This window comes from Mobula birostris, chromosome 1 (assembly GCF_030028105.1).
Source record: "Mobula birostris isolate sMobBir1 chromosome 1, sMobBir1.hap1, whole genome shotgun sequence".
Classification (NCBI taxonomy): Eukaryota; Metazoa; Chordata; class Chondrichthyes; order Myliobatiformes; family Myliobatidae; genus Mobula; species Mobula birostris.
The window spans coordinates 207,640,160-207,701,107 of record NC_092370.1 but is presented as its reverse complement, the minus strand read 5'-3'; the positions used below and the strand labels follow the sequence as shown (position 1 = coordinate 207,701,107).

The window sequence follows — 60,948 nt, the reverse complement described above, 5'->3', positions numbered from 1 at the left end:
TTTTGAAAATCAGTCTGTGAGATCATACTCATGCTTCACATGGAAATGCATGGTATTAAAGTATTGGTACATTAGAGGACCAGTACTACACAGTTACAGATTGAAGAGAGGTTTAGGTGGACAATCAGACATCTCACTTTTTCCAGAAATTGAGTTATGGGCATCCAGCAGCTCTCTTTGTTAGGGAGACACATTAAAGCCTCTTTTAGACAATTGGCCAGATTTCTAGTGGTCCAATTTGCCATACACTTTAGTGATTTGATAAGCCTGGTGTGCTGCAACTGACAATGACCCTTCTGTGGGTGGTATAAGTGAGAATCCATAGGGCACTGCAACAGTGTTTTTCCTCGTTTTTTTTTATTTCACGAAGTTAAATCAACATCTTTTCATGTGGGGAATACAAGCAAAATGGAAGCAGAGTGAGCCACTGCTCCTTTGGGGGGAAATAGTAAATCACTGGAGTAAGTCACACAGCTCCTGCTCCTCTGTCCAATGAGATAGTGCCTCACATTCACTTCTGCCAGAGCCATGTTCTGTCTGCTGTTCCACAGAATCTGTTGATCTCTGCAAGGGTCCAAAAAAACAGCCTTCAATGTATTTAGTGGTGAGGAGAAATCTAGTCTGCCCAGTAAGCTTCACAGCCTGTTTGTTCACCTCTTTTCCTTGAAAAATCTCAGCAAATTTAATCTGAAAATTAAACACATGGACAACAATATGTGACAAAATAGACAGCACATAAGAACATAGAGACAGAAGCAAGAGTAGACAATTCCGTCTCTCATTTTGGTACTGCTAATCAATAAGACCATTGCTGATGCCTTTTCTCTGCACGATCCAATATCATTCAACTTCCTTAATAGTTAAAATTCTGACAAGCACCAAAATAGGCGCAATGGTATTATAGCTCTGGGTGTCAGAGTTCAGAGTTCAACTTTGACATCAACTGTAAGAAGTTTGTACTTCCTCCCTGTAAAAGCATGAGTTTCATCCAGGAGCTCCAGTTTCCTCCCACAGTCCAAAGACATATCAGTCAGTAGGTTAATTGGTCATTGTAAGTTCTCCCGTGATTAGGCTAGGGTTATATAGGTGGGTTGCTGGCTGCACGGCTCGAAGGGCTGGAAATGACTATTCTGTGCTGTATTTCTAAATAAATAAATGTATGTGTTCAGTACAGCACGATTGGCTGGAGAATTCCGAGGATTCACCAGTCTCTGTGTGCCGAAATTCATTCCTATCTCAATGCTAAATGACCTATCTTTTATTGCGGCTGAGACTCTAGAAACCCAGCAACAGTATACATAGACCTGTATCTGCTTCATGAGATTTTGTGCATTCTAACCAGGTCACCTCTCATTTAAGAGGTTAGTTATGGCATGAATCTACTCCCGCCTCAGAGATGACCTGGATCCACTTCAATTTGCCTAGCCACAAAATGGAGAACAGAAGATTCTATTTCTCTCTCTCTTTACTCTGCTCTAGACAATTTGGACAACTGAAACTCTTACTTTAGGCTGCTGTTCATTGACTATAGCTTGGCATTCATCACAATCACTCCATCCAAACTCATCCTCAAGCTTCCTGAGCCTCTGTACCTCCAGCTACAACTGGAAACTCATCAGCAAACCTCACTCAATGAGGATCGGTAACAGAAACTCCTCCTTGCTGGTCATCAACACAGGTGCAGCTCAAGGCTACATCCTTAGCCCACTGCTTTACTGTTTGCACACACAACAGTCTGTGGCTAAGCAGAGTTCCAATACCATATAAAATTCATTGACAACATCGCAATTAAAGATGGTGATGATTCAGTGTACAGGACATCTGGTTGATTGGTGCCGCAGTAACAACTTCTTGCTCCACCCGCATCAGTGTCTCTCACTCCGGACTTGGACCATATCCACACTGTGGTGACACTGTTTTGGAGATACAACTGTTCACAGTTTTCAAAAATAACTCAGAAGGGTTAGAAAACAAATCTACCAATGACACAAAAGTATTGTCATAAAAGAACCAGAGGGAAACACAAAAATAACAAAGCTATGAGGCAAGATTGTTTAACTCATATACTGCCATACCTGCCCCTATTAACCATCTCTTCATGCCAGTAGGTGGGGCAGACAGATCTACTGCCTTGCCATTGAGAGCTGAATCAGTCCAATGGGGAACCTCTCCATTAAATGACACAGGATCCATGGTGAATTTTTGCAATTTTGGACTCTAAGTGATAGAGGGTCTCAAAGAGTAGGTATGGGTTTCCACCCCGTGGAATATCAGTGTTGCGTAACTCAGGAGATTGGTTCCAAAAACTACACTTAAGAAAATATACTTTAAGCACTAAGGTTTTAAAACAAGATAGAATTTTACAGATTTTTGGGGGTTTCGTACACAAACCCTGTTGTGTATTCAACATTGGGTCTTTAGTATTTTTTGGAACACAGACCATTTCAAGACTTAGTTCTCAAGAATATATTAAATCATGGTTAACATTAATGACAGTTAAAAAGCCTCCTAAATCCAAAGAAAGGAGGACGGCAAGTCAGGAATCAATGTTATTCATATTGCAGTTTAATTTTAGAATCAGTAAGGTTTCTGGAACTCATCCAACCCAGTTAAAATAACAAGAGATCACCATAGAGGACAGAGACTATTACAGGAATTATTTTGATTGCAGGAAACCACTGTTAGTGTTTTGTGGAATATTTTGCATATGTTATTCTGAAGTCCTTAATCTTTTATGGTCTTTTTGGAGATGGTGTGGAAGGTCAGATTAGTTGTGTTCTTCATCATGAAACAAGTGGTCATTCTTAAATCATATATCTGCTTATACACACAAGACGCTGGTCAATTGCATTCCCTGTACAGGGGGTAATGAATAGTTGATGTTTTGCACTGAGATTCTTCATTGGGTCTGCAAAAGAAGAGAGCAGAAGTTCAAATAAAAGTTTAGGGGAATGGAGAATAGATAACTGAGATTGTGCAAGGTTATATTCTGTATTTACTAGTCTATGTGTCTGACAACCAGAATATCATCAAAACAGGGTTTTATAATATGTAGATTAACAGGAGGATGTTGATTCAGGATGGGACTTACAATAATGTTATGGAGGATCCAGTGTGCAGGATTAAAAGAGAACGCACAGGGTTGTACACTCAGCCAGCTCCATTTTGGGCACAACCCTCCCCACTACTGAGAATATCTTCAAAAAGTGATGCCTCAAGAAGGCAGCCTCCATCTTTAAGTAATCTCATCATCCAGGACATGTTGTCTTCTCTGTATTACCATGAGGGAGGGGGTACAGGAGCCTGAAGACCCAAACTCAGCGTGTTAGGAACAGCTTCTTCCCCTCCACCATCAGATTTCTGAATGGTCCATGAATACGCACCTCACTAATCCTCTTTTGCACTATTTGTTTATTTTTGTAGCTTATAGTAATTTTTATGTCTTTGCACAGCACTGCAACCACAAAACAACAAATTTCATCACACATGTCGGTAATAATAAACCTGATTCTTAATCTGAAAAGCAACCTACACCATCCCCTCTGCTTCCTACCTTTGGGCCAATTGTGAATCCAACTGACTAGCTTTCACTAAATTCCATGGGATGTAATCTTCCAGAATTCATTCCGTATAAACCCCTATCATGGCCACAAGTAAAGCATCCAGCTCCATTTCTCATGGGTATTCTCTCCATTAAATGCACCGTGGACTGTCCCAAGCCTGGCTGCAAGAGGAGGAGAGTTGAGCATGGGTTTAGCAACCCCATCCCGTAAAATCCAAGAGCTACTGAAACACTAACAGAAGTTCCAAAGACCTCATCCCTGGAGGAGGAAGGATCTTTGAAGATGGGCAACAACTTGAAATATTGGCCCAGGACAGGGAACTCTAGCAATCTGCTGTTAGCAGCCTATGCCCTAGTAGGGGGGATGGGCTTAAAATGAAGATTCTCTCAGTTATTAAGCTGCATACCTTCTCCTTATTCTGCTTGTTAATTCAATTGTATATTAACAGATTTTAGTAATTTATTTTAACATTAAAACTCCTTTCTTTCCAGGAAAGACCTTTAACCTTGATGTTTTCTACATTTGGATTCCTTTCATGTACCCTTCAGCGGTTGGCAAAAGAGCCATACAGATGGGAAAAATTTATTTGTACAGAATATTTTCTCATGATCTGGATGCACTTTTTTGAACGGTTATTAGAACCAGACCCAACAATAACTGAATGGGAATTTAACTATACTTTCAACTATGGGGCAATGACATTGAGAACAAACTTGCTCGTTTTTGTGCTATATAATTCCAGACTCAATGTACTTTTTATCCCGTCCAAGTGAAGGATCATTGTATGTACCAAACGTTGAAACACAAAGGTAACTTCTTTTCCACACGTCGACAGTCCTTCTGTTGCCAGGTTTTGGAGGCAATCGGCTGTTTGCGGCATTTTTCATTGGCATTACTGGCTTAGATCATTGCAACATACGATTTTAATTATTCATTGACTTCTGAATACCTCCCATAATAAAGAAGTAAAGCCGCTCGGTCGGCGGCTGGCTTTGTAAAACAGAAGTGGACCCTGAGCGTCGTTGTTCTGGATGATAAATATTACCAAACTTGTAGGATGACTTCATTACAGCCGAGCAACAAAAAAAATACTGCAATCAAAGAGACACGATTCACAGATTATTGAACGATATTCTTCTACAGCCTAATGGTTTCCTTCTCCCGACCAACAGCTACAGTCGGGCGTTTCCCACGTAATTCCCCAATGCAGATGAAGAACCATTTTCAGATCCCATTTCTCCGGGTATAAATAGAGGACTGTGAAGGATCGCGACGCCAAAGCTGCTTGTGATTGCGACGCGAAAGCTGCGTGTGATTGCGACAGCCCGCTGATTTATGGAATTAGATATTTCCATCATATTTGTCCTATTTCAACGTTAAGCAAGTGTTTAACCAGTAGACCGCAGGATTTATCATAAGACTATTTCGGTAAGTGAAAAAATTTGCAAAAATGCGCTTTAACCTTTGTCATTCGTTCTTTCGGCAACCGGCTGAGGATTAAAGTGAGGGAATGCTGGAAGTCCGAATAAAAAAAATGCCAAAATTGGGTAGCAGTTTCAAATTACTTTTTGCCCTCAAAGGGTTAGGGGATATTTGTAGGAAAAGAACCAAAATTAATGTTTTAGTTAATGTTTCGCGACGGTGAGTCAGAAATACTGAGAGATCTCCCAAAAAGATGACGAGGAAAGAAAATTTTGATGTAGGTGTACGGTCGGATGGCAGTTATGAAGGAGAAATAACTGTGGCCCTTCATTTGAAATACTGTGTTACTGTGTTTAGTGTACACATACATTAAACACAGTATTTTATATGACTTCTGGTAATTGCTGCTGTCTTTCGTTTTTGTTGAAATAATGACGGTAGTCAATGAACAAAGGGAAGATGGATTACATATGGTATTGTCTGCAGTTTCGTTTGCGCCAAATTGAAGCTAAACGCAGATTAGCGAAAACAGCCCCTTAAATTCTGCCTTGGTCATGTCCAACCTGATGGCATTAATATCAACATTTCGAATTCATGGTAAATAACCACTCCCCACTCTTCCCCTCCCCCCTTTATTTTTGCTTATCCCTCCGGTCTTGTTATCCCTTCTCTTTTCCCTTCCTCACCCTCCCTCCCTCCCCGCCCATCACCTTCACCTACCTCCGGTTCCACGTCTTTATTCCATGACCCTCTGTCCTCTCCTATCAGATTCCTTCTTCTTCAGCTTTTGCCTTTTCCATCACCTTCCAACTTCTTACATCATCCCCACTTACCCCTCCCCACTTACCCCCCCCCCACACCCCTCACCTGGATTTCTCCATCACTCATCAGCTTGCGCTCCTCCCCCTTCCTCCAACCCTTTTATTCTGGCTTCTACTCTTTTCCTTTCCAGTCCTGATGTAGGGTCTCAGCCCTAAATGTGAACTGTTGATTGCCCTCTGTAGATGCTGCCTGGCCTGATGAGTTCCTCCAGCATTTTGTGTGTGTTGCTCCAGATTTCCAGCATCTAAATTTCAATAATTCTCAGTGATTGCTCTAATTCTCTTTCAATGAAACATCTTTTCACAAAGTAGATAGAATCTGAAGCGGACGGGAACCCCACTTTCTCTGTGTGTAGAGCCAAATTCAGAACCTCCTCTCCAGGGCAGTGTGCTGTTGCGTCAATTCTGGGGATCCAGTTCGATCCTAGCCTCAACTGCTGCTTATGTGGATTTTTGCATGTTTTCCCTTTGAAAATGTGCTTTTCCCCAAGTTGCTCCTGTTTTCTCCCACATCCCAAAATTATACAGGTAAGATCACTGATGCTGCAAATTGTCCTTTAATGATAGAAACAATCAAAGGGAAGTTGATGAGCCTGTGTGTGAGAGAGCAATTGTTAGAGCACAGAGGAATTGTCACATGGGGGAGGGGGCGCTGGGAGCGGACCCAAATGCAAGACACAGACACTGAAGTACTAGGAACAGGACAGGACTAGAGACTAGAGATAGGGACGTGACTGGATGCAGATTAGGAGCTGGGACAAGAACACAGACTTGGGCTAGGACATTGGCTAGGCAAGCTGGACCAGCCTAGGAACTGGGAACTAGGAGCCTGGGCTTGGACTCCGAGCCAGAGACTGGACAAGGACCCAGAACCTGGGTCTTGACTTGGGCTCGGACCCCGGAACTAGGCGAGGACATGACGTGGCTACAGGACTGGACATGGCTTGGGTTCCTCGAGGTGAGGACATGACGAGGCTTGGGTTTCTCGAGGCGAGGGCATAACCACCAGGCCGCGAAGAATACGGCGGTACAGTGGTAGTCTTTAAGAAAAAAGCCGAAATAAACAAGCTAATTAATTAGGTGCCACCCGGCATGTAAATGTCGGCCCAGATCAGAGGCTTTTTTTCTTAAAGATGTGCTGGGTGCGTTCCGGCCGCCACTGTACCGCTGCATTCTTCATGGCCCGGAGGTTGGAGACCCACTGGATAAGAGTACAGACTGTCACAAACATCAATATACGGCACTCACTCATGATATCCTGATAGCATGGCAGAGGCTCCACGAAAGAAGGTGAAAACGTACAAATTCCATCCGGAATGGGAAGAGGAATTTCTATTTACCTTGGTGAAAGACAAGTGTGTATGTATGTTGTGCCACCAAACACAAGCACTGACTAAAAGAGGGAATCTGGAGTGGCACCGCAACACCAACCACCAGGAATTTAAAGACTCCTACCCCCCAAAGAACGCAATCCGTGCCTGGAAAGTTGAGGAGCTGAAATCAGGGTTGAAGGCCCAGCAATCACTTTTCACAAAACATGCTGCTCAAAATAAGGCTGCTATTGAAGCATCATTTCATGTAAGTCACCTTTTGGCTAAACACAAGCTGCCTTTTACAGATGGCAATTTATTCAAGGAAGCAATGGCCATTACCACACAGACTGTTTTTAATGACTTTAAAAACAAAAACAACATCACAATCGCAATACATAATATACCGCTTGGCCCTGCAACAGTGACAAGGAGGGTGGAGTCACTGTCAGAGGACATGGATATTTTTCACTACAATTTGATGAATCCCTGGATGTAATGCAAACAGCTCAGCTTGTTGTATTTGTCAGAATGGCTTTCCAGGATTTTACAACAAAGGAGGACTTTCTCACTCTTTTGCAATTAAAGGAGAGAACAAGGGGTGAGGATATTTACAATGAGTTTAAAAAATATGTCCGTGAAAATGACAACCCCATTCATAAACTGGTGGTAATTACTACTGATGGGGCCCCAGCAATGTGCAGTGTATGCGTTAGTTTTATAGCCCTAAAAATCAGTGCCTACTTCGGGTCAACTTCTCTATGTGAAATTGCATTTTCACAGATGAAAAATTATTAAATCTAAGTACAGGAGCTGTCTTACTGACAGACACCACACAGGCTGTCTCAGACTGGCTGTCTGTAGTTATGAGCCAAATTTCAGGGAACTAGCAATAAGTATTCAGCCCCAGTCATCACACTGAGTACAACAGTCAATTTTTGTTCATTTATTTTTCATGTTGAATTGAAATTAAATAATGAAACTCAGAATTAAAGGTGTGAAGTATTGTAATATTCTTAAAGATATGCTAGTTACAGTGTTTTCTTGTTTGAATTAATTTGAAAGTTTGACAAAAGTGTTTTGTGTAATTCAAATACAATTAGCCCAAATAAAAGGCCTCAAATAGGCAGTACAATCTGAGCTCTTTTTTTCTCTAAATGATTTAGTAGGTAGATCTTGCCTTTCACTAAGGTTGAGGTAGGGGATCTTGGGCTTAAAAAGGTTGGTGACCACTAGACTAGAGAGTGGTGTGTTTTGCTTTTATCTCAGAAGAGCTGCAAAGTAAATCCTGAGAACTATAGACCATAAGCTTAACATCTGTGCTAGGTAAGTTACTGGAAAGGATACTGGGGGATAAGATATACATGCCCTTGGAAATACTGGGATTGATTAGGGATAATCAGCATGGCTTTGTGCATGTTAGATCATGAATCTGATTGATTTTTTTAAGAAGTAACCAAGAAGGTTAATGAGTGCAGGGCAGTAGATGTGGTCTTTATGGACTTCTGTAAAGCCTTTGATAGGGATCTGCATGGTAGGTTGTTCTGGAAAGTTAGATAGCATGGAATCCAAAGAGAACTAACTAAATGGATACAAAATTGTCTTGATAGCAGGAAACAGATGGTGAAGATTGTTTTTCAGACTGGAGACCTGCAAATAGTGGTGGGTCTCAGGTATCAGTGCTCGACCGGTTGTTATTTGTCATTTATATCAGCGATTTGGAAAAGAGTGTACAAAAAATGGTTAGGAAACTTGGAGGAGTCACTGAAATCAATGATGTCATAGATGGTCATCAAAGATCTTGATTAGGTATGTAGATGGAGCAAGTAAAGGCAAATGGATTTAAATTCTGATTAGTGTGAAGTGTTGCATTTTGTGAAGACAAATTGGGTAGGATTTTCAAAGTGAATGGTGGGGTCCTGGGCCATGTTGTAGAACAGAGAGCCGTAGGAGTAAGAGCACCTAGTTCTCTGAAAGTGGTATAGCAGGTAGACAGAGTGGTGCAGAATGCTGTTGGCACACTAGCCTTCATCTGTATGGAAACTGAGCATGGAAGTTGGGATGTTATTTTGCACTTGTACAAGATGTTGGTGAGGCCACATTTGGAATATTGTGTTGCCTTCTGCTATAATCCTGCTACAGTGAAGATGTCATTAAGCTGGAAAGCATGCAGAAAAGACTTATGAAGAGATTTCCTGGAGTTATAGAGAGATTGAACAGGACAGGTCTATACTAACTGCAGCATAGGAGAATGGTGGGTGATGTATAAAATCATGAGGGGCATAAATAGGGTGACTCCATACAGTTTTTCCACTCCCGGGTTCAGGATTCAAGAGCTAGAGGACATAGGATCTTGGTCAGAGGAGAGAGGTTTAATAGTGATTTGAGGGCAGCTCTTTCACGGAAAGGATAGTCCATATAAGGAATAATTTGCCAGAGGAAGTTATTGAGGCAGGTGTATTAATAACACCTTAATGATGGATAGGAAATGTCTGGAGGGAATAAGACAAATGCAAGGAGATGGGACAAGCTTAGATGAGCATCTTGATCAGCATGGATCTGTTGGGTCAAAGGACCTGCTTCCAGGCTGTATGACTATGAGGAGTAAATGATCCTGTGTAAAATGGCTCAAAGAGAATAAATGAGAATGACTGAGTGACAGCCTGAATGAGCGAATGAGAAGAGAATGTTTCAATGGATGAATGCATTGAATGATTATAATTGCTATTATCCATGGGACACAGGGTACTTGCCCTCCATTTTATCCCACAACCTGCATCAACCATGCAGGAGATGCAAGAGCTAAATTGAATTTTATTTTTTTGAACAATAAATGTCATGTACCTATTGGCCTAGCAACACCGGTAGTGAAAAATGCTACATACTAATAGAAAAATAACAAGGACTCATGAACAGATATCCCTGTTGATATTCCAAAACTTGGAAGAAAGGATCAAAAGACACAATTTTTTAACTTTAACACCCACATTTGGAGTGAGAAGGACATATCACGGGACCTCAGAGATGCCACAATAGCTTCAAGAAAAGAGTCAAATCCAAATGCAGTAACTATAGAGGGCTCACCCTGCTGTTGGTTACAGGCAAAGACAATGCAAGAGACCTCAAACATTTCCCCCACATCCTAAAAGATACTCCCAAAATTGTAGTATGGATCCAATAGACAATAGGTGCAGGAGTAGGCCATTCAGCCCTTCGAGCCAGCACCGCCATTCACTGTGATCATGGCTGATCATCCACAATCAGTACCCTTTTCCTGCCTTCTCCCCATATCCCTTCACTCCGCTATCTTTAAGAGCTCTATCTAACTCTTTCTTGAAGGAATCCAGAGAATTGGCCTCCACTGCCTTCTGAGGCACAGCATTCCATAGAACCACAACCCTCTGTGAGAAAGTTTTTCCTCAACTCTGTTCTAAATTGTCTACTCCTTATTCTTAAACTGTGGCCTCTGGTTCTGGAATCAATCAACCAATCAAATCAATTCATTTCTGAATCAATTCTGATCCTGTCCATTTATGCATACAGTGGACATATTCTGTACCACATAATCACTCCAAATGAAATACAGGAAACAGAGTCAATCATGGCCTCACAAAAGCCTTTGACTCCAATAAAATTTGTTTATCCACAAAATTTTGTTTCTACTTTGCACGATTACATCTGCAGCATGGTGACAATGTGGGCCATAATCTTGATTAGTGTGACTACAACAAAGCCAATCTCAGTGGAAACTAATGGCATCACCATAATTGCTTTCCTAATGGTTCCTAATTTTATTGATGCCGTAAATCTATGACAAATTCCTGCTGGAGTGAAACTAATCTACAGAGACAGCTCGACCTATGCTGTTTCAGTCCTGAACCACAGTTACTTCAATTTCAGGCTGCAGTAAATAAACAGTAGTCAAGTCAAGTCAAGTTTATTCTTATTTCAACGATAAGCTGCTGGTACAGTACACAGTAAAAACAGGGTCCTCCAAGACCCTGTTGCTACATGAAACAACACAAAACTACACTAAACTATGTGAGACAGCACAAGGCTACACTAGACAATGTAAAACAACATTAAAACTGCACTGGACTACAGACCTGCACAGGACTACATAAAGTGCATAAAACAGTGCAGGGCAGCACAATAATTAATAAACAAGACAATAGACACAGTAGAGGACAAATTACAATATAATAATAAATGATGTAGATGTCAGTCTAGACTCTGAGTATTGAGGAGTCTGATGGCTTGGGGGAAGACACTGTTGCACAGTTTGGTTGTGAGAGCCTGAATGCTTCAGTACCTTTTGCCAGATGGCAGGAGGGAGAAGAGTTTGTATGAGGGGTGCGTGGGGTCCTTCACAATGCTGTTGGCTTTACGGGTGCAGCGTGTGGTGTAAATGTCTGTAATAGTGGGAGGAGAGACCCCGATGATCTTCTGAGCTGACCACTGCAGGGTCTTGCGATCCAAGATGGTGCAATTCCCAAACCAGGCAGCGATGCAGCTGCTCAGGATGCTCTCGATACATCCTCTGTAGAATGCGGTGAGGATGGGAGGTGGGAGATGGACTTTTCTCAGCCTTCGCAGAAAGTAGAGACGCTGCTGGGCTTTCTAGGCTATAGAGTTGGTGTTGAGGGACCAGGTGAACACCAAGAAATCTGGTGCTCTTAACGATCTCAACTGTGGAGCCGTCAATGTTTAGCAGAGAGTGCTCACTTCGTGCTTTCCTGAAGCCAACAACCATCTCTTTTGTTTTGTTCACACTCAGAGACAGGTTGTTGGCTGTGCACCAGTCCGTTAGCCGCTGCACCTCCTCTCTGTATGCTGACTCATCGTTCTTGCTGATGAGACCCACCACGGTCGTGTCATTGGCGAACTTGATGATGTGATTCGAGCTGTGTATTGCTGGCACAGTCCTGGGTCAGCAGAGTGAACAGCAGTGGACTGAGCACACAGCCCTGGGGGGGCCCCCATGCTCAGTGTGATGGTGTTGGAGATGCTGCTTCCGATCTGGACTGACTGAGGTCTCCCAGTCAGGAAGTCTAGGATCCAGTTGCAGAGGGCCCAGCAGTTTCAGCTTTCCAATCAGGTGCTGAGGAATGATTGTGTTGAATGCTGAACTGAAGTCTATGAACAGCATTCAAACGTATATGTCTTTTTCGTCCAGGTGGAGGGTGGTGGCGATGGCATCGTCTGTTGAGCGGTTGGGACAATACGTGAACTGCAGGGGGTCCAGGGGCTTACGTATGCATATGTTCAAGAGCCAAGTTCCAAGATATTGTCGATGCATTCAGAGAATTTAAGATACCAGGCCTTACATCAAACAATCACTAAACAAAAAAAATCCACTAGCCTGCTCTCTTGTCCAATAGCTTCCTCTGGAAAAACAATCAGTGCAAGACCTTGGAAAACATACAGCACTCTGCTCATAACTTGGGAGCCACCAGAGGCAGACATTGATGATGAAATTCAGCAGTGCATTATATAGACCAGTGCAGCCACTTCAATCCCTGGTCCTGATCCCCCTTTACACTTCTACTCCCCATCAGAAAAGCCTTAAAGCTCCGTGTTTCTTTCTGGATAACAGACCAAACCAGTTCCCCTCCATCACTACCCTCCTCCATCTGGTAGAACTGGATTTCCCCTTCAACAATTTCTCCTTGGGCTCCCCTCACTTTCTCCAATCCCAAGGTGTAGCCACGGGCACCGCATGGGCCCAGCTATGCCCCCCTTTACATTAGCTGCGTGGAACAGTCAATGTTCCAAGCCTACGCTGATAAACACTCCACAACTTTCTATACTATATCAACAACTGCATTGGTACAGCTTCCTGCATCCATACTGAGCTTGTCAGTTTCATCAACTTGCCTCCAATTTCCAACCTCCCCTCAAATTTACTTGGTCCATCTCTGATACCTTTCTCACCTTTCTTGATCTCTCTGTCTCTATCTCTGGAGACAGACTGTCTATTGAAATCTTTTACAGACCTACGGAATCTCACTGTAATCTTAACTATATCTCTTCCCACTTTGTCACTTGTAAAAATGCCATTCCCTTTTCTCAGTTCCTCCGGCTCCACTGCATCTGTTCCCAGGATGAGACTTTCCACTCAAGAACATCTGAGATGTCCTCCTTTTCCAAAGTAAGGAGTTTCCCTTGCACCACCAGAATGCTGCATCTCCTCCATTTCCCAAACATCTGTTCTCACTCTAACCTCTCACCATCATAACAGGGATGGGTTTCCCCTTGTCCTTACCAACCATTCTATGAGCCTGCATATGCAGCACATCATTCACTGTAACCTCCTCCGTCTTTAACAGGATCCTACTACTGAGCACACCTTTTCCTCTGGGATTGCTCTCTACATGACCTCATCATTCATCCCTCCCCACTAATCCCCCTCCTGTCCCTGCAAGCAGATTAAGTGCCATATCTGCCTCTACACTTCCTCCCTCACCACCATTCAGGGTCCCACACTGTCCTTGCAGGATGGAAAACACTTCACCTGTGAGTTTGTCAAGGTCATCTATTTTATCTGGTGTCCTTGGTGCGGCCTCCTTTACATTGGTGACACCCAACGTAGATTAGTGGATAGCTTTGTTGAGCACCTTCACTCTGCCCACTGCAAAAAGCAGGATTTATTGGTGGCCACCCATTTCAGCAGACTTCCCCTTACCATATGTTGGTCTTTGGCCTCCTCTACTGCCACGATGAGGCCACAGCCAGGTTGGAGTTGCAACACCTTATATTCTATCTGGATAGCCACCAACCTAATGGCATGAACAACAGCTTCTACAATATTTCCCCTTCCCCCTTTCTCTCCTTCCCCTTTTTCCATTGCCCATTTTGGTTCCCTCTTATCACTTTTCTTCTCCTCACCTGCCTCTGGTGCCCCTCCTCCTTCCCTTTCTTCCATAGTCAACTATCTCCTGTCAAATGTCTTCTTTTCGCCCTTTACCTCTTCCACCTATTATTTCTCAGCTTCTCAGTTCATCTCAAATCCCTTCACCTGCAGAAATCTGCCAGAAGAGCCCACATTGGCCTTGTCAACACCTCATAATTTACATGAAAAGGAGTATGATGAAGATATCCTTGACCTCAAGGGACTGGCTAATAAGGAATTTAGTACATTGAATCCTTTTGCCTGGTGTTTTTTCCCCATCAGTTGTGTTCCTATGTTAAGAGAGCTTAAGTTAAAAGTTTAGTTACATTTTTCACATGTACATCAAAACATACTATGAAACACATCACTTGTGTCAAATCAAATCGGTGAGAATTATGCTGGGCAGCCCACAAGAAGCACCAGGCTTCCTACACCAACATAGCATTCCTACAACTCACTAACCTTAATCTAATGTTTTTGGACTGTGGGAGGAAGCTAGACGGCCCAGAGGAAACCCACGCGGTCACGGGGAGAATGTACAAACCCCTCACAGACAGGGGTGGGAATCGATGATTGCCCGTGAGGAAAATAAAGTAAAATAAAGTATGATTGAGCAGTAAATGTGCTTACGTTCTGAATCCAGCACTGCAGAGTGATTGTGCTAACTGCTATCCTACCATGCTGTTACTTCAGGAATATTTGTATGTCTGAGCAACAAATTTAACAGAAAATTAAAAGCAAGCCACAAATACAATATGGTGTCAATGGTTCACCTTCATTTTGCTGAACTTGTTGCTGTCTGTATTCATACCTCTGTAGATGTTTAATGGAATTTACAAGCTGGTAAAATTATTTATTATTTATTTAGGGATACAGTGTGGAGCAGGCCTTCCAGCCCAACAAGCCGCACTACCCTACATCCCAACTATTTAACCCTAGCCTAATCAAAGAACAATTTACAACGATCAATTAACCTACTAAATGGTACTTCTTTGGATTGTGGCCAAAACCAGAGCACCCGGAGGAAACCCACATGCTCACAGAAAGGACGTACAAACTTCTTACAGAAGACACTGGAATTCAACTCTGAGCTGTAACTGCTACCTTACCACAGCCTCCAGCTGCCTCTTCCTTTCCCGTGTTATCATGTTACCCTGTGTAACATCCTTATCATGTTTTTATCTATCAGAGTACTTTTGCTTCCTCTTCAGAGCCAAAATCAACCAACCAAAGATATCTTTATGACAATAAGCACTGGAATTTACTTTAGAAAAATAACATCTTTATGTCTTTGGTGTTTAGGCTCATAGTGACATTGGAAACTAACTCTGAGGCCAAATCAGGACAGAATTCGGCACCAACTGGCTTCACACAGATGAAGAAATTTAAGAATCACATAGGTAAGCCTTCGGACTAATCACTGGCATTTAAAGTTCATTTTACAAACACACAATTGTCATTGTTTAAGACCCAGATAATCCAATTACAAACAAGAATTAAAAGAGATAAAATACACAGTGTATTTTATAGTGTAGTACTTTAGTCCATTTAGTCCATTTTATAGTTAATTGTAAATGGTGATTTTTCTTTATATTTTGTACTCTCTGTATTGCAAATGCAGCATCTGCTTTAATCTAAAAATATATTATAAAACAGAGTGCCCAAAAGAGAGTCTAATGTAAATTTTCCCAATTAAAAATTATTAAGATTTTTTCAAATCTATTTTTAACGTACTAAATATTTGGATGAACTTGATCTAAATACCTTTGGCCCACCTGAATCACAAAGGGAAACTGAAAATTTGTTCACCAAGTTTCTATGGGAGAAGAGCTGCAATTTAAAACAGTCTTACAAATATATCCAAGAGAAAGAACTCAGTTCAGTGCGATTGCGAAGATATTATTACAGAGATTTTTCCACAGTGACCAAGGAATCATATTTTTGCGGCTGCTTCAGGCGGAATGGGAATATCTTTCTTTCTTAATCTAAAGATGGCTAAGGTTTGAACCAAATCATGACTGCCCTGGACATGGTATCATCAAGCATTGCTTCAACATTCTTCACTCAAAAGAAAATTGCACATTTGACTTTTAAACTCCCTTTAAATTTCCTGGCAGCTTGTACAATATAAATCTATTGACAGTGCAACAATTATTAATAAGGCTCTAAGTCTTCCTGTCTAATTTTTAAACTCTCTGTCAATAAATGCCACAAGTAATATTGAACTAAAAGAAGAAATCCCAATAATGCTGCTCATAAATTTGGATACAGAAACATTATGCAAAGACATAAGATTATTAGTCGAAAAGTTATGATCACATACACTTGAGGCTACAATGACTGGCAATGCTGTACAGAAAATGTCCTTACCTCTCAAATACTTATTATCCATCTGATCTACCTTTTCAATTTAAACAACCTAAATTGGTATCCTGTTCAACCTAGTGGAGCATTAACAAGATTCAAGGACAATCATTGAAACTTGTTGGCCTTAATTTCAAAACTCAGAACTTCTCCCATGGACAGCTAATGTTGGTTGCTCCAAAGCTGTAGATAAAAATAACCTCTATGTTATGGAAAGCAGAAAGCTGGGGGAAGGGAAAGATGTGCTTGGTGGTGGGATCCCGTAGGAGGTGACGGAAGTTACGGAGAATTATACGTTGGACACGGAGGCTGGTGGGGTGTTAGGTGAGGACAAGAGGAACCCTATCCCGAGTGGGAGGATGGGGTGAGAGCAGATGTGCGTGAAATGAGAGAGATACATTTGAGGGCAGAGTTGATGGTGGAGGAAGGGAAGCCCCTTTCTTTAAAAAAGGAAGATATCTCCTTTGTCCTGGAATGAAAAGCCTCATTCTGAGAGCAGATGCAGCAGAGACGGAGGAATTGAGAGAAGGGGATGGTACAAATGTCTTATGGTCTTATGGTATGGAGGTTCAGTGCACAGAATTGCAAGAGGCTGCAGAGGGTTGTAGAACTCAGCCATGGGCACAACCTTCCCCACCATCAAGGATATCTCGAAGCAGCGATGCCTCAAGAAGGCAGCGTCCATTATTAAGGACCCTCACCATCCAGGACATGCTCACTTCTTGTTACTACCATCAGGGAAGAGGTGCAATGATTTGGGAATGTTCCTCACTGTCAGATTTCTGAATGATCCATGAACACTGCCTTATTACTCCCTTTTTCTGAAAATGTGTTTATTTTTGTAACTTCTAGATTTTTATGTCACTGCCACATTTCACTCGTATACGTTGGTGATAGTAAATCTGATTCTGATTCCTTAAAATACAAGAAGATATGTCTGGAAATATTCAGCAGGTCAGACTACATCTGAGGGGAGAGAGACTGGCTTACTGTTTCAGGTCAAAGATCTTCTGTCAGATCCTGAACTGCTAACTCTGTTTCTCTTCCCACAGGTTTGGTCTGACCTGTTGGGTATTGCTAGTGTTTTCTGTTTTTACTTTAGTTACAAAAATATAGTATTCTGTTAAATAAGGTTCCATACTATTCTAATAAATTAAACTAGCATTGAATTACAATATTGATTTGCAAAGGAAGACAGATCCCTTCGTACATCCACATAGACACATTTGTTTATTTTGATTCAGCTTATTAATTAAGGCACAGAGAGAGGCCATCTAATCCACGGGGTCTTTGCTGATCCAAAACAAAACAATCCCATCAACTCTCCTTTCCTTCCCATTTCTCTTTACCCCCACGTTACTTCATGTATCCTCATCAAACCATATTTAGTCACTTAGTAGGGGAATGTTCTCCAATTAACCTGCCAGCACATTGGAGGCACAAGGGTCTGCAGATGTAGGAAGCTGGAGCAAGAGACGATCTGCTGGAATAACTCAGGGGTCAAGCAGCGTCTGTGGGAGGAAAGGAATCGTCATGATGTGGGATTTTGACCTGAAACATCAACAGCTGTTTTCCTCCCATAGATATCGCTTGACCTGCTGAGGGATTGCTTGTTGTACCCCCGGCACATCTTTGGGAGGATATCAGATCATCTGGCAGAAACTCACCTGGTGACAGCAAGCACATACAAATCCCACACAGACAGTGGCCATTGTCTAGATCAAACCTTGGATCTGTGATGCTGCAGCAGGAAATGTTGTGTTTCTCTGCCACCTGATTATCTTTGCGAGGAAGGCATCAATCAGAAAGCAGGTTATGGCATTGCATAGGAATAGTACTAGGCCATTCAGCCCATCCAGTCTGTTCCATCATTTGATCACAGCTGATTTATTTTCCCTCTCAACCTCATTCTCCTGCCCTTTCTAATCAATAACCTATCAACCTCCGCTATAAATATACCCAACGACTGGGCCTCCACAGCTATCTTGGGCAGTGAATGCACAGATTCACCATCTTCTGGCTAAAGAAATTCCTTTCCACTTCTGTTCCAAAGGAACATCCTTCTCTTTTACTATTAGAAGCATCCACTGCACATTCACTCTATCTAGACCTTTCAATATTGGTAGGTTTCTTTGGGAATCCCCCCCCCTCATTCTTCTAAACTCCATTGAGTATCAGCCCACAGCCATAAACATGCCTCACCCATTAGCTCTTTCATTCCTGGGATGATTTTCGTAAACCTCTTCTGGACCCTCTCCAATGCCAGTAAAGCCTTTCTTAGATATGGGGCCCAAAGCTACTCACAATGTAGTCTGATAAATGCCTTATAAAGCCTCAGTATTATATCCTTGCATTTATATTCCAGTCCTCTTGAAACGAGGACCTTTCCTACTACTGACTCAAGTTGAAAGTTAACCTTGAGGGAATCCTGCAAAAGGACTCCCAAGCCCCTTTACACCTCTAATTTCTGAATTCAATCCCCATTTAGAAAATAGTCTACCCTTTATTCCTTTGACCAAGGTACATGACCATATACTTCCCTACACTATATTCCATCTGTTTCTTTGTACATTCTCTCAATTTGTCCAAGTTCTCCTGCAGACTTCCTGCTTCCTCAACACTGCATGCCCCTCCACCAAACTTTGTATCATCTTCAGACTTAACCATAAAGCCATCAATTCCATCATCCAGATTATTATCATGTAACAAAAAAGAGCACTGACTCCTGTGGAACTCCACTAGTCACTAGAAACCAATCAGAAAACACTTTTTTAAAAATTCTGTTAGCCATCCCTTCCCACTGATCTCCCTCCTGGCACTTATCCTTGTAAGCGGAACAAGTGCTACACATGCCCTTACACTTCCTCCCTCACCACCATTCAGGGCCCCAGACAGTCCTTCCAGGTGAGGCAACACTTCACCTGCGAGTCTGCTGGTGTGATATACTGCGTCCAGTGCTCCCGGTGTGGCCTTTTATATATTGGTGAGACCCGACACTGATTGGGAGACCGTTTCACTGAACACCTAGCTTTGTCCGCCAGAGGAAGCAGGATCTCCCAGTGGCCATACATTTTAATTCCATGTCCCATTCCGATATGACAATCCATGGGCTCTTCTACTGTCGAGATGAAGCCACACTCAGGTTGGAGGAACAACACCTTATATTCCGTCTGGGTAGCCTCCAACCTGATGGCATGAACATTGACTTCTCTAACTTCCATTAATGCCCCTCCTCCCCTTCTTACCCCATCGCTCCTATTTATTTATTTCTTCTTCTCTCTTTTCTTCTCAAAATAACTCCTTGCCTGTTCTCCATCTTCCTCTGATACTCCCCTCCCCCTTTCTTTCTTCCAAGGCCTTCCGTCCCATGATCCTCCCCCTTCTCCAGCTCTGTATCCCTTTTGCTAATCAACTTTCCAGCTCTTAGCTTCATCCCTCCCCCTCCTGTCTTCTCTTATCATTTCAGGTCTCCCCCTCCCCCTCCCGCTCCCACTTCCAATCTCTTACTATCTCTTTTCTCAATCAGTCCTGACGAAGGGTCTTGACCCGAAACATTGACTGTACTTCTTCCTGTGGATGCTGCCTGGCCTGCTGCGTTCCACCAGTATTTTGTGTGTGTTGCTTTGATCCTGGATTTCCTTATTTGCAGACCCCAATTAGTTTGGATTGGCAACAACATCTCCTCTATGGTCTCCATCAGCAGAGGTGCACCATAGGGGTGTGTGCTTAGACCCCTGCTCTATTCGCTTTACACCTATGATTGTTTGGCTAAGCACAGCACCAATGCCATATTCAGGTTTGCTGATGATACCACTATTGTGGGCTGAATCAAGGTGGTGATGAATCAGCATATAGGAGGGTGTCATAATGGGGGAGTGCTAGGAGCAGACCCAAATGCAAGACACAGACACTGAAGTACTAGGAACAGGACTTAACTAGAGTTAGGGACGTGACTGGATGCAGATTAGGAGCTGGGACAAGAACACAGACTTGGGTTAGGACAAGAACACAGACTTGGGCTAGGACATTGGTTAGGCAAGCGGGACCAGGACTAGGAACTGGGAACTAGGAGCCTGGGCTTGGACTCTGAGCCAGAGACTGAACAAGGACCCAGAACCTAGGTCTTGACTCGGGCTCGGGCCCCGAAACTAGGCGAGGACATGATGGGGCTACAGGACTGGGCATGGCTTGGGTTCCTCGAGGCGAGGACATGACGAGGCTTGGGTTCCTCAAGGCAAACACATGATGAGCCTTGGGTTCCTCGAGGCAAGGACATGAACACAGAGCCTTGGTCTCGAGCACAGGAACATGGAGCCTTGGACTTGAGAGACAGGAACGTGGAACACAGAGCCGGGACCCCTCCTTGGGAACAGAACGTAGGGCCCGGACTCGTACACAGAATGCTGAACATGACGAGACGGTTCCCAACACTAGGTATCGGCAAACGGCCAGACTTACCTAGCGAAGGCGTGGACACAGAGACAGTTCCAACTCAACGATAGACAGTTCCTTATCTTGACACAGCAAGGCTCCGGTCTCACTCCGGTGGTTGAACTTGACAAGGTCGCAGCCTAGGCTCCAGACACAGGTTGCAGGCAAGGCTTCAGAAGGAAGGGGAAGGGAAGGGAACAGTCCAGGCTCAGGGTAACGGCAAAAACGGCCTAGCTTACCCAAAGGAGACAAGGACAGGAAGGGACAGATCCAACTGCAGGGTAACAGCAAAGGCAGCCTGACTTATCGCACAGAGGCAAGGACGGGATACTGACAAGCTGCTACCTAGTGTTGGGAACCGTCGCTGCGTCCACGCCTTCACTAGGTAAGTCCGGCCATTTGCCATAACCTAGTGTTGGGAACTGTCTCGTCGTGTTCAGCATTCTGTGTATGAGTTCCGGCCCTACATCCTGTTCCCAAGGAGGGGTCCCGGCTCTGTGTTCCATGTTCCTGTCTCTCAAGTCCAAGGCTCCATGTTCCCATGCTCGAGACCAAGTTTCTGTCTTCATGTCCTCTCCTCAAGGAACCCAAGCCTCGTCATGTCCTTGCCTCAAGGAACCCAAGCCACGAAGAACACTAGCCTTGAGGAACCCAAGCCATGTCCAGTCCTGTAGCCACATCATGTCCTTGCCTGGTTCTGGGGTCCGAGCCCGAGTCAAGACCCAGGTTCTGGGTCCTTGTCCAGTCTCTGGCTCGGAGTCCAAGCCCAGGTTCCTAGTTCCCAGTTCCTAGTCCTGGTCCTGCTTGCCTAGCCGATGTCCTAGCCCAAGTCTATGTTCTTGTCCCAGCTCCTAGTCTGCATCCAGTCACGTCCCTAACCCTAGTCAAGTCCTGTTCCTAGTACTTCAGTATCTGTGTCTTGCATTTGGGTCCGCTCCCAGCACTCCCTCATTATGACAGAACAGTCCAGCCCAAGATCAGAATCATGTGCCTCAATTAAGGCACACAACAGGTCAAGGGAAAACCAGAAAACCGGAGAACCTGGAATAAGGAACGATGGACCGGACCGTGAACCGGAATCCGGCCTTCACGGACCGGACCATGACAGCGGGAGATTAAAAATTTGGCTGAGTGGTGTCGTAATAACAACCTCTCACTCAATGTCAGCAAGGCCAAGGAACTGATTATAGACTTCAGGCGAGGGAATCCAGAGGGCTATGGGCCAGTCCTCATTGGAGGATCAGAGGTAGAGAAAGTGAGCAACTTTAAATTCCTGGCTGTTACTATTTCAGAGGATTTGTCCAGGACCCACTATTGTGTTAGCACAACACCACCTCTGCTTCCTCAGGAGTCTTAAGAGATTCACAGAGAGACTTTGACAAACTTCTATAGATGTGCAGTGGAGAGTGTATTGATTGGCTGCATCACATTCTGGTATGGAAATACCAATGCCTTTGAACGGAAAATCCTACAAAAGGAGGTGGATTTGGCCCAGTCCATCATGGGTAAAAGCCTCCCAATCACTGAGCACATCTACATGAAACACTGTCATAGGAAAGCAGCATCTATCATCAGAGATCCCCACCACCCAGGTCATGCTCTCTTATCACTGTTGCCATCAGGTAGAAGGTACAGGTGCCTCAGAACTCGCACCACCAGGTTCAAGAACAGTTACTACCACTTAACCATCAGGTGCTTGAATAAAAGGGAATGCCTGCAGTCAGTTTCCCATCATTGAAAAGTCCCCACAACCAATGACCTCACTTTAAGGCCATATTATCTCATGTTCTCGTTATTTGTTGCTATTTATTTATATTTTCATTTGCACAGTTTGTTGTCTTCTGTACTCTGGTTGATCTTTCATTGATCCTGTTATAGATACCATGCTATAGATTTGCTGAGTATGCCCACAGGAAAATGAATCTCAGGGTCATATATAGTGATATTTATGTACTTTGATAATAAATTTTACTTTGAACTTAGAACATTAAAATTGAGTAAAATCATATATTGTGCACAGGCAAAATTAAAGATAATTATATTAGATGTAATTTTTGCATGCATATTTGTTTTTAGTGTGTATGTTTTTATCGGTTAGTTTACCTACATAATTTTAATCCTTTAATTATATTATTAATGGAATAAATTTATATTTTAGATTTTGCTTCATTTACAAAAAGTGCTGTAACACCTGTATGCATGGAAATAAATGCAAACAAAATTATTGCAATAAAAATACATTCAATGTCAATTATGTTAGCTGGCTTTTAAATACAACTTATTCTTTTCCAGTGGGAAACAAGATAGCCTGTATGCAGAAGGCTGACAGTTCTGGAATAGGTTCTAAACCTAAAGTGAAGAAACACAATAGGCTAAGGGCCATTTTCTCACTATTTTCGCATAAGAAGGAAAAAACACTTAATTCAACAGAGGACATTGTGGATATTGTAGATATCAATGGCAAAACTTGGGATTCTGCTGAAGTATTATCAGGTAAGTTTTTCATAGTTAACATAGAAAGAAAGTCCTAATGGTGTTTGTTAAATTACAAATTTTCAGGTATTAAGTTAATGATTGTTCAGGATAGGAAGGTGAGGGTATTATCTGGAGGGCATTATCAATACAGGCAGAATTTGGAAACCTTCTTAAATATTTATATTGATCTTCAAACGTTGTTGGAACATTTTACACTGTTTAAATGAAATATCCCTGAACATTTTATATAGGGTCATCTGACAATCTCTTTGCCTTATGGCAGGTATATCTGTCGGTAAATGAAATTGTAATTGAATTGCAACTGAAAGTCAAGAGATGACTAAGATACAGATGAGGAATATATATATGGTCTAAAATTCAATTTGGTCAAATACAATACTGAAGTTATAGAAACATAGAAAATCTACAGCATAATACAGGCCCTCCGGTCCACAATGCTATGCCAAACATGTACTTACTTTAGAAACAGTTTAGTTCAGTTCCCCAGAGTCCATGCAAGGAGATCAAATTTGATGCTTAAGAAACCTTTCCATGCAATATCAAAAAAGAAAGAAATGTGCAGAGGAAAATCATGGTAATACAGTTCTAACCAATCTTGTGAATGCTTCCGAATGCTTTAATGGCATTTGTGAACAAGATGTGGATTTCTTGATGTGAGAATCCTATGCTTATTAGCATTGATTTTCTGATATCCAGCTCATCCAAATGTCACATCACCACAAGGCTTAAAGTTTATTTCTGGTAATTTTTTTCAATCATATCATTACTGCCATTGTTCACGCAAAGAAAAATCAGTTTTTAGTAATGCTGAAGATCACATGCACCTCTCCCACACATACATTAGGTATTACCCAATTTTCTGCCAAAACCTTTCAGTAAACAGAACCAGTCATCATATCCTCAAAGTTTTTGTATCTGGATTCTCCTAAAAGTGAAATGGTCAGAGTCGCCACTTCCTCAAAATATGAAGCAGTTTCATGTTCAGAAATGACTAAAAACTTGGTGAAAGTTATCAGACATAAAACGTGCTGCTGATAAATGGAAGATCTCTATGCATGTATGACAGGTCCTTTCAGCACCTTGCAAATCAATAAAGTGTTTCATTCAGCTGTGAATGCAAAGGTCCTCACCAAAAATGAACATTTTCCCTCTATGCCAGTGGATGTCACAACTCAGCAGAAGCAGCTTGCAAGGTTTCTGAGACCGAGGGTGACCTGCCTTTGTCTTTGAGAGCAGCACAGGCATTTGTGTTAGCTACACATTTGAAATAACAACCAAGCACAAGTGCCAGTATGTCTCTCATATTCAGAGCTACCCTCATTCTGACAGCTTTCACTTGCTATATATTGTTGACTGCAGAAGTCACAAAAAGAACTACCAGCTGAGTGGTATACCTTCAGTTTTTAGAATTATCTTTAAGAGGCATTCCACTGCAAAAGTCCAGATATTTATAAAGATCATTCACACCCTTACAGAAACCTCCCCAGAAACATCCTTCTATGTATGCTCTTTGCACAGGCAGGCTAATTTCTGCAGCCTCTTTTCAAAGTTCTGTGCACATTCCTCCATTCCACTGGAAGGTTTTTACCTGTAGACCCTTTCCCTCCAACCCCCTTCCCACACACTCCACTCATTGCAACACACACTCATTAATAGCTACAAGAATGCTGGCATTGTTGTGGGAAATCAGCTGCGGCTTTTTAAAGCATTGGACAGACCCCTCTTGTATTGTGAACAGTTTTGGGCCCCTTATCAAAGAAGGGATATGTTGGCATTGGAGGGGGCCCAGAGGAGGTTCATGAAAATGATCCCAGGAATGAAATGGTTAATGTGTGAGGAGCACTTGATGGCTCTGGGCCTGTACTTGCTGGAGTTTAGAAGAATGAGGGGGGATCTTATTGAAACTTTGTGGTAAACCATGTATATAGATTGTAACTGGGTTACCTGTCCGGACATGCCTGGACACGTTCCTCTGCTGACTGCTCCTGTGGCTCCTCCACAGACCCCTGAATAAAGGCGATTGTGTCACTGCTCCTCCCACGGTCCAGGACAGACATACAGCATGGACGTGGGTCCATTTTACTGTTACTAAAAGCCTTTCAGTATTTACTCTACTTCCAGTCTTTTGGAGTAATTGATAGTGCATCAAACCTATCGAATATTCAAAGACCTAGATAGAGTGGATTTAGAGAGGATGTTTCTGAAAGTGGGGGATTCTAGGACCAGGGGGCACAGCCCCAGAATAGAAGGATATCCCTTTGGAACAGAGATGAGGAGGAAATTCTTTAGTCAGAGGGAGGTGAACCTGCGGAATTCATTGCCACAGATTGCTGCGGAGGCAAAGTCATCGGGTATATTGAAAGCGGAGGTTGATAGGTGCTTGATTAGTAAGGGCGTCAAAGGTTATGGCAAGAAGGTGGAAGAATGGGGTTTAAAGGAATAATAAATCAGCCATGATGGAATGGCCGAGCACACTTGAGGGGCCAAATGGCCCCAGTCTAATCCTATGTCTTATGGTATGATGGAAATTCAGTACCAATGCCCACCATTCCTGAAGCAGATTGACTTTAAAAAAGGGAATCTGCTCATGCAAAATTGGAACTGTGTTTCATCACCATTTTTGAGTGAGCCTTTTGAAACAGCATCAGCGAGACTAATACCACCATTTTAGTTTTTGGAGGCTGATGACTTCAGTCTTCCCGGTATTTAATTTAAGGAGCATTAGATGCTATGCTGGAGGAAGGATGGAGGAGTGGGGTGGGAAAGAAGTCGTTACAGGTGAAAGTCTCACTAAGATTGCACGGATAAGAACAAAATACAGTTCTGCAGTGATGGAGGATGATGGCGTAGAAACATTGGAGGGGTTGTTTTCATTAGCTATGTAATGAGCACTTAGGGTGCTATTTATGGCAATGATCAGAGCCACTTTGGTATTGTGTTACAGATGGGCACAAACTTGGGAGTGTACAATGTATACAAGGTCTTTTGACAGGAGGCTATAAACGGATTGGAGATATTCCACTTGTAACAGTATTACATTATACTTTCATTGACTTAGTAAGAAATAAAGATATATTTTCTAAACTGCCTGTAATTAAGAATATTATTTCTAATAATTGGTTCTGAGTGTGTTCTCAATTATAGAAGAAACACTTCATGCTTTGCTAATTACCAATTATGATGAGCGATTTTGATGGCAAATGGTTTACTTTTAAATATGAAGACCAATATATATGCTAACAATATTTACTGAAAGCAACAAAAAAATGCTGGAAATCAGAAATAGAAACAGGTATTTATCCCTATATGCAGGTCAGGCAACATCTGTGGCACATAGTTAACATTTTACATTCTGTTGACACTTTTTCCTTTTTACCAGTGCTGCCTCATCTGCTGATTGATTCTGGCATTTTCTGTTGATTGAAAGCAAATCTCAGATTTTTTTGAAAACTTTGACCATTTGTAACTGACTAGAAATTTTTGTGTATTTTAATGGAATTATAACAGTAATTTCCTTTTGCCTAGAAATGGACATCAAAGAACTTATTGAAAAAAGGCAGTATTTTAAGGCTGACTGCCACCTCATCAAATTGGAACATAAACAATATACTAATGATACAACAGAGGCTGATGAAGAACTCGTCAAAGAGCAAAAGAAAGGAATAGAATCACTGTATGAGCTGCTTAGTGCTGAAATTTTCACAGTGGCAAAAAACTCAATGAGCATTTCCAAGGAAAACCCAGATCTGTTGAAGATGGCAGTAAGAGTGATCATGCAAGAAGAAAAAGCGGATCAAATATATCTAGAGGAAAAGGAGAAATCTGGAGCTATTGCAGAAGTTAGGCCAAGAAAATGGGAAACTAAATGGTTGAGTATTATAGAGCAATCTGTCAATGAAAGATTAGGTGAGCTACCCAGTATTCCTGATGCTGCGGAAACCAAATGGCTTTTTGAGCATTTAGTGCAGCATCATAAAAAACTGAAAGAGGATTTTGACACCATTGTGAACTGCATCAAACCATGTTATCCTCAAGAGTACAAAATATGCGAAAAGTATGTGGAATATTATCATAAAAAAAGTTCATCCCTCATGGAATTAATCGTAGAAAGTGAACCAAAAGGAAAAAATGTTTATCCTTTTTTGCACTGGATTTACTCCTGTTATCCAAAGTAAGTTGGATACATATCCAACATATGTTTAATTTATTTACTGTATTATTGTCAAGTATTATATTCTAAGATCAAGATTTTCTTACCTGCTTACCTTATTGTAGATCATAGAATGACAATATGGTTCCAGCATAGAAGGAGACCACTTACATCACCATTTATAAGCCAAATCAATGACTAGGGCAACTGACTAGTTCCATCCCCAGCCCCTTCTCTGTGGCATTTCAAATTTTCCTCACAATTGATTCAATTCCTCTTAATAGCTCCAGTGGAATCTACCTCCACCTACATCTACAGGCAGTAGATTTCACATTCCAACCAAAGGCTGCTTTAAGAATGTTTTCCTCTTGTCACTCTTAGTTTTCTGCACCTTTATTTTGTACCTGTAATTTTTAGTCCTTAACCTCACTGCCAATAGGAACAAACTCCCACTATCCACTCTGTCTAGAACCCCGCTTCATTTTAACTCTCTCAGCCTTCTCTTCTCCAACAATCTTCCATCATTGAAACTGGTCTCTCAGCCCAAGAACCATTCTCATAAATTTCTCCTGGACTCTTTCTAATACTTCTACATCCTTCCTATAATAATGTGACTACAATTGGAATAAAGTACTCCAGCCATGTTCAGACCGACCTTTTTTACAAATAGTTAACATGTCCTTCCTGCCTTCCATTGATGAATCCCAGACTGTCTAACTTATTAATCACTTTGTCAATATGCCTTGCCACTTTTTGTGATCTGTACATATATTTAGCCACGTTCTTCTACTCTTATGATTTAACAATGTCTTCTCCCCATTCTTCCCCATAACCTTAAGGGTGCATCTCCACATCTAGCTGATTCATATAAAACAATAGTCATTGTGAACCACTGGAATTTCACACAGAATATATTTGCAGAAAATTGGATGAATTCAATCCGATCACTACACCAGAAATTACACTCTACATTGCCCTTCTGTTCTACTATTTCATAGTCCAAGTTAGCTTTTAGCAATGTCATTCAGAAAAGCAGTCTGCTTTCATAGATGTACTGTTAATGCCCAGCCCAAGTACACCACCAGCTCCTATGACTTTGCCCCCTCCTCCCACCTATATCCAAACTCACAGACTGTTTGACAGTCATCCATATTGAATGAACAGAAATCTCTTCTGAATAAAAGACAGGAAAGGGCGAATCAATTGCTTTCAGACACCTTCAGAAGCTCTGTTTCCTAGTCATTCTCTCAATTTCTTTGCCATAGAAACTGTCTAAAATAACTGGATCACTCTCATTGATAGATTTAAACTCGAGATAAGTTTCCAACTATCACTAAGGTACAAGCAAGACTAAGTTTACGTCCTTTAATTTCAAGTCAAGTCATTTTTTATTGTCATTTCGACCATAACTGCTGGTACAGTACAGAGTAAAAACGAGACAGCGTTTTTCAGGACTATGGTGCTACATGAACAATACAAAAACTACACTGAACTACGTAAAAAAAAACACAAAACTACACTAGACTACAGACCTGCATAAAGTGCATCATCACAAAGTTTCTGCTCATCTGATGCTGAAATCACTTTACAGTTGACCATTCCCTCACACTCCAAGTTCATCTTCCTTTTTCTGTCTTCTGTAAACTCAAGATCATCCAAATCTCTGTTGTCCATATCTTACTTAACACCAAGACTAATTAAACCATTTATGCTGCGCTTATCAGCTAACATCAACTCTTGATCAGAAATACATCAATTTGAAAAATCTTAACAGATGTAAAATTGGCCGCCTATGTCCACTCTTCTCCAGCCTGTATTCCAATGTGTCGGTACTCTTCCAGTTTTGAACTATTAATCAATCTCCATTTCAGTCATTTTCTCTTAGGCAGTCGTGCCTTCATTTGGAAAGGCTCCAAAGTCTTAAATTCCCTCCTCAAATTTCTCTGCTCTGCTCCAGTTTTTTTTTTCTCCATTATCTTGCCTCTTTGACCCAGTTTCAGTCAACTTCAGATCTCCTTATGTGGTTTTGTGTCAAAATTTTGATGTGAAAGAAAAGTGACTATTGGTTTTTGATAGTAGTACAGCTTTCCATTGAGTGTGTAGTGTATTGACGATTGACATATTTTAGTTTTCAAAATGCTGTTTGGAAACACATCAAATTAGTCAATGTGAAAACTTATGATTCTTTGTTCAGTCTTCTCAGTACCATCACACAATCTGAAGAAACAAGTCAGGAAATGTCAAAGACCTTGCTCCCGGAGAGGATGATCAGTCATTTGAAAAGTGAATACTTTTCTGCCTTACAGGTAAAATGTTTATCACTTCCTTGCATTTAAAATGTACAAAGGAACTTAAAATTGTAATTGGAACTTCTGTGGTCAAGCAATCAAGTCATGTGTTGCAATATTTTTTTAGCTGGTCTTTTGGAAGCATTAATGATTGCACAGTATATGCTTCTCTAAATTCAATTGCCTTCTTTATTACAGTCAGATACCAGAACACATATGTATAAGAGTCTCCGTATAGAAGAGGACAAATGGAAATGTGAAGAAGAACCAATTGTGTTGAATGAGTATTACCACAGTGAGCTACCTATTGACATAATCCAGGTACACAGAATAGCACTAAAAAAAAATTAAAAAGACCTGTGCACCTGTATTTCCAAAAGAATACCTTACTCTAGCTAAAGGGGGAACAAAGAAAATTGCAATGAGATGGCATAATTCAATCCAGGGGATTGCCACAGAGACCAGGTTACTGGCACTGAGCATGGGTCCGTGCTGAAGAAGGTAAAGAGGGAGAAGAGGGGTGCAGTAGTGATAGGGGACTCAGGAATAAACATGATATTCTGTGAATGTGAACAGGACACCCGGATGGCATGTTGCCTCCCAGGTGCCAGGGTCTGGGACATCTCAGATCGTGTCCACAGCATTTTAGAGAGGGAGGAAGGGCAGCCAGATGTCTTGGTACATATTGGCATCAATGACATAGGAAGGAAAAGTAATGAGGTCCTGAAGAGAGAATTTAGACAGTTAGGAAGAAAGCTGAGAAGCAGGGCTCCAGGATAGTAATTTCTGGATTGCTATCTGTGCCACATGCTAATGAGGGTAGAAACAGGATGATTTGTCAGATAAATGCGTGGCTGAGAAGCTGGTGCAGGGAACAGGGCTTCAGGTTCTTGGATCATTGGGATCTCTTCTGGGGGGGGGGGGGGGTATGACCTGTTCAAAAGGTTGAGTTGTTGCACCTGAACCCAAGGGAGACCAATATTCTCACAATCAAGTTTGTTAGAGCTGTTGGGGAAGGTTTAAACTAACTTGGCAGAGGGATGGGAACCAGAGTGAAGGGACTCAGAATAGGACAGATGTCCAAGGTTACACATTGTATCAGAGGGATAAGAAGGTAGGCAGAGGGAGAGGCGTGGCTCTGCTGGTAAAGAATGGCGCCAAATCAGTAGAAAGATGTGACATACGATCGGAAGATGTTGAATCCTTGTGGGTTGAGTTAAGAAACCTCAAGGGTAAAAGGATCCTGATGGCAGATATATACAGGCCTCCTAACAGTAGCTGGGGTGTGGACCACAGATTATAACAGGAAATAGAAAGGGCGTGGCAAAGGGGCAATGTTATGATAGTCATGGGAGATTTTAACATGCAGGTCGATTGGGAAAATCAGGTTGGTAATGGGCCTCAAGAAAGTGAGTTTGTTGAATACCTATGAGATGGCTTTTCAGAGCAGTTTGTCATTGACTAGGGGATCAGCTATACTGGATTGGGTAAAGAACTGGAGGTGATTAGGGAGTTTAAGGTAAAAGAGCCCTTAGAAGGCAGTGATCCCAATATGATTGAGTTCAACTTGAAATCTGATAGGGAGAAAGTAAAGTCTGACATAGCAGTATTTCAGTGGAGTAAGGGAAATTACAGTGGTCTGCTCCTTTGTCTTATGGTCTTATGGTCATATAATTGGCAATCGTTAGCAATTTGTCATTTTTCAACAAACACTTTAACATTTCACTACCCAAATTAATGTTCCACAAAACAGCAGCAGATTAAGAATCTCCAGGCATTTGTTTGTAAGTCAATACATCAAAATGATTTTCATTTGCCATTTTGTTGATCCACCCAGCACAACAATTTGACGCGTCCAGCAGAATAACCAAAGCAGTGAGTGACACCACCTATGCCTTCCTGCCTGTCCTTTTGATACAAAGTAAATCCTTTGATGTTCAGCTTCCAACAATGACCTTCCTTCAGCCACAACTCAGTGATGTCCACAATGTCATACCGACCAATCTCTATTTGTACCACGAGTTTGTGCACCTTATTCCAAATGCTACATGTATTTAAATACAGCACCTTCAGCCCTGCATTCTTCACCCTTATGAATTTTGCCTCTGTGGTACAATTTAACTCTTTGCTCTGTCTGCAGTTGTACCCAGTCATTGCCTTGTACTTCCTTACATTCATATTATATATTACACCATTTACTTGCAAATTGCTGGCTCATCCTCAGCTCTATCATACTGGTTCCCATCCCTCTGCCATATTAGTTTAAACCGCTCCCAACAGCTCTAGCTAACCTGCCCACAACGATATTGGTCTCACCTACCTCAGAAGAGGTCCTAATGATCCAGAAATTTGAACAGGCCGGGTTTATTTTTCCTGGAGTGCAAGAGGCTGAGAGGTGAACTGATATATGTATATAAAATTATATAAGAGATGCAGATAGTGTAGATGGCTGGCTGCTGGAAGGTCCAGCTGCTGAGTTGGCTCGACTGGAAGCTGGCTGTGTTTTGCTTGATGCGTGAATGTGGTTTGGAACCTGTTGAGGGAAAGAGAGTGGGGAAGGAACGGAAATTGCTGGGAGGGGGTCGTGTGGGTCCAGTAATGGTGGACAAGATAAGAGGCGGGGTTGAGGGAAAGAAAGTGGAGAAGGAGAGGGATAGAGACTTGGGACCAGAGGTAGGCAGCTGGGGAGAGGTGGATTACTGTGAAGGGAGAAATAAAGGGAATGAGGAGGTAGTGAGGGGTCAGATGAATAAAAACCAAGACAAAGGGAATAAAAGAATAAGAAATGATAGTGGAGAAAGCTCTGAAAGTGAGGAAGATGAACAAGCTCAGAGAGGAGGTGTTGTCATAATTAGGTTTAATGAGAAGGCTCAGGGACATATGAAGAAAATTAACCCATTTGTGCTAACAACAACTCTGACAAATAAGATAGGGGAAATAGTATTTGCAAAAGTCCTTAATGATGGCAACTTATTGGTAAGATGTGCGAATGAGGAACAACTTGAGAAAGCACTCAAGCTAAAAGAGATAGGAAAATGCAAGGTGGAATACACTGGGAGGGTGGGAGCACAAAACAGTGGTTGTAAAGGAGTGATCACGGGGATACCAATGAGTATAAATATGGAGGAGATAAAGAGGAATATCAAAGGAGGGAAAGTAATGAATGTTCAAAGACTGAAAACAACAAAGGAGGGAGTGAAAAAGGAAAGTGAATCAGTATGGATTGAATTTGAAGAAGAAAGAGTGCCAAGGAAGGTGTTCCTGGGTTTCATGAGTTACCCAGTAAGGGTGTATGTGCCAAAGCCACTGAGGTGCTATAATTGTCAAAGGTTTGGACACGTGGCTAAAAACTGTAAAAGGCAGAGGAGATGTGCTAGATGTGGGGTGATCATGAATATGGAAAGTGCGGAACAGGAGTTCAACCAAAATGCTGCAATTGTGGAGGAGCTCATAATGTTGCATATAGTGGGTGTGAGGTTGTCAGACGGGAGACTAAAATTCAAGAAATAAGAGTGAAAAGAAAGATCACTTATGCAGAAACTGTAAGAATGTCAAGAGAACAGACTAATGCTCCTAATGAACAGGGAACAATAGGGATACGAGAGATGCAACAAAGAACAAATGACAGGATTTATGTAGACAAAAAGGCTCTAGTAACATTCATTGCAGGAGTGATTAATAGTACGGCTGATCAAAAAGTGACAAAATTCAGCTGGTGGTAAAAGCAGCAGTAAACCATTTAGGGTTAGTAGGACTGACATGGGAGGAAGTGAGGGAGAACCTCAGTAATCAGTCAAGCCAGGAAGTGTCATGTGTTAGTTAATACTAATTATGGTGATTCTTTTACAATGGAATGCAAGGAGCTTACTGGCCAATAGCCAGGAATTCAAGCACTTTATTAAAGAAATGGTTGTAAATCCGGATGTAGTGTGTATTCAGGAAACTTGGTTGAAACCAACTTTAGACTTTGTGGTACTTGGGTATACAATGATAAGGAAAGATAGAAATCTAGGGGGAGGAGGAGGTTGTTGTGCTATGTTAATCAAGCAAGGTATACCATATAGGGTACTGGAAAAAGGAGATGATCAGGAATACATAGTGGTGGAAGTGTGGGAGAGAGGGGAGGGAGTGGTTATAATTAACTACTACAATCCATGTAAAAGGTTGGATTTGGACAGCCTATTAAAGATACAAGGACAAAACAGACGTAAAGTAGTGCGGTGTGCAGATTTCAATGCTCATAGCACAATATGGGGGGATCAGATTACAGATCTAAATGGAAAGGTAATTGAAGATTTGATGGAAGAAAGGGATTTGGTGTGTATGAATGATGGTAGCGGCACAAGGATAGATATAACAACAGGAACTGAGTCAGTGTTAGATATTACGTTAGTGTCTAATACCTTGGCTGGCATTAGTAACTGGGGAGTTTGGACTGCTTCAACAGTAGGCAGTGATCACTACCCAGTTTTGTGTTCAGTGGGTGAAAGAGTTGAAGTAAGACCAGGTGGCGGAACCCCAAAGTGGGTGTTTGAAAAAGCTGATTGGGGTAAGTTCCAGAAATTGAGTGAAGAAGGGTTGACAAAGATTGATATTTCTGGAAATGTAGATGAATTAAACAGTCAGGTGACTTCAGCAATTATTATGGCAGCAGAAGGATCTATACCTAGGAGTAAAAATAGGATGAATAGAAAGCTGGTACCATGGTGGACGGAGGAATGTTGTCAGGCTGTAAAAAACAGAAATAGAGCATTCAGGCTAGTTAAAAGAACCCATAATATGCAGCATTTGGTTCAATATAAGAAAGCACAGGCAGTGGTGAGAAGAACTATACATCAAGCTAAAAGGGCAAGTTGGAGGAGTTTTTGCGACAAGGTAGGAAGAACAACACCTGTGGGAGAGATATGGGGAATGATTAAGAGGATGGGAGGAGATAGAAGGGAATGGGAATATCCAGTAATGATATCTGAGGAGGAAACTGCAGTCTCCAGTAGGGATAAGGCTGAGGTCATGGCCAAGTCATTTGTACTGATACACAGTTCAGAAAATTTGTCTGAAGAAGGGAGAAGAAGAAGGGAAAGAATAATGAGCCAACACCCAGGTGTGTTAAGCAGGAGAGAAGGAACAGATGATATAATTGATGATCCATTTACATTAGCAGGAATGGTGAGAGCAATAAAGAGATCGAGACCAACCTCCCCAGGGAAAGATCTGATATGCTCTGTGATGCTAAAAAATCTAGGAGAAGGAGCGCTCTTGAAGTTGCTGCATTTTTACAGCAGAGTGTGGGAGGAGGGAAGATTACCAAGTGCATGGAAAGAAGCAGTAGTAATTCCAATAAGGAAGCCTGGCAAGGATCTGTCAAAACCCACTAGCTACAGACCAATTGCATTAACATCAAGTATATGTAAGATAAAGGAAAGGATGATAACAGAAAGGTTATCATATAAGCTTGAGAAAAGGGGAATGCTGGCAAGTTATCAGAGTGGTTTTAGAAAGGGAAGGAATTTCATGGACTCAGTGATTATGTTAGAGACTGAAATAAGGAAGGCCCAGGCAAATAGAGAGTCAGTAGTGACAGTGTTCTTTGACATTGAAAAAACCCATGATATGATGTGGAAGGAAGGATTATTAATTAAACTGCACAAGATGGGGGTTGATGGGAGAGTTTTTAATTGGATTAAAGATTTTTTGTTTGGTAGAAAAATTCAAGTTCGGATTGGATCAGAATTATCAAAACAGTACATAGTGGAAAATGGCACACCTCAAGGTAGTGTGATTAGCCCGTTACTTTTCATCATTATGATCAATGATGTCTTCACAAAGGTACCAGTGGATATAGGTAGGTCACTGTTTGCGGAAAAGAGGCAGGAACATGGACCATATAATCAGGAAACTACAAGAAACAATTGATGAAGTGGTGGAGTGGGGTTATGATTGGGGATGTAGATTTTCAGTAGATAAAACTCAAACTGTATTTTTTACCAGGAAAAGGGTTGAGGTAGGGAAGAAGTTAAGGATGTATGGGGTTGAATTAGAAAGGGTTGCATCATTTAAATTTCTGGGATTTATATTTGATTCACGATTAACATGGGCAGACCATATCAGGAAAGTTGAGGAGAAATGTAAAAAAGTAATAAATGTGATGAAATGTTTGACTGGTAGGGAATGGGGAGCAAGTTGTTCAGCTTTGAAGAGAATGTATATGGCTTTAGTAAGATCTGTATTGGATTATGGAAATATAGTATATGGATCAGCAGCTAGGTCTCTTATAAGGAAACTGGATGTGATTCAGGCTCAGGCCTTGAGAGTGTGCAGTGGGGCTTTTAAAACATCACCAGTGTCAGCCCTACAGTTAGAAATGGGAATAATGCCTTTGGAACTAAGAAGGATGCAACTGATGGCAAACTACTGGGCTAACTTGCAGGGGCACAATGATTCTCACCCTACTAAAGGAGTGTTGCAGGAGTGCTGGGAAAATGGGAGGTTTCGGAGGGATACCTTTAGTCGGGTAGGGAATGATATCGCGAAAGAATGTGGAGTATTTGATCTGAGGATAAGTCCTTCAGTAGTTTATCCGGTTGTAGCTCCATGGAAGCTTGTATGGCCTGACATAGACTGGCATTTGTTAGAGGTAAAAAGGAAAGAAAGATATAAAACAGATTTGGTAAATGCATTTAACTGTTATGTGATGGAAAAGTATAGTGATTATACTCACATTTATACGGATGGTGCGAAGGAACCTGAAACAGGAGTGACAGGGTTTGGGGTGGTAATACCAGCAAAAGAAATTGGAATCAGCAGAAGAACATCTAATAAGTTAGGGGTGTTTACAGTGGAGATGCTGGCAGTGTTGGTTGCGTTGCAATGGGTGCAGAAAGCCAGACAAGCCAAAGCATTGATATGTTCAGATTCATCCTCAGTTCTAGCAAGTTTAAGGTCTTTTCACACAAACAGTTGGCAAGATGTATTTTATGAAGTCCTTCAGTTAGTTACAAGAATTGCAAATCAGGGAGGTCAGGTAAAATTTCTATGGGTTCCAGCACATGTAGTGGTGAAGGGGAATGAGAGGGTGAATGAGTTGGCAAAGAGGGCGTTAAAGAAAGAAAATGTGGAAATGCACATTAGTATCAGTAAAGCAGAGGTTAAGTGTGTAATCTGGGAAAAAGTCAACCGAATGTGGCAAGAAAGATGGGACAGGGAGGGGAAGGGAGGCTTTATATCAAATACAAAAGAGTGTTGCAGTTACTAGGGTAGGTAATGGAAACAGAAGAGAGGAAATTGTGTGGACTAGGTTAAGGCTGGGGCATTGTGCATTAAACAAAACATTGAAAATGATAGGGAAACACCAGATAGGATTGTGTGAGGAATGTCAGGAAGAAGAGTCAGTAGAACATGTAGTTTTGTGTTGCAGGAAGTATGGGATACAGAGAGAGATGATGAGAAATAAATTAAGGGAGTTGGGGATGCAGGAATTCACATTAAAAGGGTTGCTGGGCATGGGTGAGAGAGCACAAGTCCGGGTATTTTTAGTGTTTTTAAGGGGTACAGGGGTTTTTTATAGAATATGACGAATAAACAGGAATAGGATACTAGGATGGTCAAAGGTGGGAGGGTGAAGTGTAGGTTTGTGTATATGTGTGTGTGTGTGTGCACGCGATTGGGTGAAGGGATTTAGATTATATGTCTAGTGCACATTCCGGAGCAGAGGGTGGCGGTAATGCACCATTAAGCTGGATGCCAACCGCCGTAAAACAAGATACAGACAGACAGACAGATAGTGTAGATAGCAACACTCACAACACGCTGGAGAAACTCAGCAGGTCGGGCAGCATCAGTGGAAAAGATCAGTTGACGTTTCAGGCCAGAACCCTTCATCAGGACTGAAGAGGGAGGAGGCAGAGGCCCTATAGAGAAGGTGGGGGGAGGGTGGGAAGGAGAAGGCTGGTAGGTGCCAGGTGAAAAACCAGTAAGGAGAAAGATAAAGGGGTGGGGGAAGGGAAGCAGGGAAGTGATAGGCAGGAAAGGTGAAAAAAGAATAGGGGAAAACACAATGGGTAGTAGAAGGAGGCGGAACCATGAGGGAGGTGATAGGCAGCTGGGCAAGGGGGCAGGGTGACATAGGGATAGGGGAAGGGAACTATCGGAAGTTGGAGAAATCTGTGTTCATACCAAGGGGCTGGAGACTACCTAGATGGTATATGAGGTATTGCTCCTCCAACCTGAGTTTAGCCTCATCATGGCAGTAGAGGAGGCATATCTGAATGGGAGTGGGAAGCAGAGTTGAAGTGGGTGGCTACTGGGAGATACTGTCTGTTTTGGCAGATGGAGCAGAGGTGCTCGACGAAGCGGTCCCCCAATCTGCGTCGGGTTTCACCAATGTAGAGGAGGCCGCACCAGGAGCACTGGATGCAATAGATGACCCCAACAGACTCACAAGTGAAGTGTTGCCTCACCTGGAAGGACTGCTTGGGGCCCTGAATGGTGGCAAGAGAGGAGGTGTAGGGACAGGTGTAACACTTGCACTTACAAGGATAAGTGCCAGGTGGGAGATCCGTGGGGAGGGACGTGTGGACCAGGGAGTCGTGGAGGGTCTGCCAAAACAGACAGGATCTCCCAGTAGCCAGCCACTTCAACTCTGCTTCCCACTCCCATTCAGATATGTCCATACATGGCCTCCTCTACTGCCATGATGAGGCTAAACTCAGGTTGGAGGAGCAACACCTCATATACTGTCTAGGTAGTCTCCAGCCCCCTCGTATGAACATAGAATTCTCCAACTTCCGGTAATTCCCTCCCCCTCCCTTCCCTTATCCCTATATCACTCTGCCCCCTCCCCCAGCTGCCTATCACCTCCCTCATGCTTTCGCCTCCTTCTACTACCCATTGTGTTTTCCCCTGTTCCTTCTTCACCTTTCCTGCCTATCACCTCCCTGCTTCCCCTCCCCCACCTCCTTATCAATCCCCTTACTGGTTTTTCGCCTGGAACCTACCAGCCTTCTCCTTCCCACCCTCCCCCCACCTTCCTTATAGGCCCCTTCCCTCTACAGTCCTGACGAAGGGTTCCAGCCCGAAACGTCGACCGATCTTTTCCATGGATGCTGCCTGACCTGCTGAGTTCCTCCAGCATGTTGTGAGTGTTGCTTTGACCCCAGCGTCTGCAGATTATTTTGTGTTTACGATAGCATGATAAGCATGACTTATTTTTACTTAATTATTTAATAGACACATATATACTTACTATAATTTTGCTTTTTTTCTCTATATTTATTTATCATGTATTTTATTGTACTGCTGCCATAATGTTAACAATGCTAGTGATATTAAAACTGATTCTGATAGCAGCATCAAAAATAAGAGTGTACATATTGCTTTAAGGTGCGAGGAAGTAGTATTGAAGTAGACAGGGATTTTTTTTTACACAGTGTTAGTATCAGGAACTCGTTGCAAGAGGAGGTGGTGGAATTAAATACAAATCACTATCATTAAGAGATATTTAGAAAGGCACTGAAATAGGCAGAGCGTAGACGGGCTTAATATGAGCAAGTGGATTAGTGTAGATAGGAAAAGAGTTTCGCATGAACTTTGTGGGCCAAAGGTTCTGTGTTGAAGCCTTAAAGTTAAATCATAACATCAAGCTTATCAGAATCTGAGCTGAACTGAAAATAATAGTAATGAAAATATAACAATAACATTGATTTTAACTGTATCCAACCTTCTTCCAAGAATGAAAACAAAGAATTTTCATCCACTCACTCTGAAAATCTGCTGTAAATGTTCAATTACAAAAAATCTTACATTCACTGGAAAAAATGCAGAACTGGTAGACATTACTTTCAATTTAGCATAGTGCATAAATCACTTCATTTCTTTGCTATTTATTTACTGCCAATCTGTACTGACATTCTGTTTAAAACGAGAAATTACTATTATGTTCTCATGCTGTTGTGATCATTTTTGTACATTATTCCATTGGTTCTCAATACATAAGTCAGTTGTTAATCTTTACCCTCTAATAACTAAACATGTTTTAATCCTTTATCCCTCAGATAATTGAAGGGGCAATCCAGGAGGCTGGAACTCTTACTAACGAGATGGTTGACAAAACAGTCGACATCATACTGGAGGAAGCACATTCCTTCCTGGGAAGGTACAACAGATCTGTAATATATAGAAACATGCGTCTCCTTTTAAAATCATGACTTCAAACCAGTACAAAATTACATAATAAAAGAGGCATTTTATCTTTCCTGATTTCTGAACAAATGTGTGGATGCTCTTTTGTATATTTGAAACCAATAAAAATTAAGTCACTTGGAAGTGAGATGCATAGTTTTCAGCTGGGCATAAGAAGGCATCATCCTTGATACTGGTTCATTTTCTCCCTGTTTGAGGAAAAAAAAACATTCAAAAGTTAACACTCAAACTTACCATCTTAAATAAGAAAATTGCATTCCTCATGCACAATGCAGCATTTTTGACACCCAGTGATCACAGGGGGTCTTACAGAGATCAGTGGGTTCCTTCTCCGGAATCACCTGGATACAGATAAAGCCATAGAAGAGAGCAGCAGTCAGAGAAAGAAGCAAGATGGCCAAATCTTACTTGGACTTATTGACTGTCCAGGAGATCTTCAACCTGCTTTCCCCACTCTATATAAGATAACCTACAATGAGAAGCTGAGGAGTACTTAGTCAGAAATACAGTCTCCCATACTCTTTGCAAATGTGGAATATAAACTAATCCAGGCTATAGGGACCTCTGAGTTCATGAACCAGTTTAAAAATATGTTTGACTGAACAACTCAAATCATGCTTTTCATTGTTTTCTTCAAGTTTCTGATGAAATAAAGTGAAAGCATTTTACAAGATCATTCCTTGTCCCATCCTTGGCTTTTAAAGACAGAATTTCATCCCATAAAAAATCCAGCTTTGGGTTCTGGGTCAGAGACTACTCATTTCCCAGCTTCATATAAAAAGAAACATGTGTTTAGAGAAATATGCATTGGCAATGGTAACATTTAATTTCACATGGAAAATTGCAACTTACTGAGGACTGCCAAGCCACGACATTCTCCTATTCGGGACTTTCCATTGTATTAAATGGCAACTATGGAAATGCCCAGAGATTGTAATAAACAAGAAACATGTATATCTATGAAAAAGATTTGTACAAAGTTGTAATCAACCAAAAATTAATTTTAAACTAGACTGCAAGAACCTCATCCCACCTACTGGAGTTCTTGTCAATAAATTTAAAGGATCAGTAATAAAATATGATTAAAATATAATTATAAAATGAATCTCCACTTATCTAAGACATGACAAATGAAGAAGAAATCAGGAAAATCAGGAACACTTAACAGTGTAAAAAAATATTGACACCTCAGTCATTAACTGATTACTGAAATGGTGGGTTTGTAATTAGGTGATGAAACAGATTACACTTTATCTGTTTTAATTTAGAAGAATAAGTGGTGATCTCACTGAAAACTACAAAGCTCTTAAGGAATAGACAGAGCAGATGTAAGGATGATGTTTCACCTGTTGGTGTAACTGGAACCAAGAGTCATAGTTTCAAAATGAGGGTTTAGCCATTTACTCCACCACAATTCTAAGAGATTTTTTTTACATAGAATGATGAATCTCTGGAATTGTTTCCTGAAGATGCCTGCGGATGCTCAATTATAGAGTATACTCAGGACTGAAATAGATGTAATTTTTAATTATTAATAAAATCAAGGGATAGGAGGTTAGATCAGGAAAGTAGCACTGAGAATAAAAGATCAGCCATGATGTTAGCAAACATGCAGAGGAGTTTATGATATACTAATCCCTGTGTTCCTAAAAGTGTATCTTGCAACTGAGCTGTGTATCTTTGACCTGATAGTATTTGAATTTGTAGTCCTTTGTCAAAATGACAATGAACATGGTTTCGGTTTGTTTTCCGGATCAAGAATGTGAGGCTTGTTAGGTAAGGGTTCCAAGGGAAAGTTGCAGAAGGGTGCAATGGAGAGTGAGAAGGATTGTAAATGGAGATCTGACAAATGTGAAAATAGATTTGGGTAGATGTTATACACATCCATGTACATTTTTAATGTGGTTTATATTCAATAGGCATATCTTTGTTCACACTGCTTGAGGTCCAAACTCGGAAACATTGCACATATTTTGATGTTGAAAAGTCCTGAACAGAATAACTTAGCCGTCTGAGGACTGTTGCAATTTTCCACATGAATTTAAATTTCCACCACCTTTTTTAAAAATGTGCTTTAAAGTTTTCAATAATTTTAAGATTATGTCTAATTTATGCTCTAATTTTAAAATTATGCTCACTTGTTCCTGATACTCCAATCAAAGGAAACTTATTGTTATTTCCCCCTATTAAATCCTTTAAATATTTTAACATCTCGATTCAATCACCCTTTAAGTTTCAATACTTAATGAACATGATAAAAAAGAGAAGTCCAGTAAATTGATCTTGAATAGTTAGGATTAAATCCCAAAATGTCTTTGAACCTATGAGGGGATATAAATGTGTTTATATTTTGGTGATAATTTTATGTGATGCACAAAATAAGAAATAAAATGTAAATGGTTTTACAGCTTCCAGCAATCGGCAGAGAACTTTGAGAAAACCAATATGAACCAAACAAACTTCATTTCCATTATTATTTTAATCACCAACTGTTGTGAAGTTATCAGGTAAGTTTGTTAAGCAGTTAACATCATGTGTAAATTAAATGTGTAAGTGTAAGACTTCTGCTCATTGATTGACCTGTAGACTAAGAAAATCCTAGTCAAATACAACTATCTCAAGAAGTGATGCTGACATAAACTGATAAATTAAAACTTAAATTGGTAAATTGGTTTATTGCTGTGACATGTACTGATGTGCAGTGAAAAGCTTGTCTTGCATACCATCCATACAGATCAATTCATTACAATGGTGCATTGAGGTAGCACAATGTAAAACAATAACAAATCAGAATAAAGTGTTACATTGTGAAGTCACTGAGGGAATAGAATAAAGTAGATATCAGTCCACATTGAATTTATTATTGCAGTGAAGTGGAAGGAGAATCCTCAGTTTACAAGACTACTGTATACCCAACATCCAAAGGACATTGAAATATCTCTGATGTTAAAATGCTATCTTGCCATGGGAGCAGACTCACACAAATTGTTGGATGAAGTCGGCAGGTCAGGCATCATCCATGGAGAGGAATAAAGAGCCGACATTTCGGGCTGAGACCCTTCGGGACCATAATTTCACCCCTGAATTTGTAGAAGCTGCCTGTGAGATGACAGGTGTCAACATCTTGTGTCCACTCAATTTTGGGCTTTTGAATTCAAAGTTATATCAAAATAAATTTCTACCAGCAGCTGTTAGAAATTGAAGATATACTTGTAATCTTCCATATGAAAATAATGCTACAATGGAAATTAAAATCAGCAGAGATATACAATGGATGGATAATCTGGCAATCCTCTTTCCATTATTGCCCAAAATCAAAATGATATTCAATAAGATTACCTTAGCAAATCAGTAAAAGCACAGTTTTGTTTATACATAAGAAAACTATTGCTCATTTTTAATTATATTTTTAGGAATTACATTGACACAAATGAGAAAATCACAAATACTGAATTGACGGAGAAAATCCGATCACTTTTGAATGAAATGGAAAAAAAGACAAAAGACGTTTTGTTAAAGACTTTGTTTTGTAAATTAAAGGTAAGATGAGTAGGAACCAAACAGATATATAATTAAAAGGCTTTTAAGAACTTTATCAGTGTCAAGCTTCTTACCAAGCTTAGAAGAATTAAATATGATTTTTCATATTGTTTAGTATATAATGTACAAACACTTTACTATGGTTAATCGATGTAATAGTTAGCAGTTGTAATTGTGATTTTGTTTAAAAAATTACTTAGTGTTTATTGTTTTCATAAGTGTAAAAACTGTGTTAGATTCAGTTTTTACTTTTTTGACTTTTTTCAGGGTTCCATTTTGTTGTAAGTTGAAATTTGCACTTAAGTAATTTGATTCATCTCAAGCTAACTCCTTTATATTATTCTGTAGCCTCATTGTAAAAAGCTGGTGACAGGAAAATGGCTTGAGTCTTCAGAACCCATGATCAAAATGCTTGGAATATTGGAGGAACATCTTACAAAACTAGAGAAATTAAAAGCACCCTTGTATCAGGTGCGTAACAATCAGCAGAACTGGTAATATGACATGAAATATTGTGATAATCATGTTTATCAAATCTACAGTAAAGATGACAATCAACATGTGCTTCAGCCTTCTATGATCTGTCTGTAACAGAATGCTGCAGGGCTACCAAAAGGTCAATATATAAATAGCTGAACTGATTTGGCAAAGAACCTCAAGTAGTCCTAGAATAGTTCCACACTATCTTGACTAGCTTCACCTAACATAGCAAATTTCTTCTCTTCTCTCAGATGGTAGTGAATTTCTGCCCCCCAAGTGTGATGACATATTTAACTATTTGAAAGATCAAGGAATTAAGGGTTATGGGAAACACACATAGGAGTTGAGACCAGCATAGATCAGTCATGATCATGTTGAATGATGGGGCAGACCCTGCTCCTATTTTCTTGTGCTGATCTTTGCCCAGGGAAGGATCAACAGCCATTTTGATTTCCTATAATGATTCCAGACCAATGGCACACACAGTCATAAAGTTATAGAACACCACGTCACAGAAACGGGCCTTTTGGCCCATCTAGTGCATGCCAAACCATTAATCTGCCTAGTCCACGGTCAACATTTCAGGCAGGACACCGAAGGGTCTCGGCCCAAAATGTCAACTATACTCTTTTCCATAGATGCTGCTAGCCTGCTGAGTTCCTCCAGCACTTTGTGTGTGTTGCTTGGATTTCCAGCATCTGCAGATTTTCTCTTGTACGTAATCTGTCTAGTCCCATTGACCTGCACCCAGGCCATAGCCCTCCATACCCCTACCATCCACATATCTATCCATATTTCATTTAAATGTTAAAATCGAACCCACATCCACCCCTTCTGCTGGCAACTTGTTCCACACTCTCACCACCCTCTAAGTGAAGAAGTTCCCCTGTATATTCTCCTTAAACAATTCATCTTTCACCCTTAACCCATGACCTCTAGTTCTAGTCTCACCCAATCTCAGTGGAGAAAGCTTGCTTGCATTTACCCTATCTATGCCTCTCATAATTTTGTATACCACTATCAAAACTCACCTCAATCTTCTATGTTCCAGGGAATAAAATCCTAACCTATTCAACCTTTCCCTATAATTCAGGTGCTCACGATTTGGCAACATCCTTGTAAATTTTCTCTGCACTCTTTCAACGTTATTTACATTTTTCCTGTAGGTAGGTGACCAAAACTGGACACAAGACTCCAAATTAGGCTTCATCAATGTCTTATACAATTTCAACATAACATCCCAGCTCCTGTACACAATACATTCATTTATGAAGGCCAATGTGTCAAAATCTTTCTTTACAAGCCTACCTACCAGTGATGCCACTTTCAACAAATTATAGACCTGTATTCTCAGATCCCTCTGTTCAACGTACTCCTCGGTGCCCTATCGCTCATTGTGTAAGACCTACCCTGGTTGGTCCACTCAAAGTTCAACACCTCACACTTCTCTGCATTAAATTCCATCTGCCATTTCTCAGCCCATTTTTTGATTCAGTCCAGATCCCACTACAAAGTTTGATAGTATTCTTCACTGTCCATGACATCCCTAATCTTGGTGTCATCCGCATATTTTATGCTGATCCAGTTTACATATTATCATCCAAATCATTGACATAGATGACAAACAACAACAGACCCAGCACCAATCCCTGTGGCACACCACTAGTCACAGGTCTCCAGTCAGAGAGACAACCATCCATATCCAATCTCTGGCTTCTCCCACAAAGCCAGTGTCTAATCGAATTTACTACCTCATCTTGAAAGCCGAGTGACTGAACCTTCTTGACCAACCTCCCATGTGGGACCTTGTCAAATGCCTTGCTAAAGTCCATGGAGCCAACTTCCGCTACACTACCTTCATTAGCTTTCATGGTAATTGTCTCAAAAAGCTCTATAAGATCAGTTACACACAATCTACTATGCACAAAACTATGTTGACTATCCCTAATCAGTCCCTGTCTATCCAAATGCTTATATATTTGATCCCTTAGAATACCTTCCAAAAACTTTCCCACTACTGATGGCAGGCTCACCAGCCTAAAATTTTGTGGCTTATTTGTAGAGCCTTTCATAAATAACTGAACAACATTAGCTATCCTCCAACCCTCAGGCACCTCAACCATGGCTAAGAATACTTTACATATCTCTACTGGAGCCCCTGCAATTTCTGCACTAGCCTCCCACAGGGTCCATCTTGAACACCTTGTCAGACCCTGGGGATCTATCCATCCTAATTTACCCCAAGACAGTAAACACCTCCTCTTCTATAATCTGTAAAGGGTCCATAACCTCGTTGCTGCTTTGCCTCACTTCTATAGACTCAGTGTCCTTCTCCTGAGTAAATACAGATGCAAAAAATCCATTTAACTTCTCCTCCCATTTCTTTCAGATCCCGTCATAGATGACCATTCCGATCTTCCAGAGGACCAATTTTGTACTTTGCTGTCTTTTTGGCTTAATATATCTGTAGAAACTCTGAGGATTCTCCTTCACCTTTTGTGCTAGAGCAACCTCATGCCTTCATTTAGCCATCCTAATTTCCTACGGCTTACGCCTCTTCTCACTGAAACCTTTGATGTGCCAAAGCCCCAACTCCCCACTCTAACACTGGCCCACTCAAATAATGACCACTCCCACAATCGCCGTTCTGATTAAACCTAACTTCTTTTTTTCACCAAGTACCGAATTGTGCATAATCTAATATCTCCTCGGGAACTGTGTCTTGCCAGCTGCCTCCACTTACTTCTTTTAAATTCGCTCCCCTTAAGTGCAATCCAATGTCTCCTCAGGAACTGTGGTGCTTAAACTGCTAGATCCATCAATGTATCTGTGTGTTGTGTGAGAACAGAATTGATTGTTATTTGTATTCTCAAAGTAATTACTGAAGTACAGACATTAGTACTAAAAAGTCTGTGAAATGTATGAGTACTCATGGTATTCAAAGCAGCCTTTAGAACGGAGATACTGTAATAGTACAAAACAACAAATTCAAAACTCTGTCTTAAATGTAATTGTTTTTATTTTCGACTGGTGTCCATAATTTACAGTGATTTTGATTGTTTTGTGCCTTTCAATAGGATACATTGAGGGAAATCCATAAGCAGCTCATTATAGAATACATTATAAGAATTATGAAGAAAAAGCTAAATTGCAAAACAGCAAATGAGCAGAAGAAAGTGGCAAACCAAATAAAGAATGAAGCTGAGCAGTTACAGAAACTCTTCTCCTTTTATGTAAGTTTCCTTTTATTTATATAAACTCTTTTTACCCAGGCAGTTTCTATTATCAATTTTGGTATGATAGTGGATAGTGGAGTATGAGTATACAATAAATATATGTATATCTTTTTTTTTACTATCTGTAGTGCCAGGAATATAATATGTTGGTAAGATAAAAATGCAGGAGTGCTGAAACATGTGTATTTTGTTCACTCTGCACTTGTGTGCAGACATTATAAATATGGGCAGTCCCTGAGCTATGCAAGGGTTGCAGTGCTGTCAAATATCTGTAAACCAATTTATTTACAAATCCATGTCATATTGCTCCACGTGCGCTTACTATAATTTCACAACTTCCTTGAATAAGTTCCTTAAGATTGTCATAGCTGGCAGGTGGTTAGTGGGGCTGAGCTCTCACTACCTATTAAATGGCATTTGTATCAAATACTCTCTGACAGCCAAGTCCAGCTGAGGCAGTACTATGTTGAGTTCATCTCTGACTGGCATCTCCTGAGATGACACTGGTGCCAAACTGTATCAGTCTCTACCATTTCTTTGGATTCATCAACTGCATGAAGGGGTGTGGGGAGCCTACTGCATGGGCAGCAGCTTGCTCGAAATATCGTACTGCCCTTGCTCGCACACTGGCTTGTGTATTGTAGGCAGTTGGGACACAACATCTCTGCTTGACGGTGGGCCTCTCTCTCCTTGATAATCATCCTAACACTACCCATAATTTTACTAATGGAATATGAATGATATTTAGTCATTAATAATTACCATGGAAATGCTAGGGAAATGCCTTAAAAATTTGGAAGAATTTGCATGAAGTTGAATTTAAAGACAGGTCCATTCATAACTCAGGGAGCCTCTATATATGACATAATCCCTCTGGTCCTCTCTGAGAACTGTTTCTTGTCTTTGCATTATTTCTTCCCAGTTTTCCTCTGGATCAATTTCTAGAATACACGAGCAATCACAAATTTCTTCAATATATTTCTATTTCTATTACCTTTCCCCACATGATATCTCCATGCCAGACACTTCAACTGTCACTCCACTATCCCATGTCTGAAAGTCAAATTTGCTTGATAGTGTTCACATAGTGTACAAATTCTATCGCATTGTTTTGATTGGTTCTCTGAATGCTTTGATTAAGGATTCTTTTCCTGTTTCTCTCTTCCAATTTTCCCTTAACATTTTTCTGAATTAAGCTCAACTCTTCTGTGGCTCAACAGAAGTATAACCCAGTTAATGGTCTAGCAAGAAGTTTCAACTTTCAGAAATGAATGCAAATGAGGACCATCATACTGGACTAACTCCTCTGATAAATCATAACAATCAAAAAATGGATCTCTGATCTTTAGTACTTGTTTTTCCATAGTACATGCTCAACTTGTAACACTTTGATGCATTTTTGAATGATTTTGATTACGAAGTTATAAATTCTCTTACTACAGTTAGGAAATGTTATAGTTTGTATAGTGTTTCCTGGCCATGCTCAGCTCTTTAAAGGAGTCATCACTGGCTTTGACTCTGCCATCTTGACAATACATTCATCCACTAAATTTTCAAGATTCTTCTCTAACTCAATAAACAGAACTCCAACAATTCACCTGTATGCCCGTGACACCATAATGTTAATGGTCTGTGACTTAAAGACCATATTCTATGAGAGGGATAAGAATAGATGTGGTTTCCTTTGAGGGGGTTCTACAAAGATTGATTCCAGGACCCTCATGGGTTACCCAGGGACCATATAATTGTCAAAATTTGTAAATACAGGAAGAGAGTAAAGGCAAATCTTGATTTCCTCACACTTGCAATCTTCAAATCTTGCTCATTTGCTGAGACTAGCTTATTTGACTGTTCCGTTAATAATGAATGGCCTGTATATTTTCTCCCAATTTCCACCTGTACTACTCTAGGGAATATTCTGTCAAGCTGTGTGCACTCTTGTTTTGCAATGTTTAATTCCTTGCTGCACCTCTGATTCACAGCCAATTTCAATTTACTTTTCTGTTGTATTGCAAACACGTAGATCTGCGGTACAGGATATCAGAGCCAACAGTAATCAAGCAATGAATTAAGTGACAAACTGCCATGGTGATTTCATATCAGTGATCAGATGATAATCAATACTCATTTAAACTTGCTGTAAAATTTAACATATTTACCAGACTACAATGATTACTTTGTTGAACTGCAATAAATATTGTTATTATATCTAACAGGTGGATTGTTTTTCTTTTAATTTAACTAGAGATCTGAAACTACACATCTAGAGTCTGCACTCCTTAAGATAGCTGAAATCATCAGGCTTAAGGATGTTGAAGCTATCACAATGGAAGTTGCTGCACTTTCCCGAGACTTCCCAGATGTTCAGTAAGTACAATCACAAAATTACAAACACAAAACTTGAAAATGTCATTTCAACTGAAGTTGTTTCTTGAAGACTGAATAGATGGTCCCTATAAGCTCATCCTGAATAAAATATTTTGTGGGATTATTATTTAATAAAAGAAAGCGTTCATTGTTTATTAAATTAATTATATGCAAAAGACCAATTCCTGTGATGTGCTTTGAAAGCATAGTCTCCGATGCCAAGGAGAGCAAGGGATGAAATATTTTTTGTTTGGTAAGTTAGATACTGGGAATCTGTTTCCTCTGACTGGATGGCCTAGGACTAAAATACATTATATCAGGATAAGGAATTAGCCATGTAAGATAAGACAAATTTCTTCACTCACAATTATTAATTTTTAGAATTGTAATCCTTGAATATAAGTCATTGGACACGAGGGGGATTTAAAGGATCACAGGGTCAGGAGGCAGAAGAGAAGTGGAGTTGAGGAAGGTCTATCAATGTCTTAATGAAGATAATATTATATGGATGAATGGGTGGCAATGTAATGCAGCGAGTAGAACCACTGCCTCTCAGATACAGTAACCCAGGTTCAATCCTGACAGCCTTTACAGTCAGTGTAGAGTTCTCATGTCCTCCCTGTGATCAGTAAATTGTACCTAGTGTGTAGGTGGGGGTTGGGTAGGGGTTGGTGGTGATAAACAGTTGAGGAGAATAAAATGGTGCTTACTGATCAGAATAGACCAGGGGGTCGAAAGATTTTATTTCAGTGTTCTCTGTGCGACTGTGAGCTCTACTCTGACAGGATCCTTTAAAAAAACTTGTATTTATGTATAACTCATTTTATATCCTAAGAACATCTACAATGTTTTACTTTCAAAATTAGCAGTTTAACTGGTAGATCCCACTGATGTAAAATGAGATATAAGGCAAATTATTATTTCTTAAAAATGCGATGACATCATGTGAATGCTCTGATCTTCACATAATCACATGGGGTCTTCACATTCACCCAACCTAATACATTGTGAAGACACCACATTATGGCAGTCCTCCCTTTATTCAGCACCACAATAACAGCCCAAGTTACACGTACATACAGTTTGCATGCTGAAAGAATCTTTACTTTTATAATACCCATCACGATTGAATTGTACAGTTAAAGACATTTTTCAAGAGATTGAACAGCTATATTCATCCACATGAAAGCAGCTAAAACTGTTAGATTTGAGTCATCTAAAATTTCTATTTCAGATACAGCACTCTGTGATGTTCTAGAGAAATATTGTGACTCCATTGAAAATGTGATGTCAGACTTACCACATATCAATGTAAAAAAACAACAAAGAAATCAAATTACAATGATGGAAATTCTGATTCGTGTTATTGCACAAAACAAGCATGACAAATTAAACATTTCTTTATTGAACAGCAGAAAATATTATGGCCAATGGAAGTTCACTAATCTGAACATTTCTTTGACACAAACATTGCCTGACCTGATGAGCATTTTCTGTTTTTATTTTAAATATCCAGCATTTGTATATCTTTTACTTAAAGATTTCATTGTTGTTATACTGACCAATCGTTCAGCACTTTAACTATCATTATTGACCAACACAATTTGATTTTGTTATACACTTATATTCCATATGCTGCAATTGTGATGGTTATTACAGTAAAATTATGTGCAATATTTCACTCTGATCAAATGTTTCATTCTGGGCAGAAAACATCACATTGGAGCCATCTTATACCTTAAAGGGAACATGAAAAAATCAAATGAAAAGGAGATTCTGAACATTCTTAACACCCCTATGAATAATACAGACTCTTCTGTGGATATGAAACTCTTCACCAGTTCGACAGTTCTAAAGGATCTTTGAAAGTCAAGACATCACTGGGAACCATTACAGTGGTTTTCAAACTGCAGATATTTTTTAGTCTTATCATGCTAAAGGATTCAATTGTAAGAGGATACCTTTTCAAGTGCACGTTGTCAGCTTGTCATACTTCTGATGTGGCACATTTGGACAGTATTTGTCCACCTAGGTTACACCACTGTGAAATCTTTCCTTTCCTTCAACCAGCAATCTTATGGCTGAATGTCTACAGAAAAGGAAAGGACTTGCATTCTCTATGATACCCATCGCCTCCCTGGGATGTCTAAATGTACACTGTAACTTCAAGTTGTCACTGATTAGCCTTAGGAAAATGCATGATAAAATTTATTATTTACCTGAATTTGATTCTAGAATGAATAAATCCATTAGACAACAAGGCTTGGAATTAGAGACAAGAGAAAATCTGCAGATGCTGGAAATCCGAGCAACACACACGAAATGCTGGAGGAACTCAGCAGGCCGGGCAGCACCTGGGAAAAGAGTACAGTCAATGTTTCGGGCCGAGACCCTTTGGCAGAATTAGAGGTCAGGTTTCAGGTGGTGAGCAGTAGACAACTCGCATTCAATTGCTGCTGTGACACCGAATTCATTTAAACTTAGAGGGTAGGCAAGGAGTGACAAGTTATATTGCCAGATTTTGTTCCTGGTTTGCAGGAGTAGTAATCACTTTGACTGAAAACTGGAAGGCAAGCAGGCATGAAAGAAGGCAGGTGCTACAGTAATTACAGAAAATGTCAGAAACACTGGGTCATCAGGAAGCATCTGTGGAAAGAAGCAGGGTTAATATTTCAGGTAATAGCCATTCATAAGAAACAGAAAGCGAGAAAACAGGTTAGTTTAGGCATAACAGAACATGTGTTTCCATGTTGGACCAAAAGGCAAAGTCCCAAGGTTGAATTGCTTGTAGTCAGCTGTTGTTTAGAAGGTGGTTTTAAATCACCATTAAGATTGTCAAATTAAAGTATAGGAAATTGCTCTTTCCTCTAGAAAAGCTGAAGAAGCAGCTGAATGTGATGATTACTTATGATGACATTAGGAACTCCATGGTCAGCTGCTCTATAATAAACCGGTTTAATGATTCATATTTGGTCTGATCTTATCAAAAGTCCACTTGGGCTACCATTGAAAAGATTTAAACAATACATATTCAAGGAGATTTTAAAACTACGCTTCATTTGACAGATGCCATTTTTATTCTGACCCCACTGAACAAGAGAATTATTAACTGTAGATTAGACTATGCAGCAACAGTTGATTCTCTTTGAAGTGAGATCATTTCTTGTTGTATGGGAAAAAAGTGCTGCAGGGAAGTGCTCCAGATAGGTGGAACTCTCACAGAGAAAACTTTTATCCCATTCATTTCTAAAACTTATGAACCTAAAGATCAGCATTCCTCCTTTTATACAACGCACTTTGCAACAAAGAACAATATCAAATTCTAGATGGTGTTGATGCGTATTGTCAGTTTAGTATAGAACTCACAATGCTAACAAGAAGGAATTCCGTAACCTATGCTTTTTTTAAGCACTTACTCCACGTATTGTAAGGCAGAAAAACATCTAATTATCTGTCAGTAAAAATACTAATTTATTGGCATTTACTGTCCTGCTGTTTAAAAAAATGTCTTGGGCAACCCTACTTCAAATTAAATCTCTTAATTGATAGTTTCCTTTTTCTTTTCCAAAACATACTTACTGCCATTAACATATTGGAACATTTTGGAGCTGGAATTTCCATCTTTTAAAAGCTGCTTCTGATGGGTTGAAAAGTTTACTTCTCAGACAATCAGTCTGCACTTTTTGTTATTTAACTCAATTCAATAACATTTAGTTTAGGTACAGATATGTTTTAATAATTTGGATTATAGAGTTAGAGGCCTTCATATTGTGTTTTATGGCAAATTTCACAGTGTGTCATATACCGTGACAAACATCATTATCAAGTGCACAAAGAACAATGCTACAACCACTCAGCAGATCAAGCAGCACTTGTGCAAAGAAATGAAGTAAATGTTTCAGGTCTAGACACTTTGTCAGAATTGATACTGCTTTTATTTCATATTTCCAGTATCTGCAGCATTTTTTTATAAATTTTCAGTGTTCTTCTACTTCTTGCGTGAACTGATCTGTGACTATTACGGAGAAAAGAATAGAAGATGTTTCTTAAAGGAACAAAATGTACTCTCATTATTTCATTCTGTACCAATGTGCTTTTTAGCGCTTAAGTAACTTATAGCACTTTCAGAGAACATTCCATTGTCCAATATTGCAGCAGAAGCTGAATGATTGTACTAAAATAATAGACAGAGGAATATAAAATGAGCATGCTACAGATATGCATATCTCACTATCGGTCTTATCTATGCACTGTATTTTAAACATTGTTGTTAGCCACTTTCATTAACTGCACAAGAATTATATTTCAATATGAAGTCAACAAATGTGAACAATAAACTATTTGATGCTGAGTTTCATGTAAGTCTGAAGAATTTTCTTCATATTCAGCTTAAACGCCATTCAAGTTCATCATACAGTAATTTCTTTAAAATATTTATGTTTAGTATGTACTAAATGAAAATCTTTGCATCATTTTATAATGTATGAAAAATGACACAGATATTGAAACACAATATCTAATCTTGAACAATCTATTCTTAAGAATGTATTATTGGGCTGTTAATGTGTGATATATGTCCTTTTGGTTATATTGGGTTGATAAGGAGGATCGGCCTATCTGGGTAGATTTGGAATTCAAAGCTGTGAAACAGTTTTATTTAACCTCATTATTGGGAGCTGCTTTGCCTATACAATTAGCTAAAGTTGCTAATTTAAACTTATATCCTGTGATTAAGCATTCTTTACAAACTTGGCTTCAGTTCCACAATATTTTTAATCTTAAAAAATTTAAGCTTTGTAGTTTAATTTATCGAAACTACTTTTTTAAGACTTCTTTGAGTGATCCAGTTTTTTACTTTGGAAAAATAAAGGTATTAATTCTTTTTTGGATTTATTTAAAGAAGGTAGACTGATGTCCTTTGATCAATTAGTTGATAAATATTCTCCTTCATACTCACACTTTTTACAATATCAACAACTTGGACATTTCTTACAAAAATATTTAAGTAATTTTCCTTACATATTGGATGCTGACCTGTTGGATACTATTATGAGTATGAACCCTTTGATGAAGGGTTCCATTGGAAGAATTTATAATTCACTATTACAATGGGATAAGCGTCCTTTATTTAAGATTAAACAAGATTGGCAAAAGGAACTCAATTTGACTTTTACGAAGGAAGATTGGATGCGGATTCTGAAGCTAGTTAACTCTTCTTCAATCTGTGCTAGTCATTCACTAATTCAATTTAAAATTGTACATCGTTACCATTTGACGAGGAGGGTTTGTCTAAAATATTCCCTAATGTTGATAGTTATTGTGATAGTTGTAAAACTGAGACAGCTACACTGACACACATGTTTTGGTCTTGCTCTATACTAGAACAGTTCTGGAAGTCAGCCTTTTCGACAATTTCTAAAGCACTTAAAATTAATTTGCAACGTAACAAATTAACTGTGCTTTTTGGAATAATTCCTCAAAATATCCATGGTATCTCTGTGTCTGACCCACATGTTATTGCATTTGTTACATTGATAGCTAAGAGGGCCATTTTGTTGAAGTGGAAGGATACAACGGCTCCCACTTTGCCACAATGGTTCTTTCAAGTGATGCTATGTCATAGTTTGGAGAAAATTAGAAGTCGAACCTTTGAACTTATGTTTGATATTGAGAAAAGATGGGGTTCATTTACTTGTTATTATCATTTGAGTTAATTGATGGATTCTCCACAATCTAGTTGTAAATTTTTTGGTACTTTTTTTTGCTGGCGGTTTGATGTTTGTCTTTAGAAGCTTTATGTATGATGCATGGCTCTGGGGTTGAACATCTAATGTTTTTTTTTCTCTTTTCCCCACTTTTCTTGCTTAATAGGGTTTTTTTTCATAACAAATTTTTCAATCTTTATATAATGTTTTTTTTCTTGAGACATTGTAAGTGTTGTTTACTTTGATGTACTCGTGTTTATTTTGGATAAAAATAATAAAAAGATTTGAAAAGAAAAGGAATTGTAGGCATGCTATGTGGGCGCCAAAAGCATGGTGACACTTTCAAGCTGCCTGAGCACATCCTCAGACAGTGTTGGTTATTGATGCAAATGACGCTTTTCACTGGATGTTTCGATATATATTTGATAAATAGGACTAATCCTTATCTTTAGTGAATAACAATGCCATGTGAAGATATGTGAACTACTTTTGCAGGTTTGTAGAAATAAAGTTATTTACAGCACTCAAAGAGACAATGGTGTCATACCAGCAGGAAGAGCTATTCATTCTTGGAGCTTGACCTCAGTGGTTAAAGCAAGATGTGAGAATTTTTCAATACGTATATTGGAAGGATAGAAATAGACAGTGAAGTTACATAAAAAATAAAGCCAAATATCTATATGTTAAAATCAAACATACTTGAGTTCCTAGTGTCATTTAAGAAAAGAAGAGAGAAATGACCAAATAATTTTGCCCCGGCACTACCAGAAAACTTAAGGTCTAGGTTTGCGGATCAGAGCTGATAACCTACAATGCACTGAAAGATTGCTGCAACATTGCAACTTCAGAACATTTCTGCAGTACCATTCCATGTTAAGTTTCTAATGTATCTGATGTACAATTCCACGAATGAGTGAACTATAGTAGGAAGTCTAAAATCAAATCCAAGTCATATGCAAAATGCAAGCCCAGTGGGAACCAGTTATCCATTGTTATGGGGATCATTTGGACATGCATGTCTGTTCAAAGTGTTTCAATTGCTCTGCAAAGGTGAAGAGAACACAGCAAACAATGGCAGACAAGCAATGGGAATAGCACAGAAGAAAGGTTTACACCACATTGGGATGAGCAAACAAAGTAAGGAGAATTTAGAGCAATTTCAGAATTAAAGTAAAAATTAAAAACTAACACATTGACATAGATATTGACATAGCTTGCCTTTATTAGTTGAGGAATTGAGTTCAAGAGTCAGGAAGTTATGCTGCAGCTTTGTAAAACTCTAGTTAGGCCACTTCTGGAGTATTGAATTCAATTCTGGCTCCTCATTAAAGGAAGAGTGCCAAAGCTTGAGGGAGGGTGTAGTTGAGTTTATAATGATGCTGTCTAGATTAGAAGATGTGCGAGAAGGGGACGCTGAGCATGTTCGGGTTGTTTTCTCTGGAGTGGCAGAGGTTGAGAGGAGATCTGATTGAGATATATAAGATTATGAGAGACGTAGATAGACAGCCAATATCTTTTTCCCAGGGTTGAAATTTCTAATATCAGAGGGCATGCATTTAAGGTGAGAGGGACTAAATTTCGAGGAGATGTGCAGGGAAGTGTTTTTACACAGAGAGTAGCGGGTGCTTATACTGCCTGTGTGGATGTAGAAGTTAATATGATTGAGGTAGTCAAGAGGTTCTTAGATGGGCACATAACTGTGCAGGAAATAGAAGGATATGGACATTGTGGAAAGGTGTTCCAAATCAAGGCTTATAGTTCCTGCCTAATTGCCCTCATGATTTGCCCTACTCCAGTTTAAGACTCTTCCACAAGAACTATTCCTATCCTTATCTATAGTTATCCTGAAAGTTAAGGAGTTGTGTCACTATTCCTTAATTTCACCTACTGAAAGGTCAGTCACATGGCCAGGCTCATTACTCAACACCAGGTCCAATACTGCCCCTCCTCCTCTTGGACCGTCCACATATTGATTTAAGAAACCTTGCTGGATCCACTTAACAAATTCTGCCTCATCTAAACTAAATAGGTCCCAGTTTATATTAGTGGTTGAAATTCCCCCAGGACAAAAACACTATTATTTTACGCATTTCCTTAATCTGAATACATATCTGTTCCTCAATGTACTGGTGGCTATTAGAGGTCCTACAGTACAATTCCATCAGTGTGATTGCAACACTCCTATTCCTAAGTTCCACCGAATGGACTCAGTGTCCAACCCCTCCATTATGCTTCCCCTGAGTGCAGCTGTGCTATTGTCCTTGATTAATATTGAGACATAAAGTAGCAATCAAACTTTCCAACAATCTATTGTATTAATTGTTATCAATTTTTAATCAAAAAACTATGAAATGAAACAAATGCTGGAAACACCCAGTATGTCTGGCAGACTGGCCTAACTTCAGACTATTGTTTCACTTACACCAATTTCAGACCTGAAATGATTAGCATTTTCAAAGCAAAAGCTTCAGTTTTAGGGTTCATAAGTACATAAGACATAGGAGCAGAATTAGGCCATATGGCCTATGGAGTCTTCTCTTCCATTTAATCATGGCTGATTCTTTTCCCCCTCCTCAGCCCTAATCCCTGGCCTTCTCCCCATAACCTTTGATGCTGTGGCCAATCAAGAACCAATCAATCTCTGCCTTAACTACACCTAATGACCTAACCTCCACAACAGCCTGTAGTAATAAATTCACAAGTTCATAATCCTCTGCAAATTTCTCTGCATCTCTGTTTTAAATGGACATCCCTCAATCCTGAAGTTGTGACTTCTTGTCCTAGACTCCCCCAACATGGGAAATATCCTTTCCATATCTACTCTGTCTAGACCTTGCAACATTCAAAAGGTTCGATGAGTTCCCCCCCCCACCCCACCTGCCAATTCTTCTAAATTCCAGCCAGTACAGGACCAGAGCCATCAATGTTCCTCATATGATAACCCTTTAATTCCTGGTATCATCCTTGTGAACCTCCTCTGAACCCTCTCCAATGCCAGCACATCTTTTCTTAGATAAGGAGCCCAAAACTGTTCACAATACTTGAGGTAATGCCTCACCAGTGCCTTATAAAGCCTCAGTATCACATCCCTACTCTTATATCTAGACCTCTTGAAATGAATGCTAACATTGCACTTCCCTTCCTCACCAGCAACTCAACCTGCAAGTTAACCCTTTGCGTCTCAGATTTTTGGATTTTCTTCTCGTTTAAAAAATAGTCTGCACATTTATTTCTTCTACCAAAGTGCATGACCATACATTTTCCAACATTGTACTTTAATAGGCACTTCTTTGCCCATTCTCCTAATCTATCTTAAATCCTTCTGCAGCCTTCCTATTTCCTTACCACCACCCACCCCTCCACCAATCTTCTTTTATTATCTGCAAACTTGGCAACAAAGCCATCTACTTCATCCAAATCATTGATATACAGCAGAAAAAGAAGCGTCCTAACACTGACCCCTGCAGAACATCACTAGTCACCGGCAACCAACCAGAAATGTATCCTTTTAGTTTTATTGCTGCCTCCTACCAATCAGCCAACGCTCTAACCATGCTAGTAACTTTCCCGTAATACTATGGGCTCTTAACTTGATAATCTTACGCTCTGTGCATTGAGATATAACACTCTGAGTGCTGTATTTGCTACCCTTTTTGATTCTGCATCCATAATGCACTGACACTCATCCTGCTGGCTGCAATTTTGTCCTATCATCTACGTGCCCTTCCTGACAATCTGACTGCAGGCTACCTTTGCTTCTTTACTAACCATCCTACCTTGAGTCCCTTCACTCCGGTTTTCATCCCCCTGCCAAGTTAGTTTAAACCCTCCCCAACTGCTCTGATAAACCTGCCCGTGAGACTATTGGTCCCCCTCAGGTTCAGGTGCAACCCGTCACTTTTGAACAGGTCATACTTCCCCCAGAAGAGATCCCAGTGATCCAAGAATCTGAAGCCTACCCCCTACACCAGCTTCTCAGCCATACATTTATCTGCCAAATTATCCTGTTTCTACCCTCACTGACCGTGGCAAAGGTAGCAAACCATAAATTACTACCCTGGAGGTCCTGCTTCTCAGCTTTCTGCCTAGCTCTCCTAATTCTCTTTTCAGGACCTCATTTCTTTTCCTTCGTCAGTCATTGGTACCAATATGTACCAATACATCTGGCTGCTCTCCCTCTCTAAAATGCTGTGGACACAATCCCAGACATCCCTGACCCTGGCACCTGGGAGATAACATACCATCCAGGTATCTCAATCATGTCCACAGAATCTCCTGTCTATTCTTCTGATTATTGAATCCCTTATCACTACCACTCCCCTCTTCTCCCTCTTTCCCTTCTGCATCCAGAATTGAACCTTGGACTTTGTCAAGCTAAGGCTGTTTAGGGCACTTGCTTTGAACTTATTAGTCATTCATTAGAATTCTTACTGTGCAGATTTTAATATTTTTGTTGTATTACAGCATGTTATTGAATATGTAGAACAAATTGTGTTTAGGCTGATACAGGTAATTTGAGGCAATCTTTACTCTGCTAAAGAAATGGCTTTGCTGCTCTATAAACTTTATGTATTTCTGCTCAATCTGATAAGAATGACTTTTGCTGTGGGAAAAATTAGTGGGAAGAACGAAAGGAAAATTAGATTTCTGAGAAATTATACTAAGTGGTCATGAAAAGGTTTAACAGTTATCAATGTCATCTTTGGAGAATGAGGGAATTTGAAAAAACTGGGCCAGCTTTCTTGGCAACACCCACAAAATGCTTTGAAGAGCTCAGCAAGTCAGGTAGTATCTTTGAATTACTGCAAGAAAGTTTGCCCAGTTTGATGCAAAAAAAAATGGAAAAAAACAGATGAATAAAACTGCAGGAATTTAAACATGGCAATGAGTCATCAACAACTATCTCAGCACTTTGGGAAACCGAAAAATTCCCACATGTGTAATTCTTCAGATACTGACAGATCCAATTAAAACCACAGACTCCACGTCCTGGAACAGAGATAATATGCATGTACAGCCATGCTTTTGTTTATTGGGACTTTCCAATAAACAAAACTATTTCACAGGGAATTCCAGTAATTTATGGCAGGAGAAAATTCTTGATTTAGAAATTAACTGTTTTCATGTCTTATGTCAACCCGGCATCTGCCAGAGTGTTATGCTAATTTTACATTTGTTCAGAGGATGTGGATGTAGCTGCTATTGTTAGCAGTTCTTGTATGGCCCTTATTCCTTCTGCCTTCCTTGAACAGTCTTTCAAGAGTTAAATTCAATGGACAAGGTGGAGTCAAGTCTCGGATTTCTTAATCTGAAGAACCATAATCAAAAAGAGGACGTTACACAATAATCTAGTCGATTCATGCTTTCTATTATTTATACCAATTTTTTAAATTCCAAATTTAATTACTTGAATTTAAATCCTCCTGATTAATAAACAGAACAAGTCTCAGGATGCCATTTCACAGTTTAACTCCTCGTTCCTGTGCAAATGGTTCTATCCATTCAAAGTAGAGATCATGAAGGGAGTAGTGGGGGAAGATCATATTTAAAATGGAAGTTCACAGAGATGTGAATGGCTGGGTAAGATCTTGCACATGGACCACCATGTCAGAACAGGACTGGGAATGGGAATTAAAATGTTTGGCCACCGGGAAGTTCTGTTTTTAGCAGAAGTGCTCGATGAAGC

The 60,948-nt window shown here is 40.3% G+C and overlaps 1 protein-coding gene across 5 annotated transcripts; it reads left to right on the top strand.

Annotated features, from left to right (window-relative positions):
- Positions 1 to 4,504: 4,504 nt before the first annotated feature.
- Positions 4,505 to 55,541, top strand: LOC140203916 (tumor necrosis factor alpha-induced protein 2-like). Of its 5 annotated transcripts, none has more exons than XM_072270051.1 (13): positions 4,505 to 4,991; positions 15,311 to 15,408; positions 23,096 to 23,296; positions 26,825 to 27,470; positions 29,644 to 29,755; positions 29,936 to 30,058; positions 39,787 to 39,887; positions 42,343 to 42,441; positions 43,348 to 43,474; positions 43,823 to 43,945; positions 47,032 to 47,187; positions 49,436 to 49,557; positions 51,267 to 55,541. In XM_072270051.1, the coding sequence occupies exons 2-13, from the start codon at positions 15,384 to 15,386 to the stop codon at positions 51,421 to 51,423; spliced, it is 1,992 nt and encodes a 663-aa protein (XP_072126152.1). In that variant the 5' UTR covers positions 4,505 to 4,991; positions 15,311 to 15,383; the 3' UTR covers positions 51,424 to 55,541. The 5 variants fall into 5 exon arrangements, with proteins under 5 accessions (XP_072126152.1, XP_072126174.1, XP_072126163.1 ...); XM_072270062.1 differs by lacking the exon at positions 4,505 to 4,991 and adding an exon at positions 17,956 to 18,042 and having other exon boundaries at positions 15,319 to 15,408; XM_072270073.1 differs by lacking the exon at positions 15,311 to 15,408.
- The last annotated feature ends 5,407 nt before the right edge of the window (positions 55,542 to 60,948 follow it).

Excerpts from the sequence above, each read along its gene's own strand:
- LOC140203916 (XM_072270051.1), top strand. The coding sequence starts at position 15,384 with ATGAAGAAATTTAAGAATCACATAG. Across the intron at positions 42,442-43,347 it reads AACTGTTGTGAAGTTATCAG|GAATTACATTGACACAAATG; the intron begins GTAAGTTTGTTA and ends TTATATTTTTAG. Across the intron at positions 47,188-49,435 it reads AGAAACTCTTCTCCTTTTAT|AGATCTGAAACTACACATCT; the intron begins GTAAGTTTCCTT and ends TAATTTAACTAG.